Source organism: Micromys minutus (assembly GCF_963924665.1).
Source record: "Micromys minutus genome assembly, chromosome: 5".
Lineage (NCBI taxonomy): Eukaryota > Metazoa > Chordata > Mammalia > Rodentia > Muridae > Micromys > Micromys minutus.
In genome coordinates, this window is record NC_137974.1 from 82,067,619 (window position 1) to 82,139,707 (window position 72,089).

Below are 72,089 nucleotides of genomic sequence, written 5' to 3' on the forward strand. Positions count from 1 at the left end.
ATAGCTTTCAATCAGTCAGCAGGAGGCCGTTTTGGTTTGTCGGAAATTCAAACCCCTTAAGAAGTTCTACTTCCTTGTCACTATTAACCATGAGCATATTAACTTCCAAGGAAGTAGTAGGGTTGCCATATACCCTTGACTTTGCTTTCTGAAGTTTCAGTTGTCTAAGGTCAACTGAAGCTTGTCAAGATTTAAATACGCAGTCGATGAAAGAAACAAACGTTGAGTTTTAAGTTGAGCGTGATTCTGAGATAAGCGATCGTCCTTCTGGGACAGGGGTTGTCTGTTCAGTATCCATGTTGTATAATGAGTAATGGATAATAACCCGGCACTAGCCAATTACCCTATTAGTTAGCAGGGTTACTGCTGGAGTTGCATGGTGCTTGTGCAGGAGTAGCGATGACTTGCATGTTGTTCTAGTCCATTGTTCCATGTTTATTACTAGCTATGGTTGTTAAACTTGTACTGTGACAAGTTTATAAATTAGTCTCAGGTATACATGTATAGGAGGAAGTGTCAAATAGAGGGCACAGTACTGTCTGTGGCTTCGGGTACCCACTGGCGGTCTTTGAACTCCCGCTCTGTGGCTTAAAGAGGAATGGTGTGTGGGAAAATATAACAGTCAACAGCAAAGGGGCTACCCACCCACCCATGATAACAGATACTATAATAGCTTATACACGAACGTGAAGTATTCTGAACAGACTCTGTTCTCTGTCATTCAAGCTAAGATGCTTTAAAAAAAAAAACAAAACAAGCAAACAAACAAAAAGAAACCAACCAACCTTTGTTACAGATCTCTTATCTCCTGCTCACATTTCATATGATTTTAAAATTTTAAAATGATTTAAAACTCTTGACTTTAGAGTACTGGCAGGGATGGGGATTTGGGGGAGTGGCAAAGGACCATCACTAGTAGCCATAAAACTTGGTAAGAACTGTCCTTCAGAAGACAGGCGAGAGGTTTGGGAAGCAGGAAATGAAGCTGTACTTCTTGATTTGCTCCTCAGACAACAAGCTCTACGACGCGTATGTCATTTACCCTCGGGTCTTCCGGGGCAGCGCAGCAGAAAATGGCTCCGTGGAGTACTTTGTTCACCACACTCTGCCCGAGGTTCTTGAAAATAAATGTGGCTACAAGTTGTGCATTTACGGGAGGGACCTGCTGCCTGGGCAAGGTAAACTGACCAAGACAGGTCAGGGGGTTCAAATTCTCTGAAAAAAATCCTGGAGACTATGAGTAGATAATGCTAGGTAGTGAGGAGGGAGGGGTGGGGAAAAGGACTCCTAGATCATGTACAGAAGGAACCTGGTACAGCTAATCAGGGGTGTGAGAGATGGGAAAAGGAGGGCCACAGAAACACACTTTGTTACAAACTGCCATTATGGCATCAAATGCATTATGCATTGATTTATTTATTTTTTTAAACTTGAAGTATATGGAGTAAGTACTGAGAGTTATATCTTGCACTAGTCTTTTAGTTTATCAGGTAAACCATGCACACATGTTCTCTCTGCTGCATTCTTACACTTAAAATTCTGTTTAGAAGATCATTGTAATTTCGTAGCAATAAGTAGAAGAAATTCTGATGTTCATACTCTACATTTAATAGGAGTTATTTATTACATTATGGAATTGGTATAATATATTATTGCGCTGTTATCGCTTATTGCTACATATATAATGCTAATGCATTATACTATATTGTAATATGTTATATCACAATAAGGAATTAAACTTAGAATATCTATCTACTTTGTAATAAACACAAATTCATTAACAAAAAATAATTTATGCAAATGATTTGGCCTCTTTGCTGATTAGTGAAGGACTTACATTGATTGTCATCTCAGATTAGATTCAAGACCAGAGATTTACTATTGATTGATCGTTATCTTGAGACAGAGTCTTTCCTGGTTCCCCTTGTTGGCCTGCAACTCACTTTGTAGTATAGGCTGGCTTGAAACACATGTGGATTATGATACTGCATGAACATCCATGCTTGACTTAGACCAGAAATATTTTAAAGTTACACATGTGTTATATGTGTCACACAGGGGTGTGACAATGAGAGGTCGACCAAGAAAGAGCTGGTTCTCTCTTCCGATCATCTGGGTCTTGGGGATCCAATTCTGGTCCTCGGGCTGGTGGCAAACACCTTTACTTACTGAGCCATCTTGCTGCCCCGAGATCAGAGCTTTGAGACTGTTGCTTGGGAGACGCTCACCGTTCACTCTTCTCATTCCACTCCTGGCCTAAGAACAAAGTGTCCACAGCCGTGGTGTGGGCGGGACATGGTAGATGAGTCCAGCTGTGCATTGCCTGCCATTGCCTCCGGTTCGCTTGCGTTGAGTCACACTAGAATAACCGGAAAACATAGAAAAATAAATATTCTATCATTTCCACCATTTCCTCCCTCCTGCCAGGCCCTCCACCTTGCTGCCTCTAAATAATGTTCTTTTTAAAGTTTTTTTTTGCTGCACACAACACACACACACACCACACATAGACACCCACACATGTGCACACATGCAAACACACACATGCATACATGTGCACACACACATACACACACATGCATGCTCCCACACATAAACATATAATTTAGCCTGCTTATCCAATGTACTGTGACTTGAATATATATATATATATATGGTTTCAGGTTGACCACTTGGCGTTGTGTGATCAATTGAGGGCTCATCCAAGCAACTCTTTGACTTTTGACACGTCTTAATTGTATGTAGTTCTTTGACTATGGCTGGAGCCTTATGAGATATTTTTTTGACCTCTTTGATAGCATATCTATTGGTATTGTACATATTCAGGCCATATTCATGATGAGGTATCATGGGTGAAGCTTCCCTGGCATTCCTAGACAACACAACATTGTAGTAGTTGACGTGGTGTTCTGGCTCTTAGCCTCATTTTATCCTCTCTCCCTAGATGTCCCAGGAGCCTCAGGTAAAGGAGTCATATTGTAGATTGCCATTTGTGACTTGGAATCCACAATTGCTTGCTTTCTGCGTTTTGACCAGCTGTGGTTTTCTGTAATGGTTTCCACTCCATGTTTCTGTGCCCCATAGGCTAGCTAGAAAATCTCTGGAGGGAAGAGTTCAGAGTCTGAAGACTTGTGAAGTGAAGAGAAGGTTATAATCCCTTACAGTTGGGTAGAGCCATCTCTGAAACTGGCTAATCTCTCCAGGAGACCTAACAGAGAACTGAGAAAAAGGTTTTGATCCTGATATCCAGACAGCCTAACGCAAAGTTATTTGAAAGACTTGAGGAATGTCCTGCTGATTTTCTTCATGTTGCTGATGCGGTTTACAAATCTGTCTTGCCAGGGCAGTGGAACAGCAGCTTCTGTCTCTTAGCATTCTTAGCTAATCTCAAGTGCTTTTGACAGTTTTATCTCAACCCCAGCCATGTCAGCAGCTTTGTTTTTGTTTTGTCTGCCCCCCATGCACTTAGGCCATGAGTGTTCTCACCTTCCGGTCAACTCTTCCTTGATTCCTCAGACACCAGTAAGGGTTTAGAATGAGAACAAGGACAGAATATCACAAGCACAAGCCTTACTCTTAGCTTTTTAAATTGACACGTCTACTAAAGGGAGAGAGATTTAAGTTCCAGTAGGTTGACAGCATGTGCCCAGGGCAGTCTGGTTTCTTCTCAAATATCTGATTATTGCTGACCTAAAGATGCACATATAATGAGGGTATGATCTTAATCTTCCTAGTAGGGGCCCCTTCCTGCTTCACCAGCTCTCCTGCTGACTGCCTGATGGGTAGAGAATAGTGGGCCATGCTCACTAGGGTTCTTTCTGTGTCTCAAATCTGCTCAAGAATCTGTAGGCTCTCCACTTGTCTACGGGGTTGTGTGTAGCTGCCAGAGATTTATTTCTCCTTCCTACTTCCATATCAGCCAAACTCAGATGCTTGTGTGTTCTCTGGGGATCAAGCTTGTATTGTCTTTGTCAGGTAGTGGTATTCTCTCGGATAGTTCCTACTTCCCCTCCATCGATGCAGGAACTCTCATCTCTCTTCCAATCAGTTACGTCAAAGCTGCCAACAGAACACAGCTCTTCCCTTAGCGAAGTTGATAGCTGTCCAGTGCACTGGGTATAGGTTCTGGCTACCTGTCTTCTATACTCACTTGAAGTCCACTCTGCATCTCCCGTGAAATGATAGACTAAGAGACCTTCACTTTCCAGGGTATCTAAGAAGACTTTTCATTAGCATTGATTTATCTGAGTAAACACAGGGCCCTTGGAAGGATGTTTTTGTAGCAACATTGGTAACTTCATTCCTACTTTGTGAATATGACTATTTGGCTAGGAGTACCCCCCTCCCATTTTTTATGTTTAGAACATTCACGATTCAGACATTAAACTTACAAAAAGAATGATAGAAAGTCTCCATTCATCTTGTGATTGTAGATGCAGCCACCGTGGTGGAAAGCAGTATCCAGAATAGCAGACGACAAATGTTTGTCCTGGCCCCTCACATGATGCACAGCAAGGAGTTTGCCTATGAGCAAGAGATTGCTCTGCACAGTGCCCTCATCCAGAACAACTCCAAGGTGATTCTTATTGAAATGGAGCCCCTGGGCGAGGAGGCTAGCCGACTGCAGGTTGGGGAGCTGCAAGATTCTCTCCAGCATCTTGTGAAAATGCAGGGGACCATCAAGTGGAGGGAAGACCACGTGGCCGACAAGCAGTCTCTAAGCTCCAAATTCTGGAAGCATGTGAGATACCAGATGCCGGTGCCGAGAAGACCCCCCAAGATGCCTTCTGTTGCTGTTCAGTTGAGTGGCAAGGCATGCTTGGACATGAAGCCCATTGGAGCTGTGGACCGGCCTACCTAGAGCTGGAAAGTCCCAGCAGTAGGCACTAAAGTGAAGATTTGAAGGCTTGAGATTCCAAGGGTGGAGGCCCCAAGCAATTCTGGTTTGTTTTTCTGGTTGTGGGAGGAGCCATCCCTTTCGGTTTCCAGTGCCTACTTCACAAGATTCAAACAAGATCAAACTATGTATTTACATTTCAAATATTATCTCATTTCCCTGGTTTCCCCTTCACAAACCCCCTATTCTCTCCTCCCCCCCCCAACCCACTCTCACCTTACCTCCCTAGCATTCCCCATGCTGGGCATCGGGCTTCCACAGGACCAAGGGCCTCTCCTCCCTTACAACAATTATCTACTTTCTGAATACCAAGCTGACACTTCTAGAATAAAGTTCTGATTCATCTCAAAGAGCAGCCTCATCCCCAGAGGCAGAGAACCAGTAGTGAACCTCATTCCTCACACACCAGAATTTTGTATTTGTCATGTCAATGTTGCTAAATTTGGTAGGACACCTTATCTAGATTGCCCTGACAATCGAGCATTCTTCAGTTCTAAACGTCTTTTATGTATTTTTTTATTCCCCTTAGAAATACCTTCTCACTTTAAAAGTAATAAAGATGTATTAGAAAGTATAGAGTATAAAAGAAAAGAAAAGAATATATAAAACCACAATAGAAAAAAAATATAAAAAAATTGCAACTAAGATTAATTTTGCTAAGTCTGTATTTTAAATGTAACTAAAGTTTATACTTATAAACTTTGTAGCTGAGATTGTACAATACAGGCTTGGCACTTTTTTTTCTATTTACTACCTTAGTGAAAACTTGTGGCAGGTCTCTGGTTTCTTTAACATTTACAGGTGTTCCCAATGTCTGCTCTCAGCTTGTGCTGCGGACTCTGACTTTCATGTCATCTTCCACGGCACACTGGGACATCTACCTTCTTATTAAAATTCATCCGTCACTGTGAGACAGCCTGGAAGTGTGTAGGAAATGTGGGCAGAACAGAGTTAATCTGTAGTCAGAGATCCTCTGGACAATCTTCTCCATAAGAACACACACACACTGTGGGGTCCTTGGCACACACGGAACTGATCTTAATGGTGCCTTGAATTTGGCTGCTAGGCATGAGTCCTGCCTTAGTTGAGTTCCTCAGTTGGTGATGGGACTCCACATTGAGGTGACAATGAAAACAGAATTTGGGAGACTCTTGAAAGAAGGGAAATGCTGAACTCATGGCCAACATATGAGGCTGCACATGCAGAAATATATGTGGAGGATCTAGGGTAGCCTGTTCTTCTGGGCACTGTGTGCTCTTAATCTGTACCCTTAAGTTGGGTTGCCAGGCAAATGTTTGCTAATGCTCAGTTTAAAGGCTAGGGATCCACCTCATATGCAGCCACCAAACCCAAGCACTATTGCTGATGCAAAAAAGTGCTTACTGGCAGGAGCCAGACATGGATGCCTCCTTAGAGGGTCTGCCAGAGTCACACAGATACAAAGTAAGAGGCTTGCAGCCAAACATCAGACTAAACACAGGGCCCCAAATGAAGGAGCTAGAGAAAGGACTGAAGGAGCAGAAGGGGTTTGCAACCTCACGGAAAGAACAAATTATCAACTAAACAAACCCTCCAGAACTCCCAGGGACTAAAACACCAACTAATGAGCACACATGGAGAGACCCATGGCTCCAGTTGCATATGCAGCAGAGGACAGCATTGTCCGGCATCAATGTGAGAAGAGACCTTTGGTCCAGTGAAGGTGTGTTTTCCCAGTGTAGGGAAATGCCAAGGCACTGAGGTGGAGAGGGTGGTTGGGAGAGGGAGCACCTTCATGGAAACAAGTAGAGGAGGAGGGGGAATGGGAGTGGGAGGGGGAGAGGATAACATTTGAAATGTAAATACAGAGAATATCCAATTAAAAAAATAAAAACAATGAAGGCTGAAGTTTTAGCTGAAGGTGATCAGGAGTTCAGACTTAACTTGCTCATCCATCTTGTGGTTGGATGGCTTGCTAAACGCACCTGTCTCACTTTAGTAGTCAGCTGTGTTTTTCTGCAGCTTTATCTACTTTTACTGGGTTGCCAAAAACTGACTGGTGAAAAGCATGCTGTGTATATAACTGTTTCATGTTGAAGGAGGGAATCCTTGCTCCGGATCACAGAATCCTGGCTCTGGGTAACCTGCTCTGTGACTGTGCTTCCTTAGCATACTCAAATAGTGGCATTTTTTTTTAGGTCTGACGAAAGATAAAACCACGCTGGATTCTTTTGCTAAGGGAAGATAGAACTATTTGGATTTCAGAAAGAATCCGAGTATTTGTGGTTATGAGATCTCAGTGTGAGGCATGTGAACTTGGGTATGTTCTGTGATTACTCCGAATGAAGACCTGTAAAAATGAAATTCTCTCCAGTCTCATCCCTGGGAACAGATGCTTTTCTCATTCCTGCTGCTCCTCTCATTGGAAACCTGGGACAATTATTATTTGGTCGTGTTCAAGATTCTTCTGAAAATTCTAAGATATTTTCATGTAATCAAATATCTTGAGAATCAGGGGCAGGTGGATCTCGGTGAGCTTGAGTCTAGCCTGGTCTACAGAGTGAGCTACAGGACAGTAGAGCTTAAAGAAACTGTCTCACAAAACAAGGAGGATGAGGAGGAAGAAGAAGGAGGAAGGGAAGAAACAATTGATTTTTCAGTAATGAACTAGTATCTTATGATTTTGCAAAACTCAAAATACTAGTTTTATTTTATTGTTTTGAAAGGTTCAAAGCGTGATCCATGTAAAAATGTCTTCTGTGGACTTTCTCCCATTTCTATCTCCCCCACCCCACTCCCGAACGTCTTCAAAGAGCTTGTCCGTGTGAGAGCTTACACTATTTAGTTACCAATCACAGGAAAACAAAGCGTTTCTCTGCGTTGCTCTTGTAGACATCCCCATATTAGATTAGGAAGAGAACGGGCCTTTCTACTGTCCAATTTGTGAGTTGTGGTAGGAGTGTTGAAGTTTGTTAAACACCCGTTTCCCATGCATCCCAGCAATATTGTGCTTTTCCTATTCATTGTATGGTGACTTATTTTTCAATGGGCAAAAATAATTGTGCCATTGACTCCCTGAATGTTTTCTTCTTGTGTGTTTGAAGAGTTCTAGCTCATTTAAAAAAAGAAAATCTAGAAATACTGTTTGGGCTCCATTTCTTTTGAACAATTAAAAACCTCACTATTGCTTCCCAGTTGTGAATTTCCACCCATCCAGGAGGCTGAGCATCCTGCGTGGCACCATGCTTTGTTGGCTCTGCGAGCCTGGCAATCTTAAGGACTCCTTTTCCCTCTGTGCAGGAATCCCGGGTTCTCAGCGCCCTCTGCCTGAAGGGTGTGGCGCACACAGAGCATTGGTGTTTCTTTAAGGACTCGGTAGTGGGTAGAAAGTAGACAGACTGCAGGTTCCGCTGAGGCGGTGGCTGTGGCTCCCTAGAGATCTATAGCTCTGAGAAATCATCTGAGACTTTGGCAGCAAAGCGCCAGGGCCTTGGGGGATAGGGGTCCGGGTTAGCTCTGGAAACCGTGGAGCTCATAGGTGAGCGGGGGCGAGCGGAGAAACCAGCACAGGCTTGCTACCAAGAGCGCAGCGCTCCCCAGAACGGAAAGCTTGCTCCTGGGTGGAGCGGCGTAGCGCGCTCCAGACTTCAGCGCCCTCCACCCCAACTTTTAACTTTGAACTGGAGCTCCTCCCATCCCGGGGTGGTGCACACCTGAAGCCTTAGCTTTTCCTTTCTTCTTAGGATTCTGATCTTCCCCACCTAACCCTCACCTCTAGAACTGTTGGCTTTTCTTTTCTTTTTTGTTTCTTTCGTCCCCCCCCCCCCGCCCCCTTCAATAATTCGCTGGGTTGCCTGATCTCTCTAATTAAGCTCCTGGCCCCTTCTCACCACACCCTCCTTCCCTCTCTGGTGTCTCAGTGGGTGACCAGAGGTATTCAATCTCACCTGCTGGGTGAATTCTGGCAGACTTAAGTGAAGAAGAAGCCACTGTCCTACCCTGTCTGAGAGTCACCTCTCTGAAGGTAAGAGAAGGCTCTGATGTCTAGTCCTCACTGTCTTCTGCTGTCCAGAGCAAGGGTAAGGGACCACCCACTCCCAGGGGTGCAAAGATCCTGAAAACAAGATCAATTGTGGGGTGTGTGTGTGTGTGTGTGTGTGTGTGTGTGTGTGTGTGTAACTAGTGAGTACAGAGGCATAGGTTCTTTGTAGAGATGTATGAGCAGCTGAAACACCACAGCAGTTGATTTATTACGTGCTTACTCTTGGTTGACAATACTCACAGGTGTGCTGTATTCTAATCTTTTAGTCCTCCTAGGAGAGCAAGGATTTATCTAAGAACATCTGCCTAGTAACATATTACAGATTCACATTGGATTTTTTCCTCATCCTGGAAATCTTTGTATTTAATCAAGGGGCTTCCAGAAGTGAGAAATCCTAAGCAGGACGAATCAGTTATCGAACCAATAGATGACCAATTTATGCAGATTTGGGAAATAGTTCCATCTCTACTCACATGTTTACATGCACGTGTGTGTGCACTGATGCATGCACAAGCGTGCACACACACTCGAGCGCGCACACACACACACATATGTATACACAGTTACAAGAATATCTGCTTTAAGGCGCATATCATGGAAAAGCAGGGAGCCTTCTTCCAAATGCCTCATCAGGATGCAGAGACTGGTCCAAGAGCTGTGGAGGTGCTGGGAGGTGGGTTGGCTTGGACTGGCCAGCTTCCTGACAAAGCCAAACACTGTGTCACGTTGCAAGGACTATAGGGTCTTGGAGGAGAGGAGGAAAGGGAACATGGTCCATGTGTCGGGATCCACGCATGCGCAGGCACACTGGGGAAAATGTGGCGGTAACAGCAGCAGGTATTTTTATGCTAAGCACCATGAGGTAGCAATAACTTTCCTGTCCTTACAGATGGAAGGTCAGCAGTTGCACAACAGCCTTTGTCTTAGGGCAGCAGTGCAGGGGAGCATTCAAGATGAGTGTCACTGGGCGTACCTGGCTCGTGCACCTTCCTGCAGATGAAGTAAAGCACACACTGGAGACTGTAGCGAAAAGGACTGTGTTTAAAGAGAGTCAAGGAGAGCCCAGCTCAGTGGCAGGAGTGCTTGCCTTGCCTATCTTCAGTTCTCAGCAGGGATGCAGCGAGAAAAACCTCATGGGGTGTCATGACTGTCACCAAGGCAGTGTGTTAGGGGTGTTGGGGATTCCTCAGGGCCTCAGGGCCATGTTTTGTTCAGCAATGGCTGACACATGTTTACTTGTGACTCACTGAAACTCAACTGTCAAGGGCTTGGCTATATCTGACTCTTCCAGCCTTAGAAACTGTGTGTGTGTGTGTGTGTGTGTGTGTGTGTGTGTGAGTGTATGTGTCACTTATGGGAAGCTGTCAAAGGGCTTAGCATCTACGTGCTTGGACAAACTGTTTTTTACTAGAATGTGGTCAGTTTCCTCATGGTGAGGACCAAAAAGGAGGTGGAACAGAATCAGAAAGTCAGGACCCCAGGACATGACCACATTGACACACTTTGAAAGGACACCTGGAAGTGCTCCTTTGTCTTGGGGGACAGAGATACTAGTTACCTTGCATCTGGCCCTCACCCTCTGCCTTCAGATTACATAACTTTTGGAAGATAACTTCTTCGGTCTAGAGATAATTTTATGCCATTGGGTAACTAAGCTTGCAACTGTTCTTTCTATTTATGGGTACACACACATGCTTGCACATATATTAATTTTATATTTATTATATCAAACATGAAGTGAATGTAACATAATATGTACTTTTCTTAGTGCACAGGCAAAACCTGTAGACTGGTGGTTTTTCATGTTTGCATACCGGAATCAGCAGGGAGTTTGGAAGAGTCAAGAACCCAGGCTGTCCCCTGTGTGTGTTCAGTGCGAAACATGTCTGTCAAGACATGTCATGCCTTTGAAGATGCCATGCTTTAAGAAGCTGGAGATGGTGTAGGTGTGCAATTAATTGAATGATCAGTCAGGGCTCCCCTCTGTATGTATTTTGTGAAGTTGGTTCATTCAACAACTCAGCAAAGAAGCCAGCATAAAGTGGCTCGTGCCTGTTTGTGGCCGTTGCCATGGATAGGTTAGCAGGGTGAGAACAGAGAGAAAGTAAATGTGTTCGTGCACTCTTGACACTGGGCGGGCATCTGTGCTAGAGCTCCCAGAGTGCTCCAGGAGAGCCCTTACACTGTCGGTGAGCATCAACCAGCTTCACAGCAGAAGTAGCTCAATTTGATTGGACAGAGAAATGATTCATAATTATTTTGGATGTGGGTGTTTAATTAGGTACGATTTTCATGGCAAGGGAAAAAAATAAAATGTTTGTAAATTTATAAACAAGTCGAATGTAAGAATGAAACCATAAAGTGAGAAATATCAGTGTCTGCGTTACCTTTGAGGGAAACACTGGATGATCTATACTTAAAAATAATAGAAACACACACACACACACACACACACACACACACACACACACACGAGTATTATTGACTTGTGCTCATGACCATAAATATTTTCTATATGCTAATGCACCAAAAGAGAAGTTAAAAGTAAACTAAAGAAATTGGGTAGCATTCCAGACATTAGGGAACCTGGAAAGAATCACTTGCTATGGAAAGTTGGTTAACTCTGACACAGCTAGTACCATGTGATTCTATGCCTCGTTTATAATAAAAAAGAAAATGCAGATTCACATAAACAAGAGGCCCTGTTCCACTTGGATGGCTGAGGTAGATCTGAAAAGTGGGGCAGAGCAGCATCCCGTCCTGGGTGTGGCAGAAAGCACCTTTCGATCCTGAGGGAGGAAGAAACTGCCAAGACGTTTCTGGAATGTGGCTGGGCAGTGTGCATTAATCATGCTGCGTGCATTAATATAGCTGACCCTCCACATCACACCACCAATAAAATGATGAGAAAGAGAGACAGTCGTACGAGGTGACATTAGGATGACATTATTCTCTAGACGTTTTGGGCAGGAACACTTTTAGCCACTATCTCTGCTCAGGGAGATAGAACTGTCATTCTCTCCTGTGGAGGAAGGGCTCCAAATACAGCTAAGGGAGGTGGCTTTTCCGCCATTGTTAAGCTGGTAAAGGAATGACTTGAAGATTTGGATCCAGACTGCCCAGTGCCTGTGGTTGTTTTCCATAAAACTGAGATACACTGCTGCCTTATGAATAAAGACAGTCATGGGTTATTGTATAGCAGAGTTTATTTTGCTATAGGACATGCTTATGAAGGGATCCGAGGCATTAATTAAAACAACAAGAACAAAGAAAAGCCTTCAGTGAACAGTGTCAGGAGGGAAGACAAGATGGGGAATAACTTAGACATCATGAAGACAAAAATCACAAGAAGAATAGGGAAATATGATTCATTGTGAGTCTTTTTTTGCTTTTTCTTATTTTCAGTCTTTGTTTTATAAATGTTCTACATTGGGCAGATATTACTTTACAAGTTAGGAAAAAAATTAAAAAAGAAAAAAAGCAAGTCATTTCAGGATTACAGCAAAGCCACCCCCCCCCCAAAAAAAAACTCAACAAGAAAACACCAAGAATCCTTCAAATTCCTACATGTGAAAACACCGTTCTTTAAACCCAGATATACAACTTAAGAAACACATCAAATTCTACACATCTCCACTCACCATCGGGGTAATTAGCATGGGTTATTTTTATTTTTATATGCTGAGATCTTAATGCATCTCCCACTGAAACTTGTATCTTCTCAGAATGTTGAATGATTGTGTAATTTTATTTCTTGTTAAAAGTTAGAAGAAGAAGGAAGGGAAAAGATATTGCCAGTCTGTGCTGGTCTCAGCTAGAGAAATGGCACGGGGAAAATCACACCTCTGTATTCTACCCAATTTAGAAATATCAGACAGTAATAAAGGTGTTGGAGTGGGTGGCAGAGGTTTCGAGTCGCACATTGTTCTAACTGGGCTCTGCATGGTTGGTACTTTCCATGAACAGATATCCTCCGTGCTTTCACACCGTTCACTAGCATCCCTTGCAAACCGGTGGGTGGTTTTGGTAGGCTTATTACAAACCTCCTGTGGTTGAGGAGGTAGGAAGGGATGCGAGGGGCCTTTGGCCGCTGCTCTGGGTTTTAAGGCTGCCAGGCTCCCAGATGTCTTCATTCATGAACGTTATATACTGCGGTTCCCTCAATGACTCTGGAGGAAGCCAGCCGACCTTCTGTGATTTGGGAATCGGCCAACATTTCTCGAGACACTTCCTTTGTCCAAGGTCCGCAGCTCCGTGAGAGTTATCAGACAGGGAGTCTAGTCCGTTTTTGTGCCTCTGACAGAACCAATCTGTTCACGTCCTGCGGTGTTCCGTGGACCGGAGTTCTGTTGAGGCAGTGGGGAGGAAAAGGTAGTGGTTCCAAGAACGAAAGATGAGGGAGTGTTTGTGAAATATTTAGACTGAATGCCTGACTCCCTGGGGTCATAGTTCTGTAAAGAGGACTCTCACTATAGGAACCTGCTACTTTCTCCTAAAGCAAGCACACAGGGGCAGCCAGTGCTGACTCATGCCGGGTCACACGCTTCTCCTTTAGTGACAGTGCTCCAGGTGCCCAGGTCACTCCAGGCCTTGTGAAAACTTTGCTGCTGAGCAGGGCAACATAAATCTTAGACTTCTGAAACTTTCCGAAATCTCCGAAACTGTGAAACAGTGAATCAAAGTAAGCTTTTCTCTTCCCTCCTCCTGCCCTCTATCACACACCACACACACACACACACACACACACACACACACACCTTCACACACACACACCTTCACACACACACATCTTCACACACACACATACACACACACATACCACATACACCCCTTCACACCTACACCAAACATACACACAAACACCCCCACTCCCTTTCACACATACACACACCCCTCCACCCACACACCAAACACACACAAACACCCTCATACCCCTTCACACACACACACACACAACTTCACACACACCCCTTCATATATACACACACACCACACATACATCCCTCCACCCACACACCAAACACACACAAACACCCCCATACCCCTTCACACACATACACACACACACACACACACATACACACACAACACACATGACATATCCACATACACACACAACACACATGATACATCCACATACAAAACACAACACATACACAAATACAACACTCTCCTAACACATACAAACCCCCACAACACACACTCCTCCACATATACCCCACATATACAACACCCCCTTACACACATGACACTCCCACACCCCTCAATACACACACACACCTACATATAATACACACCCCTACATACACACAACACACCCATACATTGTGCACAGGTAGAACTACCATTCACACCTTAATATGCTATGGATTGCTTAATCTGTAGAATCATGTATTTTTTTTCTAGAGTTTGGCTTAGACACTGAAGGCAAAATTTAGTGCATCAGGTTAAAAGATATCAGGCCCTATTGTATAAAAAAATTGTTAAATAATTGTGTTTTGTGGGAGCTAAAATTCATTGCCTTGAAATTTATTAATTCGATGTGGCTAAAAGTTTGGTGCAGTGGTGACTATTTTAGGGATGATGAGACATTATTGGGGCGCCTTTGTTTATGTGCCTGGAGAGTGTTTAAACATCTGTTGTAATCTGGAGTTGGTTTATTTCAGGATGTAAACTTAACTTTATATTATTCTTTCTCTAGAGATAACATTAGAAGCCGAAGCCTAAACATGCGCCATGAAGAACTGATCTTGATACTTTGTGTTCTTGTTGTTAAAAGTGCCTCAAGTAAGTGGTTTATGAACATTCACATAAACTTCTCTAGAGAGCTAGAGGGAAATTATGGGGGTTTGCTTTTGTTTGTAGCTGATGCACTTACTGAAGTTGCCTCATTGATTTAGCATTTAGTGACTTCCAATTGTTCTTTAGAAGGTTGAGAGAGACTTGCTCTTCCTGGGGGAGGGGAAGGAAGAGACCCGAAACCAGATAAAATAAAGGTGCACAAAGTCCCTATGGAGAAGCAGGGACTTCGCAATGAATTTCATGTAAGAATAAAAGGGCATCTATCACCTGTTTCTGATTGCCATTTGAAATAGAGGAACAAGACAACTGTCTCCTTACTGGTTTTAGGCAATAGTATATAGCTTTTGTTCCCTGAGAGGAAAGCAAGAATTCCTTCATTTTAAAAGGTTTATTCAAAAACAAGTGAGCAGAAAGTACTTTTCACCTCTTGAAAATCACACAAGTGCTAGAAAAAATGAGGAAAGCAAGACTCTAAATCAAGTGTCAGAGCAGATTGGACAACACCTTTAATGTATGAGCTTTGTTAATCTGGGAATCTTCTCCAAAGGGAAGTGGATTGGAAGGTCTTCTTCTTTGTTGAGAAGTCCCCTGACTGGTAACATTTGCACAGGACTTAGAGGAGAAAGCCAGTTAATTTGCTTCAGAATGTCACACCCAGAAGGGAACACTTGAGCCCATATCCTTTACTTTGAGAATTATTGAGGAAGGAAAACAGGGATCAGCTATTATTGCTTTCATATAATAACTGTCCATTCTGGAGGTACTTTTATGAATGGACCCATGCACTGGTGGCATGCTATCTGCCATGCAACACAAATATTGATACCCAAATCCCAAAGACTGCTATTCTTCTTGGTATGAACTGATTTGTTAGGGACTGCCGAGGAAGACAGCAAAGTACAAGATTTGTTCCATGCTTGATAGACAAGCATCTGTCAGCTGTTCCTGATGACCATGGAACACAGTCTTGGAACAAAACTAGCTTTATTTTATGGCCTGCTATGTCTGGGACTCAAGCTCTAGCTCCCTGTTCCTTTGGGGGCTTAAGGGATGCCTTTCAGGAATAGAAATTATAATCATATGTATCAATATTTTATATGTGGAATTCACTTAACTTGTTGGTGCTGGCCCCTCACAGTTGTCTGCATAGAAAAATTTAAACCAGGACTTTGCCCATGCAAGAACTGGACCGATTGCTCACCCAGTCCATACACCTTGACCTCTGTTCATTTCTATAATTTCAAGCATCATATCAATCAACAAAGTGAGGCTGTAGTGCTAAATGCTCTACAAGAAAGGGTATTTTAAGACATGGGGCTCCTTATAATTATACATTCCTAACTTCTTACTGCCCACTATCTTTTTTTTAAAATGAAGGCCTTTTCCAAAAAGAAATGTATGCATTCATCAACCCAAGTACAAGTAATTAGGTTTGTAGCAGGCTTGTTTCTTCAATGAGTCAACACTTGGAAACCTAGGATAACTTTAAATGTCCAATGGATTCTTTTACAATAATCTAAGCCCCCACCACATATACAGTGAGTGGTCTAATCACGGTATGCCTGAGTCCTAAATAATAGTGAGAAAAGAACTCCCTACGGCTGCATACAGGCAAAAGGATGGACATTTCAGACTGGAAGATGTGCAGAGGGATCCAGACACGGAGTAGCGCATATATGGTGTAAGCTGTAGCCCCGAGTCTGTAAGGAGCTGGTGAAAGTCATTAACGCACTAAAGACTCTTGTGTTGAGTGTCAAGGAACAAGGATCTTGGGATATTGGGATGGAGAACAGAGATTATGTTACAAGCACCAGCAAGAGGCTGATGCTTGGTGTCATTCTTGAACTTTGAAGTAGATCTGACATTTGAGCCGCTTCCTCCTTCTGCTGTGGTTAACATTAAGTTAACGCCCTCCCAAATGTTTCTCCGAACAATAGACCCTAACAACAGAGACAACATTTGGTATATGGTCTAAAGGAAATACTGCAGGTACTTAACAGACTATGGTGTTTTTTCCTAAATGAGGATTAAAGACATTCTAGATCCAGAGAAGTTGATAACTGTTCAACAACTTCAAATTTGAGCAGAGGGCCACTCTTTGGAGATGGAAAAAACATGTAGCTACATGACCAAAGCTAAAGGATCTGAGCCAAGAAACAGGGAGACGGGATGAGAAAGAGATTCCGTATAGGGGGTGGTCTGTATTTATCAGTTCTTGGTCAGTTATGTGAAAACATGCTGCTGGTGGAATCTAGCTACCCAAGCACTCCATTATCTCTCTCAGAACTCTGCAGAATTGAGTGGGCAGATTGGTTGGGCACAAGAGACATGAGACCTATTATGACAGAGATGAGATGTGCACACAGGTTCCTTTCTTTCCCATGGAGTTTCCATGGTGCTGGCGTTTTGAGGGAACATGAGAATACACTATGACTTCTACGTCTTTCCTTAACAGTGCCTTATGAAGTCTCATACTCAGAAGATGTGGCTTCAGTGCCTCCGAGGAAGGGTTGGTTAAGCTTTTCAACCTTCTGTGTAGGGGAAGCCGTCAGCATTATCTTCATCTTGGTTCTGAAAGTGTCTTATCTCTGGTATGTCTTCTCTTCAGACAGAAGACAGCACAGGAGTGTGATGCAGAGATTTCTTGTAGCCTCCTCGGTGACTTTGCCTTTTATACTGGTGGAGGGGGGTCACTGAAAATCACCCCTGCCTTGTCTTATCTCCCTTTCCCATTTCAATCTGCTGTAGAAAGTTGTATTTACCGCTCACAAGTTCATGTGGTAGAGGGAGAGCCTTTTTATCTGAAACCCTGCGATGTACCTGCACCCGTGCGCCAGAATGAAACAGCCACCATGAGATGGTTCAAAGGCAATGCTTCCCATGGGCATCAAGAGCTGAACACCAGACACTCACCCAGAATCATTTTTCATGGTCACACTTTGGAATTCTGGCCTGTTGAGCTGGAGGACGAGGGAATGTACTTTTTTCAACTGGGGTGAGTGAGCCAATTTGTTTACCATTTTTCCGGGGATTCTTGACCTTGGTTCAGAAAGGCAAATACACATTTGTAAGCTCTGATAACCTATGCATTTTTTCCCTCTCCTGCTCTTTCTTCAACAGAAGACAAACATTTCATTGTAGAAATATTAAGCTGGTCATTCTGAATTTATATGTGTGTGTGTGTGTGTGTGTGTGTGTGTGTGTATGTGTATGTAGTAATTTTACTGAATGATTAATGAGATTTACTTTGAGGGGACTCTTGTTAATAATAAACAGAGATGAAATTGAAGTGGATTTAGGACTTCAGATGATATGTCACCTGAAGCAGGAGCAGCAGGGGCAGCCTCCCACATGTCCTGTTCAGGCTTCAGAGAAAGGGGAGGGTCTAGGGGGAGACATCCTAGCCTAGTTTTTGGAGGTTCCTGAAAAACTAGAGGCAGAGTTACTGGGGAAGAGATGTAGTTGCTACCCAGCCACAAGACAATAGCCAAACTCAAAGGGAGAAAGAGAAAGGGAGCACGCATGCACATGTGTATTCACACACAGGCACATGCACACATGTGCAGGTAAACATCCTTTATAAAGTCTTGGCATTGACCTACAAAACGTGGCGTAGGGCTGGAAGGGTGCGTCCCTCAACTGTGAGGCGTAGCAGATTCTCTTAGAAATCTGTCTTTTTTTCTACAGTGAGCCCTGATCATTATCAGTCCACCTTAGAGAAAGAGAAGTGAGATTTCACAGCAAAGCCTTTTCTTCTCGCCTGTGGTTTTTCACAAAATGAGGTCATAGTTGTTTATTTGACACAAACGTCTGAGTGTCAGAAATAAGTCATTGAACTTGGTTTTTATTTGTGTCGTTTTTTTTCTATAACAGTACAGTTTATGTGCCATCTTAAGGGAGATAATTGTGATAAGTATGCTGCAACTGGATCTGTCTAGAGCAGGTTAAAAATGAATGGGGAAGAGAAACGACCCCCACCCTCACTGTCAGGGTTGTATGGACATGATGTAAAGACATGGGCACTCTGGACAAGGTGGGAAGACTATGGAGGGGAAAAGGCATCTATGGTAATCCAGGAGAAAAGACGGAGACAGGGGATGTTTGCCATCTATTTTTCTGATATAGAGGACATATAACAGTCTGCATTAGGAAGCGAGGGGCGGGCCATCAGGATAAGGGGGATGAGCAAGGGACATGAAGACTCGAGGAGGCAGGAACATAAGACGGAGAAGAGGGTTTCTGAGACAACTCCTGAAGTGTGTTGGAAGGGGGTGGGTCAAAGGAGCCCAATCCAGTGATGAGGCAGAATCTTTGACAAGGGCTTTGAGCACATTGAGCTTCTGCATGGAAGCAGGCACTTTGGATATCTTTAGACAGAGTTCAAACAAAAGAATCCATTTTAATAAGGAAATTAGCGCTGAGCAGATGGAGGCAAGAGAGGTTACTGGTTAAGAAAATGTGTTTCAATTTACAAATTCATCTGGAATAACAAAAAACCTAGGATAGCGAAATCTATTTTCAACAACAAGAAAACTTCTGCAGAAATCACCATCCCTGACCTCAAGCTCTATTACAAAGTAGTTGTGATAATAAACAACAACAACAACAAAACCAAAAATATGCATGGTATTGGGACAGAGACAGGCAGGTAAATCAATGGAACAGAATTGAAGACCCAGAAATGAACCCTCATACCTATGGTCACTTCATCTTTGACAAAGGAGTTAAAAACATTCAGTGGAAAAAGGACAGCCTCTTCAACAAATGGTGTTAGTTCAACTGGCACTCAGCATGCAGAAGAATGAAAATAGACCCTTTCTTATCTCCTGTACAAAGTTCAAGTCCAAGTGGATCAAAGATCTCTACATAAAACCAGGTACACTGAAACTATTAGATGAGAAAGTAAGGAAAACCTTAGAACACATAGGCACAGGGGAAAATTTCCTGAACAGAACACCAGTGGCCTATTCTTTAAGATCAAGAATCAACAAATAAAACCTCATGAAATTTCAAAGTTTCTGTAAGGCTAAGGACACTGTCAAAAAAACAAAACAGCAGCCAATGAACTAGGAAGAAATCTTTACCAATTCCACACGTGATAGAGGGCTAATATCCAGTATATACAAAGAACACAAAAAATTAGATTCCAGAGAATCAAACAATCTTATTTTTAAAATGGGGTATAGAGCTAAACAAATAATTCTCAACTGAGGAATACAGAATGGCTGAGAAAAACCTAAAGACATGCTCAACATTCCTAGTCATCAGGAAAATGCAAATCAAAACAATCTGAGATTCCACCTCACACCATTCAGAATGACTAAGATCAAAAACTCAGATGACAGCAGATGCTGGCAAGGATGTGGAGAAAGACGAACACCCCTCCACTGTTGGTGGGGTTGTAAACTGGTACAACCACTTTGGAAATCAGTCTAGCAGTTCCTCAGAAAATTGGACATAGTACTATCTGAAGACGCAGATATACCACTCTTGAGCATATACCCCAAAGATGCCCTAACTTATAGCAAGGACACATGTTCCACCACATTCATAGCAGCCATATTAGGCTGAAATAGCCAGAACCTGGAAAGAACCCAGATGTCCTTCAACAGAGGAATGGATACAGAAAGTGTGGTACATTTACACAATGAAGCACTACTCAGCTATTAGAAACAATGACTTTACAAAATTCCTAGGCAAATGGATGAAACTAGAGAATATTATCCTGAGTGAGGTAACCCAATCACAAAAGAACACACATGGTATGTGCTCACTGATAATTGGATACTAGCCCCAGAAAGCTCTGAATACCCAAGAAACAATTCACAGACCTTTTGAAGCCCAAAAAGAAGAAAGGCCAAAATGTGGAAGTCTCAGTCCTTTTTAGAAAAGAGAACAAATACTCAGGGAAGGTGGTACCAGATCAAGTGGAAGAGCAGGGATTGAAGAGGGAATCTATCAGGGGCTGCCTCACTGAGGATCCACCCCATGTGCAGCCACTGGGCCCAAGCACTATAGCTGATGCTGGGAGGTGCTTGCTGGCAGAAATCGGATAGGGGTGCCTCCTCAGGGGCTCTGCCAGAGTCATGAAGTTGAGCATGCTTGTAGCTAACCATCATACTGAGCATGGGGACTCCAGTGAGGGTGCTGAGGGGGGTAATGAAGGAGCTGAAGAGGGTTGTGGCCTCATGGGAAGAACAACATTGTCAAGCAACCAAATCCTCCACAGCTCCCATGGAGTAGATCATGACCCATTGAGCACGCATTGAGACGCCCATGGCTCCAGTTACATATGCAGCAGAGAATTGCAGTGTCTGGCATCAATGTGAGAAGAGGCCTTTGGTCCAGGAAGGGCACATTTTCCCAATGTAGGAGAATGCCAAGGCACAGAGGTGGAGAGGGTGACTGGGAGCGAATGCACCTTTGTGAAGACAAGTAGAGGGGGAGGGGGGATGAGATCAGGGTGGGCAAAGGGGATAACATTTCAAATGTAAATACAGAAAGTATCTGATAAGTTTTGTTTATAAGAAAGAAAGAAAATGCGCTTCTCTTGCAGAAGACCTGAGTTTAGTTTGCAGCTCCCGTGTTGGGTGACTCAATGTAGTTGGAATCCCAGGTCTAACCAGGGCCTCTTCTGGGCTGTGTGGCACTGATCCTTCTATACTATGTTCATACACATGCTTGCAGGCACGTAGAAGTCCAAAAGTTAAAATCTTTTAAAAAGGAAAGTAAATCTGCTAAGAAGGAAGTAGGAGACTGAGGCTGGTCCACCAAAAAACCCAAACAAAACAAAACTTATGTTAGAGCCAGAGAGAAGAAAATAGGTTTTTCCTTTTAATTCTTTTCTTTCCTCTCTCCCTTCTTTCTTCCTCTTTTCTTTCTTAATAATCTCTTTCTCTTTCTCTCTCCTCATCTTTTTCAGTTTGCCTTAGGTTTCTGGTGTTAGAACGGAACATTATGTTCCTGTTAGGCGAATACTCTACAATTGACCGACCAGCCTTTAAGCCTGGCTTCTTAAACCTAAGCAGCACCCAGACAGAGGGGCCATTATAGCCAGAGTGTCGCTGATTCATGGCCACAGGCGACATGGAAGTGGGGGCTCTTATATTTTGACTCTATTGATCTCAGTTTCCTGCTAGCTTTTTGATGGGGAGTGTTGCCTGGTTTCAAATTTCTAAGGGGTTCCCACGCATGGCAGGCACGCTGTCAAGGTTTGCTGACTGTTAAGAATCGAGGATTGCAGAGGTAGAAACCAGTGTGTTCTGACGAGAGGAGTTTTGAGAAGAGGATGCTGCCCATGGAAACCTAAACTCTTTTCAGGGCCAAGTAGTTCCTACTATGCACGGCCGCTTGGTCCCTGTTTTTTAGCACATGACAGTCTGTTCCCCTCTTAAATCCTGGAGTGTGTGAAAATGTAGTATGCCAACCACTCCTGCCCCTTAGGGGCAAAACAATGTGCATTTACTCCTAGTCCCATCTGGCACTCACACACACACACACACACACACACACACACACACACACATACACACACACACACCATTACACACACACACACCATCACACACACACACACCATCACACACACACACACCATCACACACACACATACCATCACACACACACACACACACACACACACACACACACACACGTGTGACCATGGGGATGTTTGGCTTTCTCACATGAACATTAAAGAAATGGTCAGTCTCCCTCGAACACGCACACTGTAACATACCGGGAAGTCTGAGCCATAGGCCACTTTGCTCTCTCCTGTCTGTCTCATTGCAGAAGGAAAAGGGACCCGAGAAAACCCAGGCATACACATATTTCCCAGGTCACAGGACAATTTAACAATATATCTGCTACTTTGGGGATGTGGACCCATATGTCATAGGAACAGTGTGAGCAAATGTAGAATTGGAAAGGCTTCTGCTGTTAAGAACACTGTTGTTTACAATCATGTCATTGAGCGCCGTCTTCAAGACGGCTGATCTCGAAGAGGAAACAGAGCCATAAGAGCTGCTGCAGCTCACCTTTGCTCAGTCGTGCAAGGGCTCGGCTAAACGCCAGCTTATTCAGTGCTAAGGAAAAGTCCACAGAATAACAGGCCTTGAGACACAGAACGCACAGTGCATATGCACACACCTTCAGGAGACAAGGTTGTGTCTCATACATCTCTTGAAACTAAGACTATGCAATACTGGTCTGCGAATCTCTAAATTAGTCCAGCACTGATGGTGAAATTTAAAACATTAGTTGCTCTTCCATCCATGGCAAATGGCTGCCTGTGTGTAGTCCATTTGGTACTTATGTGTGCTGTGTATGTGGTATGTACATGGTGTGTGATGGTGAGTGATGGTGTGTGACAGGGTGTGTGTGTGTGTGTGTGTGTGTGTGTGTGTGTGGTGGAGTGTGTGATGGTGTGTGTGGTGATATGTGTGTGTGTGTGATGGTGTGTGTGTGTGTGATGGTATGTGTGTGATGGTGTGTGTGTATGTGTGTGATGGTGTGTGTGTATGTGTGTGATGGTGTGTGTGATGGTATGTGTGTGTGTGTGTGTATGTGTGTGTGTGTATGTGTGTGTGATGGTGTTTGTTTGTGTGTGTGTGTGAGATGGTGTGTGTGTGTGATGGTGTATGTGTGTGGTGGTGTGTGTGTGTGTGGTGGTGTGTGTATGTGTGTGTGTGATGGTGTGTGTGGTGGTGTGTGTGATGGTGTGTGTGTGGTGTGTGTGATAGTGTGTGTGTGTGTGTGATGGTCTGTGTATGGGTGTATAAAGAGTGCACTGGAGTGTAATTATAAATTTTCTGTTCTGAACCAAGGGGTAGCAGAGAAAAACGTACACATTAATGATGAAATCTCTTCCTCTAGAAATTGGGGTAAATTGGAAGATTGGAAGTAGTTGGAAAATCTCTTTAGCTGTTATAAAATTCCTCTGTTCCTTTGTTTCTTAGAAATAATTATCAAAATTGGACCTTGTATGTCACCAAAAGAAACAAACACAGCTGCTTCTCTGAAAAACTTGTGACCAGCAGAGAGGTTGAGGTTAAGAAATCTCTGAGAATAACATGTGAAAATCCCAACTACAGAGAGCTGATCAACCGCACATCACTTTATAAGGTAACACGCTGAAAATCTCCACTGAGCACTCAATAGGAAAGATAGCCTCCCCTGTGGGGAATGTGAAGACTGTGGACTATTTTAACCTCAACTAAAACAACTGGTGTAAGTCCACATTGGTGACATGGCCTAAGTCAGAAACCCTTCCATATGGCTATTGTAAGGAGCTGATGTCAGCAGTGTGCGTTGCATGGTGACCACCCTACTTTGTAGTAAGTGCTCAGTTAGCAGTAACCACTTCTCTCTGTTCTTCCTTCACTGTCCTTCTGGTTAACTGAACCTGTTTTCAGAAAGTAGGTTTAGATTACTTTTCTCATTGTATTTTTCAACATCCATTTAAAAATGTTGGAACACAATTGTATATGTTTTCTGCATATTTGAGTTTACTTTATAAAGCTGAAAGACAGCAAATGAAAAACAAAGAAAACAAAAAAGATCCCCTGTAATCCCTCAGCTGAGCCTCTTTCGTTTAAGGGATGAACATTTGTGCTTGGCAGTGATTCTGTATTGTTTGCTCTAACGAAGGTGGTGTGATTATTCATTCATACCTCTCTCTGAACAGCCTTCTTTCAAACTTGGCCTACATTTTGTATGGGCGTAATTTCAGCTAACTGACCTCATTGCTTTTAGACATGTGTAGGCTTCCTGTGCCCTTCAGCCACTTACAGATTATAACGGATGATATGCCTATAAATCTTTGGGTGGTTTATGATTAACATTATAATAAAACGGTTAATCATCCAAGAAAATCCCCACATGTAGAATGACTGTACCAGAGAGAGGTTAGTTGATTGCCCAAGTCTCTACCTGTCTTTATTACTCTTCCCTGACATGAGAAATAATACTTTCAGAGGGTTAACATTTCAGAAGCTTGGTATATCTTCCTATTGTTCTCTCAATGACTCTAAGTTAAATGTGTGGCCCGAATTCTAACAGAGCTACCTTTGTGGATAGCCTGCGTAGATTCTGCTTGCTTCCTTGGTGGGCGTTTTCCTTATTGGGTTGTTAGAGCTCTTTCAAAAGATGCTACAGAGGAGCTGTTCACACTTGGGGCTCACATTTAGCATGTATCACATAGCTGTGCACATTCGAGATTGTGAACATATGCAACACGTTCATATTGTTGGAAGAGCAGAGCTGAACTGCTGACCATGTCAAAAACTGAGCTGGAGACCTTGTGGAAGCCGAGTCACTGGTGGTTTCCTTGGGCCCTGTTTGTAGCTCTTTCTGTAATGTCTTCATGTGTGAGGTTGCAGGAGAGCTTCCTATCTGAAGTGTTTTCTAAACAAGACTCAGCCTTGAGTTTACCCGACTTCTTTTCCTGTTAAAGATACACATTTTTGAAGTATATGTAAATCAAAGACTCTTGGTTTATGGTTTTGGAAAAAGCCCCAATACACACATAGCTACATTTAGGAGATGCATGTTTCTAGGTCTGTTTGTGGCTGAACAGCTGACCGGAACGCCAAGCATGCTCAGACTGTGAGCTGTCTGTGACCTTCCTGAGGTACAAGGCAGCTGAATCAGAAAAGGTCTGGTTGGAACTGAAAATGAAGACCTCTAGCACTTTGTATATATTAAAAAGAATCTGCTTGGGTTTCTAAACTGCTATTTACACTCAGAAACACTTTGCAGCTATGTGTCAAACATGGGGTCTTTGCAAGATATTTGGGTAACTGCCTGGGTCTTTCTACTGAAGCCACCAGCAGTGGCCAGCAAGAGGCAAAGCCTACAAGCATTAGGTTCTCCTTGTTAGGAATGTGGAGGAACAAAGCCACATGGTCAAAGTTAGTCATTCAGATTTCCTTTTCTGATAGTTCCTGCACAGCTCAGGACCTGTCATCAGTTTCCTGAGGGCTGGTTTGTAGACGGTGGCTTTGCTGTTGTTACTGGTTGCAATGCCAGGTGGAGAGAAAGAGAAAGATTGAAGTATGCCCATGTGTCTAGCCATCTATGCTTTCTGGTACAGGACATCAAGAATCCAGAGCTGGCAAACTTACTCTAGGCCATTCTGTCCATCTCATCTACCTTCTCCTTCCACACAGAATTGGAGCCAAAGTGTCATGCAATAGGGGTGTGTTTCATAGATAGTCTTCATAGATAGAAGCAGGGACTTTGTTATTTAAAGATTTTGTCTGTTTCTGCTTGTTCATCTCTCTCTCTCTCTCTCTCTCTCTCTCTCTCTCTCTCTCTCTCTCTCTCTGTGTGTGTGTGTGTGTGTGTGTATGTGTATGTATGAACTCTACATAATAGTGGTGTTAAGAGCCCTCTCCTCATTAGTGACAGTGATAACAGGGCACTTTACTGCTTTAGTGGAAGCAAGGGTGAGTTGCTGGGATACGAGTGCTTAGGGATTGCTGGTCATCCGTTGTGTTTCCCTTTATCCCTAAAGATCTTAAGCCTTAGGGATGTGAACAATTAAAACTATGCTGCCTTTAGTGTCCTAAAGCCTTTTAATTTGCCTTGAAAAAAAAACAGAACTGTAAGAAAATATCCAAAACCCCAATGATCCTGAAGGACGCCGAGTTTGGAGATGAGGGTTATTACTCCTGCGTGTCTTCTGTCCACCATAATGGGAAACAGTACAACATCACCAAGACTGTCAATATAACGGTTATCGAAGGTAAGAGAACGTTTGTGGACGCAGCAAACACCTGTGAGAGGAGCAGGGCTTTATTCCACGGTGAAGTTACTTGGGGTGGGGAGGGTTCCTCCTTTGCTTTGATGCTACAACACCCCTTGAAATCTCAGGTTTAAAAATTTTATCTCCCATAAAACCGGCTAAAAATTCATTTTCTCAGCAGCAGACAGAAGCTTACATGGGTGAATCTCTTGTGAGTCAGCTTATTCTTAGTTATAATTTGAGTAAATTGCAGGATCTTGTTAAACTTCCATTTTCGCTTAACAAATATGTTTTTGGGGGAGGGTCACAAATATTTCTCGGTGACTATATTCAATAAGCTGTACTTAGTACTAGAAGGCAAAGGACACAGGAAAATTCACCAAAGCCAAGGGATACACTGTAGTCAAGACATTTTATACCCGTCTAGAGGGGCAGCAGGCACTAAAGCTGTAACTATATGAAAGGTGTTGTCATGGAGATTAAAGGGTGTGATGTGTACTGAAGACTGCCATATCTGGATTGTGGGGGGACAGTACTTGAAGGGACAGAGCACACAAGGAGAACATTCGGCAACTGACAACCAAGGACACCATATGCTAGTCTGAGGGCAGCTTTGCACATAGCCCAGTTTGCCCTGAGCCCAGAGGACAACTAAAGACCTAGGACATTATGGTGACATGACCTGAGAGGTGATTCAGCTGAACTGCACTGCACAGGGATGACCTTCAGATGGCATAGCCAAGAATCTGCCATCCACTATGTTCCTGGGAACTCACAGGGAAATTTGAGTGAGCAACCATCTTGTTACATTTTCTAGAGCCCATCTTGCCGTCTTTAGATTTTCCTGACTGCTCTTCATCTACTTTCAAAAACTTCATGGATTGTCTGTTCCATGACCTTCCACACTATTACCCCCGTGAACTAGAAACCCAGTGTGGAGGTCACATTTAACCCAAATCCACAAGCTCCCAGATTGCTTCTACACATGTTTACACACACACACACACACACACACACACACACACACACACACACACACATTCTCCAGTATGTATATAAGAGTCTATCTTATCTACATTATATTTTAATCTCAAGCCCAAGAGCACATATCTGCCAGTCTTTTTCTTTTTTTATCTTCTCCTCTCCTCCCTCTTCTTGCTCTCCCCTCTCTACTTCCACCATTATGTGCATTTCTCAGAGACTGACAGTTTTGATTTTCTTAAAAAGACATCTTTATAGCCTGCTTGGACAGTACAAGATAACCCTTCTTCAGTTCCTTGAGTACTATCACCTACGAAATTCTTTTGGCCATGTTCTTTTGCTAGAACAGACTGCCATAGACCGGGCCAATAATAATCTATAGAAGTTTATTTGTCTGGCAGTTCTGGAAAATTCCAGGCCAAGGGACTACCTATGAGTGCGTATCTATGATGTGCTCTGTGGTTCAGGGCATCAGATGTATTTCGGTCTGTATCACGTTGTCATGACCTTGATATACATCTCTTGTTAAACCAGGAACTTACTAATATGGCTGGACTAACTCACCAGGGATCTTCCAAGATCTGCCTGTCTCTTTCCCAGTGTTCTAGGGTCACAGGCATATGCAGTCATGCTTAGCTTGTTACATGGGGATTGGGGATTTAAACTCAGGTCCTGTCCTAGCACATCAACCATTCCTCAGCCCTGAGAAGAAGACCTCCACGTGACTGGAGGGTAAATGACTATGTATGAGACAGAAAGCCTGGGATGGGCTCATCCTTTAAATCAGGAACCCACCCCATAACACTTAACCCATTTTGACAGTAATGAGATTAGTAGGAGAAGCTTTATATACTTTAGGTTAGGACCAAAAATCGCTAGGGGCAGTAATGGTGCTGGGTCTACAGGTTTGCACAGCAGGGTTAGATAGTGTCAGATAAGGCACCCGGGATATGGTTAGGGCTGGAGACTCCACATCCTCAAGAGTAAGATTGATGCCTGGAAGGGATTCTTCACATGCCTTATCTAGTCTTGATATCATTCATCAAATCCATCCATGAGAGAAGGACAAATGGAAGGAAGAGATGTAAAGTAGACAAGCTTCCCAATTGCTATCCATCTTCTATGTCCTAAACATCTGGTCCTCTCTGTATCTGACAGAGGTCTCCCTGGATGACACATTTTTTGGCTTCAGGTTCACTGAGCAGAAACCAATGTTTGAGTTTAAAGGATTCTAGATGAATGATGCTTTCATCAATAGGAACATACAGCTAATGGGCAACAAAGGTCTGATACTATGAACTGTGTTAATGAAGAGTTAATAAGATCATGACGCAAGCCAAGACGTAGCAATGGCTGCTGAGACCTGCAGATAAAGCTCAAAGCCTAGTGGGGCTCTTGACACCACAGTTGGAACCAAAACTGACACATGCTATGCTTCTGTATACATACATGCCCATGGTAAAATTTAGTTTATAAATTAGGCAACAGATTAACAACAAATAATTAACAACAAAACGTAGCCATGTGCTGAGGAAAATTGTCAAAGTCCCCACATTTGTGCTCTGTGCTCATGATGACATAGAGCACAGGTTATTTGAATACAAGTGCCATGATAGGATGATGATTAGACTGGTGGTATATAATGCAAGGATACACCAAACAAGGGGATAAGTCCTGTCCTAGTTTGGATGGAATGGGATAGAAAACTGAGAATGGCACACAGTTTAAAAATTGCAAGGTGGTCTACTTAACATTCTCGGGCCGCTTAAACGGCAGAAAATAAAATCATGGATAATGTAGAAACTCAATGTTGGAATCTTTGTTACATAGAATGATCACATTCCAACAGATAGGTGTCCTAGAGAAACTCAGGGCAATTCTAATGGATGTTTCTTTGTTTGTTTGATTGATTGATTTCTCTCTCTCTCTCTCTCTTTTTTTTTTTTTTAGGGAAAAGTAAAATAACTCCAGCAATTTTTGGATCAAAGTATGAGAAGGTTGGTGTGGAACTAGGTATGTTATACAGTCTGAGTTTTCTGAATTTACAAATGCAAATAACGGAGTTTCCAAGAGTAAATCTGGCTCGTGTGATGATGATTCATTATATATTTAATGAGAAATATTACAAAATGAGGAAAAGCATGTCATTGTCTGACTATTGAACCTTTTAGACCTGTTAAATGATACTTCTGTTCAAAATCAGTGGGGCTGTCTATGATTGGTAGACTACTCTCTCAGCCACTTTCCCCCCCTATTTTTCCTCTATTGACCTTTCAAAACATGAACATTTGGTGATAATACTCTGGAGGGATAATCCAATCTTGATCTGCAGTTTAAATATTTGGCCATAGATGGAACTGGCTATACTTTTTAAGATTTTCTAGTGCCTTGGTTCTCCGCCTTCCTAATGCCAAGAGCTTTTAATGCAGTTCCTCCTGTTGTGCTGACCCCAACCATAACATTACTTTGTTGCTACTTTATAACCATAATTTTGCTACAGTTATAACATAAATATCTGACAAGCAGGATGGCTTTAGGCAACCCATGTGAAAAGGTCCTTCAGTTGCTAAGGGGTCATATTGAGAACTGCTGGTCTAGACAGCAATTAAGACTCAGTGTGTACAATTAGGTAATTTCTTTCAAATATAAAAACAAGGAAGGAATGAAATAAATTTGCCTAGTCTAAATCATTGAGCCAAATGACTTAAAATACATTTTCCTACCAAAGTACAGGAATATTGAATCCATAGTATCTACTGACACCCAGGCCAAGCGACTCATAATTATCCCAAACCACTCAGCTGGGGTGGCTGGGAGCAGACGTGCTCTATGCAATTTGTTGTGAACTTACATAGCTGGGGTTGGGGAGCATTCTGTGCTCGTGTTGGTTGCAAACTTTTGCTGCTAGAACACCATTTCTTATGGTGTGAGTTAAGACCACAGCATGGGACTGTGCAGCTGAATGGCAGGACCTTGGAAAGTCTGGCAAAAGCAAAGGCTTTCTGAATGCACAATGACAGGACATTCCAAATCCAAACCACAGAGAAGCCAGGATGTTTCCAGGAGCAGTCACTGGCGCTGACTGCACGCTCACTGCACACTCCATCCTGAGCACACACGTACACAGCACAAACACCTCGTCCAGGGTCAAGCAGGTGTGCATCAGGAGGCTCAGTCTCTTTACTGTGCACATAAAGGCTTGTGGCCTTATAGAAGCATAATGGTGTAATTACAGAAAACAAAGCCTTTCGTGTTTCCCTCCTGTAACTTCTGAGCTTGTATCAAATTAGTAGACACCTGAGTTGTGTTGCATTAAGAGTAGATTTTCTTTTGAAATTGGCTGTTTGAGTTGCAGACTTGAATTTTATGCTTTTAAAAAAATCGTTGGAGGGACTTTAGTTCAGGATCAGGATAGAATTTCTGAAGGGTCCCTAAATACATTTCCACCATTTTGTAGTACGTATTTCTATAAAGTTGTTTCAGCTTTGATGATGGCAAAATCAAAACTTGAATATTACCAATTATTCAGCCAATGTTTTGTCCTTTACGTAAAACACAAACCAGCACATATCTCATTTACATGCCTGCTTGCTTTGTCTTGAATGAAAATTACGTGTATAACGAAGAATTGCTTTTCAATAAATTTCCCCACGTCTTGCTTAATTCATGTACCTCTCTAATTGACCCATATACTCAAATACACACACATGTGTTGGCTGTGAGGAAGTCATGTATCCCTTACTGAGTGACACTTGCTCTCCTATGGTCCCACTGGAAACATCTGCAAGCCTTTGCAGCCTAATGCTACCCAAGCCCTACTGATGCTCTGTGAGGCTACCCCACAGAGCCGGGCTCTCTGCTTAGTCAGACTCCGGCTTATTTCACCTCCAAGGTGCTCCTTATAAATAAAATGGCAGCTCATGTTTACTTACCTGGAAGAGAGCTTTCCCAGCCACACTTTAATCTCACCATTCCTTGTTTTTTCCCATGTGCAGCAGTACCTTCCTTATTTTAAATAATTGGTGTATATGGTATTTCCATCTTGCTTTTCTGGTAGTTTAAGAGAGATATTGGTTTGGCACTGTCTACTCATTTGAAGATGGGGAAATCTTACCCCTTAAATTTTAATAATTGATTTAAAGGTGAATATTTAAATAGAGGTCAGTTAATTATTTGGTGATGGCTAGTTCTTGCTACACAATTCTTCTCCTTCATTGTAATTTTTTAAAGTTTGAAAATGAAGCATTTCTTCATTTTTTTTGAGAGCTGAGCTATTTAGCATTCACTTACCATACACCGGTTGTATTTGAAACTTCTACCTAGTTTCTAAATTCAATACCAAGACTGTCAACTTCTACCTAGGAGAAGATGTGGAGCTGAACTGCAGTGCTTTACTGAATAAAAATGATCTGCTTTATTGGAGCATCAGGAAAGAGGACAGCTCAGATGCTAACGTGCAAGAAGACAGGAACGAGACAACTTGGTATGTATGCATGTCATGTAAGAGATGCTGGGGTTTGTGCTGTAAAACCTACACGTGCACCCAGCAGAAGAGAGGCTGGGCTCCTGGGCGGCTGATGGGATGTTTAAGTTTGACTGTAATTACACTTTTCTTCTCACCATCCTTGCCGTGTTCCAATGTGACCGATCATACAGAGATTTGCTAAGCTTGAAGAGAGAAGTTTCCTGAGAATGTTAGTGAGTGCTTCTTAGCATCATTTCATAAAGGTAGCAGTTAGCCAGAGTCTTGGGGGAAAGTCACCAAGGTTCTCATAAAAGAGCAACTTTGGATTTTGAGAACTATGTCAAATGCTTTATTTTCATTAATTGTGGTGAAAAAGTAAAAATGGCGTACATAATCAAACTCATGTCTTCTGCAAGAGCAGTTCATTCTCTTAACCACTGAGAAGATCCGCGTGATGCAGCTTTGACAGGAGTCTTTATCTTTTATCTTTTGACTGTATACAGAATGGACGAATAAACCTGCTCTTTCCTTAAGGAGAGGAGGCCTTTGAAATGTGGTTTGACTGGATGGGTGGTTGTCTTGGTCAGGGTTCTATTGCTGTGAAGAGACATCATGACCATGCCAACTATATTTTTTAAAGGCATTTAATTAGGGATTACTTACAATTTCAAAGGTTTAGTCTATTCTCCTCTTGGTGGGGAGTATGGGAGATACAGGGAAACATGGTACTGGAGAAAAAATGGAGAGTTCTACATTTGCTGGCATCTGCTGGCAACAGGAAGGGCTAGACCCTGGGCTTAGAAAGGGCTCTTTGAAACATAAAAGCCTGCCCCCATGACACACTCTCTATTACAAGGATAGACCTCTTAAACCTTTCAAGTAGTGCCACTCCCTGATGACCAATTATTTAAATCTATGAGCCTATTGGGGCTATTCTTTTTCAAAACACCATAAGAGAGGAGTCCCTGTGATTGAATTCTGATGGCTTTGTAGAATGGAAGAGAAAGCCCCTATATAAGAACACAGATGTTGCTGCCATGGTTTGATGTAGCTCTGGGGCCCTGCTGGTCGATGTGTCATGCTTTTTGACTGTAAGCTAAACAACATCTCTTCATAGACTCTGGGTGCCCAAGATTCACTTATAACAGTGAAAGATGCAAAGCTGACTGTTGACCACAGTTAGTAGGGGTGATGGTATGGAATGAATTCCAAGTCCTTAGGAGGGAGAAATAGAAAAACAAATGGGGGGAAGTGTATCTTTCCGTAAATTCTGTTGCTCCTTTGAAGAGTTGGAAAACTAATTTTAATTCACACCAGAAACAGGAACATGGCGGATGTTTCCTTTCCATATTTTTTAACATATAAATTTCCATCTTTTGAGTAAACTTACAGCTCATGAACAAAGCCTGTTGCTAAATTATCTTCTTACATTGCAGGATTTCTGAAGGCAAACTGCATGCTTCAAAACTCCTGAGAATTAAGAAAATTTCAGAAAAGCATCTCAATGTTTTATATAACTGCACCGTGGCTAACGAAGAAGCCACAGACACCAAACACTTTGTCTTTGTGAGGAAAGGTACAAGATAATGTCGCTCTCTTGACAGGCTGTGTGCCGTGTCTCTGGGATTCCAGCCACTCTCCACAGCAAGCTTTCATAGGTGAAGAAACCCATCTCAGGTCATAGAGCAAGGTGACAAAAGGCACAGCTCATAGGTCTAGATCCACGTCCTTCCCTCCCACGAGGAACTCCTCCATCATCCTCTCTGTCACATGAGCGTCAGTTTTGTGGTCTGTGCACTTGCAAAGCAGAAGTTATCTTCTGTTATCTGATGCTGTTTGTATTTCCTGGGTACTATTCAGTACCAGTTCAACACTTCTCACATCCTCAGAGCTTCTGATTCTTGTGGCTCCTCTCAATTCACAAATATCACTTGGGTAATAGGATCTTCCCATCTCTAGAACATCAGGAATTCATAGATTTCTCTCAAAGATGTAGGAATCCCAGAGTACGACCTCTAAGAGTTTGCTTATTAACTATACGTAATTGTTTACTTAATGAGGGGGGAATGACTGATTTTATTTGAAAGATTATCTTTTAAAAGTGTGCCACATAGGAGAGTAAAAACTTCAGTGAGACTTATACTGTTCGATGTGGAAATTCCCACACCATTAGGATTTACTCTTGGAGAATAAGCAAAAGAAAAGGAAGAAAGTAGTGCATAGGTAGGTAGTTGCTGTGGTATTGTGTAAGCTTACAAAAGATTAGAATCATTGTAAAGATTAGTATATTGTGGATCAATATCTCCGCTTCCTCTGATGCTGTGAGATTCGAAGCCAAGCCAAGCTAAGCCAGCAGAGGACTAGCTCGGCAGGAAGGGGCGCAGGAGAGCTTCAAGCCTTTGGCAGCAATTTTGGGAAAGCAGATCTCTCCCCATGTGGTGTTACAGCTCTTATGACAGAAGCTCTCAGATGATGGAATAATTCCTGCACATTTAATTTTGGACAGGCCTCATATATACAGTTTTGGGATGGTTCAGAGTCTGACAACAGGTGCTTCCTATTGGCTTGGCCTGAGGATTTGGGAATGCCTCATTTACATATTTGGGAGTGTGGTCCTGCACTTGAGCCTACATGTGGTCACATCCTCACCTGTGGAGGAGGCTTTTGAGGCCTGACGGTCCTGTCCTGAGCCTATATCACATCCTTACCTGTAGAGGAGGGACTTGGAATGAGGTTGATCTGGCTTGATCCTACCTGGAGGAGGGACTTAGGACATGATCTACACCACTCTACCGGAGGCTGTGGGGGGCTCTAGCTGGGAGAGGGGTCTGATCTCCTGGGAGACTAGGAAGCTTCCTACCATCCCTCAGGGTTCCTGAGGCTTCACTTATCTCGGCTGAGAATCAGGGTACCCTTCACCACCAATTGCCCCACATAGAACTGGAGTTACAGATGGCTGTAAGAGTCCAAGTAGATGCAGAGAACCAAATCCTGGGCCTCTGCACTGGCACCAAGTACTCTTAACTGCCAAATCTTCTCTCCTGTTTGCTCATCACCATTTTCTTAGATGGCTGCTAGAATTATTTTATGTCTTATATCCCTCTTTGCTCTTTCATGTTTCTCTATGGTGAATACAAACTGAATTGATATGGGACACATGACTGTTTACAAGAGAAATATTGCTAAAAATTCTGTCAAAACCCTGAGTGCTGTGTGTCAGGCACTGTTAAGTACTCTTAACAGTGGAGTGTCATGAGCAATGGCAAGCTAAGCAGGAGGCTCGTTTATTATTTTTACTTTGCACATGAAGATACTAGGGATTAGAAGCCTCAAGGATATTTTTTTTCCTAAAGTACAAACTGATTGATTTATCCATATTGGAAACCCAGTTTCTCTCTGTCTAGTGTGCCTCCATTGAAGATCATGTATTGTTGGCTCATCCAATAACTGTGATTCTTAGTACAGCTATTTATGCCCTAAAGCATAAATAGCTATTCTGAAGCATGCTACTGCTTCAGAAATCTAAATTTCACTGATTCTCTCATGTTTTTTCTGCAGAAACACCTGACATCCCAGGCCATGTCTTTGCGAGGGGAATAACGGTGGCCGTTCTTATCTCTGTGGCAGCAGTGTGTGTGGTCATCTTGTGCATCATTTATAAAGTTGATTTGGTTTTATTGTATAGACGCATAGCGGGAAGAGACGAGACACTAACAGGTAATCTGCTGCTGAGGCAGGGGACACCCATAAAGGAAACACTGGTTTTCGTTCTCTTTGGATGACACCGCTAACAATCTGGGACACTGGTTCCCAGCCCAGAGATGGGGGTTATGCTGTGAGGGTTACACTGAAACGGGCAATGTGCAACTCTGTACTTGTTTGTGACGTCTCAGGGTATTCCTTCTGATGTTTTATGTCTGTGAACTGTCTCCTCACATGTCCTGTGTTCACACACACACACACACACACACACACACACACACACACACACCACTACACACTCTTGTTTTCATTGACTTTTCTGTCATCTTTTTTATCATTTGAACTGGGAAAAGGAGGACAAATGGTATACCTGGAGGAAAACGGGAGAAACAAAATCATCTCCCTTCAGGCTCCTAGATCTGTCAGCTCTCAGTGGATGTCATGTCTAATGGCCTATCCTTCACCATGTGCTTTAAAGTGACTGAAAAATCTTTAAATTTCAAGATTATTATGCTCTGAAAAAGTTAACCCAACTCTGTGGCTTGTATATGTGTGTGTGTGTGTGTGTGTGTGTGTGTGTGTGCACCTGTTGTTTTTAATAGAAAAAATAAATTCATAGAGGTCAAATTCAAAATTTGTCAATATACAGCAGGAGACCTTTCCTGTCTTGTCCTTGTCTCTGATTCCCACAATGTTCCCACCTGCTGTAACATCCAGTGAGTTATTAACAAGGATTCTTCCCGCTGCCTTTAAAAATCAATTCTTGGTTTAATTACCTTACTTTACTATTTTCAGTTTTTGCTTTAGGATTGCTTATGTATTTGTCCATGTTATTGAAGGAATCCCTCATCTTTCAGAGTTGCTAAGGCCCTGCTTGCATGTTTATCTGTCTGTCTTTCTATGTGTTGGTTGGTTGCTTGGTCTGTCTGTCTACATGTTGTTTGTTTGTTTGGTCTGTGTGTTGGTTGGTTGATCTGTCTGTTTGTTGGTCTGTCTGTCTTCCTGTCCGTTGGACAATTGTTCTTTCTGTCTGTGTGTAGTTTGGTCTGTCTATCTGTTTGTGTGTTGGTCCGTATGTCTGCATGCCTGCTAGCTTGTCTGCCTGTCTTAAAAATAGAGTCTAATGTTGCCCAGGCTGGCCTCCCATGACTATGTATCATCTTGCCTCTATCTCCCAAGTACGGGGGTTACAGGTGTGTGCCCGCACACCCAGTAGTCCTCACTAATTTGCTTCTGTGTAATCACCACTCTTTCTGTCATCTCCTTCAGATGGGTGGGTGTTTGTACTCTTGCCTCTTTGCTATTATAGAGATGTTGTGCTGAATGAAGTCATCCATCCCTTGCTTTCTACTCATTCAGTATTGCCCTGGGAATGATCTCCACAGTGGAATCCATGGAGGCCTTGACAGGAGTTATCCCACTTCCTTATTTTACACACCCAACAAGGATGACATTGACTTTTCCTCACACCCTCACCCCAACACTCTCAGATTCCTGCCTGTGTAATAGATGAGGATTTGAGGCTGAGTAGATTTAATTTGTATTTCATCTTATGAGGTTGAAAACACACATAACGTTTCATATATTTGATACTTTTATGTGTGTCTCCTTTTTCAACATATCCACTCTTGGCCCATTCTGGCACCGGGCTTTCCGTTTTGTTTTGTTTTTGTTTTTTCTTATTTCCAGGCACTATTTATATCTTAGGTGAGGCTCCTTTAGTATTTATATTGGGAAAGGTAAATGTCCCATGTTGTCATTTATCTTTACTTGCTGTGGTGTGGCTATGTGGAAGACCCAAGTACATCTTTACATTTTTGGTATCCAATTTTGGGGACCCCTTAACCACATGATATAAAGTGATTCTCGAATACGCTTCTCTGAGATTTTTTAAGCTTATTTTTATTGTAGTATAATAGAGCTGCTTCATTGTTTTTTTAATATCTACAACTTTATCAAAACTTTCTTACATATTCAATTCTGCTAAATCGTTTGCTTTATATCCACAATTGGTCCTAACCAATTGGCAGATCGTGATAGTGTGAGGAGAACCGGGCAGGCTTGGCGCCGGGTAGAGAAAGCGTTGATTTGTGAACTTTGTGAAGTAATAAGGTTGGGTCCCTGGGTATAGAGAACATAGCATACAGAAGAAGGAACCAGAGTTGCTCCATCCCATCTTATTTTAATAAGAGACCCAACTGTGTTTACCTTTCAATTCGGGCCGGTGCAGCTCTAACTCCTTGGCCATCTACTAAGTTTTTGTGTGATAAATATACACTATTATATTACCAGTACCATGATGCCCCATCTGCACTACTTACATAATGGAAGGCATCACTCAGACTTCTCTTTTTTGGAAAACACGACCATTGAGGTTCCTCCTCTTTCACTGGCCAAACTGTTTTCTTCATCTCTGTCCGTGTCACGGGAGTTTTCATCTGTGAATTTGCTTCTTTTCAGTCCTGTCGAGTTGTACCAACAAACAGCATAAAACCCAAAAAAGAATCATGGAGAGGAGATTTACTCACATGGTGGACGGAATGAATTGTCTTTGTTAGTTAGGTGACATGTTTTTCTCTTCCTTCGTTGTTCTCCCAGATGTCTAAGCACTTCCTTATCAAAACTCAGTGGGAGTCCCCTTGAGGATTACTGCTAAGCTTTCAAAGTATCATAGGTTTTCCTCTTGACATTGATACCCGTCGTGTGTGTGTGTGTGTGTGTGTGTGTGTGTGTGTGTGTGTGTGTGTGTGTTTGCAAGCACCCATGTGTTAGATTGTAATATAATTACAACTTTAGACCCCACCCATATGCTTCTCAATGGTCTCCTTTAAATCCATACCTCCTTTTTCATTGTTGCTAACATCTTCTTCCAAGTTCTCTTATTAGTTCTTCCATGCTCCAGGGCACAGTCTCAGTCTGGTTTGTGTCTCTTATTTTACTTTGCCTTGACATTATGTTCTAAAGGCTTTTAGAGAGTGAAACCGCCAGTCGTAGTGTGGTACAGTCACCTGAAGTGAATGAGTGGAGATGTAACTTACATCCCAGTCCTGGGATCAAGGTCTTCTGGGCTCCCTATACATGCCTTAATGTCATGATTATTAGTCTCTCTCTCTCTCTCTCTCTCTCTCTCTCTCTCTCTCTCTCTCTCTCTGTCTCTCCCTCTCTCTCCCTTCCTCTCTGTTGGAAGTCTTAAGGCATAAGCTTTAAGAAGATATTTAGATCATTGGTTATTAGGTATGCATCTGAGACTTGACTGTCAATAATTCTGCTCTCTTTATATGACTTTCACACGGGTTTTTACTTAATTTTTTTCTTATACTCACAAATTAAAAGAGTCCATCTTGTCTCCTAGATGGTAAAACATATGATGCCTTTGTGTCTTACCTGAAAGAATGCCATCCTGATAATGGAGAAGAGTACACGTTTGCTGTGGAGACGCTACCCAGGGTCCTGGAGAAACAGTTTGGCTATAAGTTATGCATATTTGAGAGAGATGTGGTTCCTGGCAGAGGTAAGAAAGGGAATCCTGGACAGACAGTTAATGAAGACAATTCTTTTAAGGAGATGATCGTTTATCTTTTTACCTTAAATATATACATATGGCCAAAGTCCTTTAAGCCAGAAGAAATCAGGTCAGTTCATGACTAGTTATTGGTTAACCAGGTCAGTCCAGTTAACCAATTTTCATTATCACACAGTAATAAAAACTGGGACAGTAACTCCAGCCTTTCTGCATTGACCCCTCCACTCTGCATCACAGGCCTGACACCTAAGAAGAGAGGAAGAAAGAGGTGAAGGAGGAGGAGAGGAAGAAAAAGAAGGTAGCAGAAGTAGAGAAGTGGGAGCAAAAGGAGGGAGAGAGGGAAGAAGAGAAATAAGGAGAAGATACAGAGAAGGAGGAGAGGAGCAGGAGGAGAGTAGGGGGAGGAGGAAAAGAACCAGGAGAAGAAGATGGCAGAAGAGAAATGGAGGAGGAGAAAGAGCAGTGTCACTTTCACCGTAATTCATTTATTCATCCAGTATTTGTTATGTGCCACACCTGCACTAAATGGAGCCAGAAAGAAAACACAGCAGTGAATAGGAAATAGCCTGTGCTCTCCTCCCAGCACAAATCAGAACGGGAGAATGGCACCAAGTGCAAAGAGTTCATTCAGTTCTGATTGGAGGTAAAGCACTTCTGACAAGGTGCAGCATGCTGGTGTGCACGGAACCTAGAAGGCACATCGTTACTTCTAAAGTATGGACTCATGGTTTTAATACCATTTTACTGTATTTCTTTCAACTCCTTCTAAGTTCCTAGTTTCTTTTTTCCCCCTTTTCTTTCCTGTACGCTGAATTATCACTAGGCTTGGGTGAACTCTCTGGGGTCCAGAGCAAGGCTTGGCACATATACGCAGAGCTTTAGGGAAGGCATAAGTGCCCAGTGAACACTCATCATTATAGTTATTGAGATGATCATTTTGCTAGGTGTGTAAAACAAATTTAAAATGTCTTATTTTTAAAGAAAACCTTGGCAAGTGCAGCCAAAAGTTAAATGCCATAAAACAAGAGCGCGCAATAGTTTTCCCTCTGTGTCCACCATTTAATTCTCCAAACTGATGCAAACCTTGCCCTTCCAGCTGTTGTTGATGAGATCCACTCACTGATAGAGCAAAGCCGCAGGCTAATCATCATCCTCAGCAAGAGTTACATGACTAACGGGACCAGGCTCGAACTCGAGAGTGGACTCCACGAAGCACTGGTGGAGAGGAAGATTAAAATAATCTTAATCCAGTTTACTCCAGCCAGCAGCGTCACCTTTCTCCCCCCGTCACTGAAACTGCTGAAGCCCTACAGAGTTCTGCAATGGAAGGCTGACAGGCCCCTGTCTTTGAACTCGCGCTTCTGGAAACACCTTCTTTACCTGATGCCTGCAAAAGCCATTAAGCCGTGGAGAGGGGAACTGCAGGCCCGGCTTGTTCTCTCAGCACCTTGAGCTCTAGACTAACTCAGTGTCAAAGGGAAGTGAAGCCAGCGGTCGTGTGTGTGTGCCTGTTCCCAGTGGTGGCCCCGTGGTTCAAAAGACTGAATTGTGTGAATATCCCTCCCACTCCTAGTTATGACATTTGTCATTGGGTCATCACCTGTGAAACTGAACCTTGATTATGATCCTGAACTCCCAGATGACCTTGGGATTCTCAAATAATCAATTTGCTATTCTTCCCCTAGAGCAGTGGTTCTCAACCTGAGGGTTGTGGCCCCTTTGGCAAACCTCTAGCTCCCAAGAGATTTACGCTGTGATTCATAATAGTAGCCAAATCACAGTTATGAAGTAGCAGTCACAATAATTTTATTGTTGGGGGAGGGGTGTCACCACAACGTGACGAACTGTATTAAAGGATTGAAGCATTAGGAAAGTTAAGAACAAATGCTCCGGTGCTGTTTGCTCACGGTTCCACTCAGCAAAGGAGGTGGATAGGCAAACTGATTTATATCCCCAAATAGGAGACCTCTTCAAGGTTTTTCAACTAACAGTGGATTCCCACTGGGGGATTTGATGTGCCCAGAGGCATTTTCTATAAACCAGTCTCTACTCAAGGATACATGGCTCTCTACCAGGCTTGGGAGGTGGGGGGGGGGGGGGGAGCTGAACACAGACAAGAGAAATGGAGTGAGAGAAAGCTCCAGGAACTCGGCTTCAGGATGACTTCAGTGTATCAAGGCAGTTCTTAGAAACTCAGTCGGAGGTACAGCAGAACTTGCTTACTTCTTCACCCTTTTCATAAGACCTCCGAAATGTAAGCCTTCATATCATTCACAGTAGACAGAAACGTCAGTTCAGAGAACACAGTGGGCCTTTCAATGTTAGTGGCTTAAAACTTCTGTTGTCTTTGTGTGGATGTACATTTGTAGAATCATATTAGCTGTTAAAGTGTCACAAGCAAACATCTGCTTGTTTTCATCAGCCATTTCAAATGCCCTAGGCATGAGGCGGTTTCAGTACCATGGTTGATGGGGTGGCAGGTGCAGCCAAATTTGATGGATAATCTTTGGTTTTCTGCTCCTGTTTTGAGCGCTGGAATTTTATCCTACTTCTCATACTTCAGTTCCTTCATCACTGAAATCAGAGTTTAAATATGCACACAAGGGGACAAAGGACTGCTCTGTAAATGCAGCTCTTACTGGTGATGACAGTAACTTCCCCATTCATGCTGGGGTTGGTGATTCCACAGTGGAGAAAATGGGAGCCAGAGAGGGGGCGAGGAAATGGGTCTAGGAAGGGAAGCAGCTTTGACTCAAGCAGGAAATGGAGAGGACAGAGGAGAGACATAGCAGCAGAGGAAACACACACACACACTTACATACACCCACACATAGAACATACACACATACATACACACATACACAAATATACACACAGACATATAAACACAAACACATACATATACACACAAATACAACACAAGCGCACACAAATGCATACACACAAACACACACAAAAATAAATACACAAACATACATAAACACACACAAATGCACCCACACCACAAATAATACACACACACACACACACACACACACACACTTAAAGGAACACACACAAAAGCACACAAACACATACAAAATCACATATACAAACATACATACACAAACACATGCAACCATACATATACAAACACACAAACAGAAACACACACACAAAACAGCTCCTGCTGAAATATACATCTCTGAGCACTGGAAGACACTTTTGTTTCTCTAAATAACGTCACCGCACTTGGACCTTCTCCACAGTTCAAACCAGTAGCGGTCTATGGGAATTGCCTGTGTGTGTGTATGTGTGTGTGTGTGTGTGTGTGTGTGTGTGTGTGTGTGTGTGTGTGTGTGTGTTGACCTTACACGAAGAAAAAGATTCAGAGAAGCCCAAAGCTGGCATGCTAACTTGCAAATGCCTGGGTGAAGCAGATATGTTCTAGGAAAGTCTAGAGCAGAGACTGTCCAGAACAGGTATAGTAGATTTTAGGAAACAAAACAAAACAAGAATAGGAGATTCTCAAATAATTTTTGTAGCTCATGACTTCATATGCTATTTGACTGAGGAAAAAAGGCAAATTCAACCACAGTCTTATGTCCTGTGTATGAAAACCTGAAAGACCTCCAAATTGAGGAAGCTCCTCACTCTAGTACCGGGAGAACTCGAACCCAAGAACTCACAGAAATCCAATCTTGCTGCAATCAGGCAAGAGATTTATTTGGGGGAGGGGGGAAGGCCAGAGCTCTGGGGATGACACATATCTTACACAGGAGATAGAGGAGTTGACCCCAAACTCAATTAGGGGGACATATTTATAGGGCACATAACAATTTCATTGGTTCATTCAAATTGGCACACTCTGTCTGCTTTTGGATATGATTCAACTCCAGATCACCCTGTTTTGGGGTACACTGACCTTTATACTAGTTTTTCTCAGGGCTGCAGAGTCAGACCTTATTGAGACCAGGTGGTTTGTGGTTTTGGTTCTCAGCCTTGAGACATACTTGTCCTCAAGGTAGGGTTAGTGGGGCTAGCTTGAAATTTTACCTCTTTCAAACCTAGAACCAGAAGAGAGTTGGGGAATTTGAACTTCGCTTTGTGCTTCTATTACTTACACTTTGACATGTGAAGTTGACTTTGTATGAAATATATTTTGCATTAAATATTTCAAATACATACTTCAGATTTGAAATGTCTCTTGGTGTCCTTTGCATTTATCCTAAGACATCTTGACATCTTTTTCCTTTCAGACTGCACTGCCTGGTTTTCAATGTAGATTCCCACCTGTTTTAAGGAGATGAGGGAAATTCAACATGGCCTCCTCCAGCTACTGTTTTTAAACACCTGTTATGCTCTGTGTATATTTTTGAAAAATTTGTTCCTTGAGAACCACATATTTGTATAAAATTGTTGTAGTGAATATTAAAAAATAATCATTGGCTTAGCTTATCTCTTTATTAGCCCTGCACCTCACGCTGTGTACCCAGTACAGAGCCCCATGCACCACCACCTGGGTCTCACTCAGTTTGCACAACTACCTTCCCTTGGCGGTTTTCCACTGCCTTCCCTATTTCCTTTGTCTCGTGGTGTTTCTCTACCCCTAAATCCCATGCAAACACAATTCTATGGACCAATAGCTTTTCATACAGGTTTATTTATTCAATTCTCAATACACAAACCCTTTACACAAGATTGCATCAAATATACAAAGATACAATTGCCCTTCTATATGAGATAAAAGACCTGTAAAGTCTTTAAATATTTATAGCCATTTAATGCCAATTAAGCCCACCTGGATCTAGCTCATCTTTATGGAGGTTCATCTTGGAGTTTCTCTTCTGTCCGTCTCCCTCCTCTGACCTCTGACATTCCCTCCATATCCCTTACCCCACCCAGTCACTGGCTCTCCTTTATTTTACTAATTAGAATGGGAATGTTCAGATAAAGTCACCTCATGAGTGTATGACTAGGCAGCCCTGCTTGGGGATGTGGAATTAACATTAAAATACGAACAGCTTCAGGAAAATCTACATACAATGAAATATTATATCCACATCTACTCTCTCCACCTCCTTCCCCTGTTCCCCAACACATTTCTCATGTGATCATCTTCCTCTGTTTTGAAATAACCGAAGTCTGGTTAGTGTTTCCTGTCGATGCTGCATGTGGCCATCCACTAGAACATGTGCATACTAACTAGTAACCACATCTACAAAGAAGACCGATTCTATATGTCAGCTATCAGCTGCCAACAGTTAGGGCTACAACGCTCATGACATCTTTTCCATCAGTGCTGCAGTGTTGGCTGGTTTGGTCTCATGCTGCTGTGAATTCAGAATGTCACAGCTGTGTCACGTGCAGAAGACAGGCTTCATCAGTGCTATTTATCCTTCAACTCAGCAGCTCTTACATTCTTCCTGCCTCCTCTTCCAGGATGTCCCCTGAACTTTGGCAGGAGGCAGGGTGGAGCTAAGAAAGGTGTCTTATTAAGGCTGAGCATTCAGATTCACTTGCTCTCAGGACTTTGATCCTCTGTCACGAGTCTTTCTTTGCATTTACTGCCACTTGCTGAAAAGCAGAACACTTTCTTTAACCAAGGTTGAGAGCAGCCCAGTGTGTAGACATAAATATACCTATTTAGAAGGAGTTTTTGCAATATGGGCATTTAGCAGGGTAACAGTAGTTGGTTTTACACTTTACTATGCTTTCTCCAGTCATGGACTTTTGAACATGTTGGTAATACCAGGTACGAATTCTGTCCTATGCAATGATTGTCCAAGCTGGATGTGGTTGGTTACTCTGTACACTCGAGCCACTTATGACATTAGGCATGGCTCAGAATAGGGAAAGAGCAAGGGGTGTTCAGAGTGCCTTATAGGCCATTCATCTTGGAGCAAAAAGACAAAGTCAGTTGAAAGCATATCCTAGGTGAGGCATGATGACATATGGTGTCCCCAATATACACAAAGGGACTACTAGAGAGGTGCTTTACTGATGTCAGTATCAAACCAAGTGGGCTGCCAAGGGACTCAGAAAAATATGAGAAGGGACAGGTACTGACATGGTGCCAGGATTGGAACATTAACAAAGGAGTCCAGAGCCAAGTTGTATTTTGTATTTTGAATTGTATTTTGAAATGTTCTAATGTGGTTGGGGGCTTCAGAGAAAGAATATAAGGAGTCTCCAGGTCCTGAAGTATGGCTGTGAAGAAGAGAAGAAAACTAGGGAAAGTCATATTCTTAAGAAGAAACTTTTCTGCACATGAGATCTTTAGCACAGTGGGGTAGGGCTCAGGGAAGGAGGCTCTTCAGAGTGACCAAGCCACAGAGCTAACAGGAAGTGGTATGTGTGTGGGAAGGGACAGGGGCCCATCATACTGCATCTACATGCCACAGTGATGGCAATCAGAGCCCAGGCTGGGAGCTTCCAGCCAACTACTAGGTTTCGTTGAGACCTGTCTCTGGTGGGTGACATATACACTCAGAGAACAGCACCCCTAGCTTACAGAATTGCTACAACTTGGTGTGTGTGCTTAATAACAGATTGTGAACATGTCAATGGGCTTTGGCACTGTTACATGAGAGTCTTGTGGACTTCAGAGTTGCCATGGGGATTATCTGGGAATAGCAGAAACAGATCTGGGGAACATACCTTGGGCTCCAGATATCTCCACTTTACTCCACCTTTTCTCCTTCATAAAACTCTGATGCTACAGCTGTGTATTGTATGTTGAAGTCTCCGCTAACATTCTACTTAGAAAGATAATCTAGCCAGGCCTGTTCATTTATGGCCTGGGAAGGTAATGTAGGATTACTGTTACAGGCCAGGCTTGGCTACATAGTGAGCTATAGGCCAGCTTCTTATACAGAGTGAGATCCAGAGAAAATACTCCTGAAGAGATCATAGTTCAGGTACAAAAAAAATTAGAGGAAAGCCAGTCCTATGAAAACTTTTTAATCTATATGTCCTGAAGCATTCAAAATACTAGGGCTGATGACAGAACCGGTGATCTTGCCAAGAAATGCATGCAGCTGGGAATATCTGGGCACAGATGTTAGTCCCCATCCCTGAGCAGCTTACATTAACCCAGAAACAAAGTTGTTTAGTCCTGTAGGAAATTAATTATCTGTGAACTCTGATCTGAGCAGCAATTTTGAATGGCAGTCTGTACAGGAGGCTGAACAGGTTATTGCCATCCTCACTCAGAAACATGCCACTGAAGGACTGCCTTCCTACCACTCAGTGTGTTCTCTAGTTGGTCATTATTGATGTGATTGAGAATGACCCTGGAATTGGATGGACACTGATCATTAATGCCTTTAGACTTAACTTTTTGTTTTCTGGTGATTTACCATGAACTGACTAGAAGCCATCTTGGTCATAGGGTGGCCCTAGGGGCAAATAATTTACGGCTTGTAGACATCTCCATTGTGAACCAACGGGATCTCCAAAAGCTGCCTAAAAAAATAACTGACTTCTATAGTAAATACAGAGGGACATTCTTACGAGGCCTCTGAAAATTTGTGAATATGTCAGGTGGGCATGGCAGCCTACCTGGAATCTCAGCATAAGGGAGGCAGAGACAAAGTTCCCCTGGAACAATCTGGCTAGCTACACAGCAATCAGTGAGCTCTGGGTTCTGGTGAGAGACTGTGATTTGTGTAAAACACAAAGTGACTCAAGAAGACACTAATGATAACTACATACAAATACACAGGTATCTGTGAGCACACACATACAAACACACACTTATACACACATGTGTATACTCTCACATGCACCCACACTGAATACTACTCAAATGGTTGTTCCATGATGAAAGATGACCAGCTTACACCGTAAGCCACCTAAACACATCATTTAGCAAGATCTCAAATGCTCCTGATGACATTACCTTGATTCTCAATCATGTTACTTCAGAAGAAAAACATCATATAGAGCAACAGACCTTATCTTCTTGGTCCTGATGCTGGATGCTAGGGTCATGTACGCTAAAGGGAAAAAGGTCCTTGATAACAATGATTAGGTCTATTAACCCTAGTTCACATATTGTCAGGAAACATGCAGTGTGTCTACACACTGGATGATTTTGTCCTTCAGGACGAATATCTAAATAATGCTGACTGATCACCCAGATCGACACTTCAAATGCCTGCCTATACCCTCAGGATATAGTCTGACAGCTGAGCAGAAGCCTGCAACATTCCACGCTGTTAATCTCCTGCTGGATGTGACACCAGGCTTTCAGAGTCCTCACTAAGGATCAGCCTCAGGACCGACACCAAAAAATCAGCAGAGGTTTCATGTTAATTGAGGCAGCTGATCCAGCCACCTTCATGTGGACATTGTAAGCGGTGTTTTTGATGTTGTTTTGTTGTTGTTGTTGTTGTTGTTGTTTTGCCATATGTAGATAAAATGTATTTTTAGGTAAGGGTCATCTCATTAAAATGACCTGCACAAGCAGGTCATCTACTTTCTAAAATAATTTCTAGTCTGTCTTTGTAGTCACTTTGACTGTAGGCCATTCAAATCATGAAATCAGCAAAGGAAAATATGACCAAGAGGCAATGTATACTTAAGTCATAAAACAGCAACAGGTGACACTCAGCTGTCTGACTTTATTTATGTGATGTTGATTACCAACAGTTCAAACCTCCACAGCAGGAGGAATATGCAACAGATACTCACACATCTACAGTCAGATTAAATTTAAATATGTTCCCCATGCTTAGCCTGTCTCCCACAGAAGCCTGGGCTATTTTTGCTCTGTATTTTTATGTTGTGGCATCATTCTTCATGTTATACCAAATCCTGAGAAATGGGTGTTTTCTACACACAGCACTTTATAAGTTAGCAGTCATCTGCTGACACTCGCAAGTCGTCCATCTTTGGATTTTCTCAGGTTGATGTCTAAGTCCTTTGGTTTTGCTGCTGACTTTCGATCATTTCCTTCTTCTGTTATTGTGGTTTTCTGACACGAGAAGGCACCACAGACTTAAGCTGCTCTGGACTTTTTCTTAAACACCACTCTTTGAGGCTGTATGTGTTGCCAGGGTGAGACTGTATTCAGGGTTGAGGAACCAGCCTTAGGTTTACTGGGTCTTAGATCATAACATTTTCCTAAACCAGACAGAGCAAGGACAGACACACAGGGAGTGGGGGAGGAGAGGGAAGGAAGGAGGTAGGAGAGGGAATCTTAAATCAACTCTGAGGACAACTTCATTTAAGGCTACAAGTTTTACTTAGTCATCATTTTCACCCTGGTAACCTTCGACTCAAGAACTCCAGTTTTTGATGATGATAATAATAAAATTATTAGTCATCCTCAATGTACGGTATATGTAATATCCTCAGAATAACTCTAATACTTATATTAAGCAACAGTTTTTTTTTAATAAAAGCAATTTGATGTTTTAAAGTTTTTCCCATGATTAAGAATATTTCATTAAAAGATAAAGTCAAGTGTGTTCTAAAGTCACATGAAATAATCTTTTGATAGTGTTTTGTTGACTCCATATAATTAGGCTCCTTCATATTTCTATTTTTAGTGGTTGTTTCTTAAAATTTTTACTTTGTGTAAAAAAAATATAGGCATGATTTTAAGCACAAACCTACAAAAATAAAGTCCATACAGAATCCATTTCTCGTTCCTCTCCACCTCTTGTTTACTTTGTACCTGAAAGGAAACATTTTAAAAATTGGCATTGAATTTTTCCCCCCATACTCTAAATGAATTTGCATGGATATTCACATCTCTGGTCACTCATAGGTTACAGCAAACTTTTTCAGTGTAACATTTTTGGTAACTATTTTCGGAAACTGTTTTAGTAGCTACTTCATAATGAGACATGAAAGTGGTTCTCGTTATTCTGTAGAGATACTTGGGACATTCTTGTGCCACTGTCTATTCAACCAGCCCTGAGGGTCTAAAGTACTTTGCTCTTCTTGGTTAAGTTATGAAAGGCGATGTTATTCAAAGACATCTTCACATGTTTTGCTTGAATGTTTTTTGAGCTCATGTCCAAGATGCAGGCTTGCTATGTCAGCAAATACCCATATGTGATGTAGTTTGATGTTGCCGTATTTCTCCCCACAGGGATTGTGCTGTCTGTCACCTCAAGAGCGATGGGTAGGAATCCATCCTTTGCCTTATGTCAACATTTTTGTGGAGATGTTTAATTTTATTTCCATTGCTGAAAGCAATTTCCACGTTGGGGATGACAAGATTTGTTTATGTACGTTTCAAATATTGCCCAGACTTTATAGTTCTCCTTTTACTTTTGTTGTGTAGACTTATTTCCTGGATCATAAAGAATTACACTACACTTTAGATTAAATTTTTCCAACTTTACTCGGGCACTAAAATAAACAGTTAATAAATGGGATCTCATGAAACTGAAAAGCTTTTGCAAGGCAAAACCACCATCTATCAGACAGAGCAGCAGCTTACAGGATGGGAAAAGATTCTTACCAATCCTTTATCTGACAGAGGATTAATATCCAAAATATATAAAGAACTCAAGAAATTAGACACTCCACAAGCCAAATAACCCAATTTTAAAAATAGGGTACAGACCTGAACAGAGAACTCTCAGCAGAGAAATCTCTGGTGGCCAAGAAGCATTTAAAGAAATGTTCAACAACCTTACTTAGTCTTCAGGGAAATGGGAATCAAAACTCGGAGATTCCATCTCACACCTGTCAGAATGACTAAGATCAAAAACTCACTGACAGCACAGGCTGGTGAGGATGTGGGAAGGAAAACACTCCTCCATTGCTGGTGGGTCTCTGTATCTGTCTGTGCAATCATATCTGTACAACTACTTTGGAAATCAGTTCAGCAATTTCTCTGAAAGTTGGGAGCAGTTCTACCTGAAGACCCAGCTACACCACTCCTGGGCATATACCCAAAAGATGCCCCACTACACTACAAGGACACTTGCTCAATTATGTCCATAGCAGCTTTATTCATAGTAGCCATAAATTGGAAAGAACCTAGATGTCCCTCAACTTAAGAATGGATACAGAAAATGTGGTTCATCTACACATTGGAATGCAATACAGCTATAAAAAATATCGCGAATATTGCAGGCAAATGGATGCAACTAGAGAATATTATCCTAAATGAGGTAACCCAGACCCAAAAAGGTGTGGACTCACTTATAAGTAGATATTAGATGTAAAATGCAGGATATTTTTTCCTTTTTTTATTGGATTTTTTTTGCATTTACATTTCAGATGTTATCTCTTTCCCACAATCCCCTCCTCCCTCTTCCTCCCACTGCAACCATGAAGGTGCTCCATCTCCCAACCACTCTCTCTCACCTCAGCACATTGGCATTCCTCTACACTAGGAAAACAAGCCTTCACTGGACCAAAGGCCTCTTCTCCCATTGATGTCAGAAAATGTCTTCCTCTGCTGCATATGTACCTGGGGCAATGGGTCTTTCCATGTGAACTCATTGGTTTGTGTTTTAGTCCCTGGGAGCTGTGGTGGGTTTGGATACTTGATAATTTTGTTCTTCCCATGGGGTTTCAGACCCTTTCAGCTCCTTCAGTCCTTTCTCTAGCTCCTTCATTTCTTGTCTACACAATGCACTAGGATTAAGGTGGAGGGAAAGGCCAACCAATGACTGCCCCAAACTGAGACCTATCCAATAGGAGAGAGGCAACCCTGGCACCATTAATGATACTCTGTTATGCTTGCTGAGCAGAAACTAGCATAGTTGTCTTCTGAGAGGCTTCATCCAGCAGCTGATGGAAACAGATGCAGAGACCCACCTCCAAGCATCAAGAAGTCATATGGAAGAGTGGGGGATAGGACTGAGTGAGCTGGAGGACCATGAGCATCACAAAAAACCTACAGAATCAACTAACCTGGACCTATGGTGGCTCACAGAGACTGAACCACCAACCAAAGAGCATGCAAAGGCTGAACCGAGGCCCCCTACCCATTTATAGCTGATGTGCAGCTTGGTCTTCATGTGGTCCCCTAACAATTAAAGCAGAGGCTGTCTCTGACTCTGTTGCCGTTGGATCCCCTTCCCCTGGCTGGACTATCTGGATGGGCCTCAGTGGGAGAGGACGTGCTTAGTCCTATTGGGACTAGACGTCTCTTGGCAGGATGGTACCCAAGGGAGCTTCCCCTTCTTAGGGGAGAAGGTGAAGGCGTAAAGGGTGGAGAGATTTATAAGAGTGGAGTGGAGGGGTGTGAATTGAATAACTAAATCAATTAAGAAGGTTATCCTGCTGTCCCACAGGGGCTTCTGAATAGACTTAGAGTTGTTGGTACATAAAGATTATGACATCATGTTCTATACAGCTGTCACATTGTTCAGCTATAATAGATTATGAAGTGTCATTTTGCCTAACTGGTTATCCAACAGCAAGTGGTCTGGCCCAAATCTGTATATGTACAGGCAGCACTGAACAGACTGAGTTGTATTCATGTACCTAAGAGAGGACAGAGCAAGGATGAGTCACATGATCAGATAAGAGGGATGCCAAGGGAAGAGGAAACATCTTGGGATTATACTTTCATTTGTTTGTAAAAATTAAAAAAAATAATTTAAAAATTACAAATAAAGTTAAGGGAAAAAATTATCCAAGTTCGTTTGGAACACAGCCTGCTGTGTGGTGTGAGCGGAGGATACAGATACATAGCGTAGTTTCCGTAGGGCTGTCCAGTTACCAAGCTACGCATACCAAAGCTCGTCTGATTTGTGATGACCTTTCCTATTTTTACTAAATTTCCACACACAATTAGATTTGTTTCTACACCGTCTATTCTGTTCCACAGGTTGGCTGTCTCTCTACTCATGAGGGTGCACCACAAGGAGTTTGGTTGTACCAAAGTGTAAAAGCCCAAGTTTCCTGTGGTGACTAAGTTCTTCATCTAGTCCCAAATCCCCTGTGGCTCATAATGTCCTGCTTTTCTCTTCCAAATACAGTTTATATATGATCTGTTACACTTTGGAGGAAGAGCTGTTGATGAGTTCGCTTTAGGAGACCAATCTGGCAGTAACTTTGGACTCAACTTTAAGGTCTATGTCAGGTTCTCTGAGGTTTGATGAGGACACTCCCAACCACCAGGTACCTCAACATTTATTAAACACCCATTGTGTCCTCTGTATTTCTCCTGTAATCTCTTCTAGATTTTGATTGCTGGGGCTGTCCCTCATGTACTTTCCTCTGAACCTGTTCCACATTGCAGTAGGCTGTAGGAACTCAAGCTAGGTTCATGACTAGCATGGATACATGTATTATATGGCTTAGACCTGTCTTCAGCTGCTAATTCCTCTCTTAGGCTTCAACCTTCACCTCAGGTAAACACCCACCTTGCCCTGACATGAACTTGAGCTCTCTTTGCATTTTATGTTCGTCTTGAATTGTGTGCTGAGACAATCCCCGTGCTTTGCTGTGCTCTGCAGTTCCAAATTTATCTTTACGGGGGACAGAAGACATAATAGCATGGTTTAATTAAGAGGCTTGGTGACTAGTGTGGTCTCATGTGCTCTAGATCGTTGTGATTAACGTGCAGTTCATAATTGTGCACCCAGGTTTCTTTGTGGGGCACAAGCACATAAATGGCCTTAGTGTCTTTCAATGTTACAATTATTTTGCTCTCTTCATTGATGAATTTTTGCTATATCATTAAATGATGCTGTGGGGGGGGGGAGATCATCAGAAGAAAGCTTTCAGGTTTGAAAGGCAATGTTGGCAGTCCTAGTTTTAGAAGGAGGGGGAAATATAAAAGAACTCCCCTGTTGAGAAACCATGTCGAATGTTAACATTCTGTACAGGAAATTCCTGTAAAGGAAGCAGGCTTACTCACCATTTCAACTAAACCTAACCACAACCCCTTTCTTGTCAAGGAGGCTGGCCAGAGGACATCTGTGAGTGCTTGATTTCAGGGTTTCTCTTCCGTGGATAAAGGTAGTTTACTTCATTTTTCCTTTGTTCTGACCGGGCATTTTCCAACGCCCAGTGGTCCTTTACAAAATACCCAAGTTGTCCTTTTCTGTTCTAGTGGAACTCATTATTTCCAAACTCTATGAGCTGGACAGTCCTCAAATCTTCTCCAAGTAACTCTTTTGCTAAGAAAAAAATGTAGTAGAACCCTTTGAACATGGGTGTTTTTCACACCCTTTTTAGATGCGCAAGCTGGCGTTCACTGACATAAAGACTAGAAGTTCTCTATTGTCTGTGTGTAAGAGCAGGAAACAAAGGTAAGAGAACAAAATATTCTTTCACTAGATTACTTAACCTCCAAGTTATTTTTTTAACTAAAAAGTAAATTGCTAAACAGTTGTTTTTCATGGAATATTTTAAATCACAGATGTGCTATTAGTTAGCAGTATTTGTATCTCACGGTAGTTTTTAACCTTAACCTGAAAAAGTGACTGGTTACAAAGTAAACCTTGTTTTTTTTTTTTACAGTGCTTCTTACATTTTATTGGAAAGTTTATAAACAGAAGGATTCAAATGCTTGTCAAATTTTGAATGGCCACATTACTTGTCAATCTTTGGAGGCAAGCACTGAACAAGCGACTATGGACCACGTGAGCACCATCGTAATATTCTTTTAATGCTGCCAGTATTAGATTAGTCCACAGAATCTCTCTTTTGTTTGTGCTTTAAGGGTGTGTACAGGAATGAGAGTCTTCCTGGTGATTCAGAGTTTTTCAGAGTTTTCATATTTCTCCACTCAGGAAAAGCTTTGTTCTTTAAAAAACTTAGCTCATTATTACTCTTGCCTATGGCCCAACGTGCATCTTTTGAATGACTTCAGGGTAGCCTTTTGTGCCTCTGAGAAAGAGTTAGAGGCTTTTCAAATGAAAGCCTCCTGAAAATGTTTAAGAAAGAGACCTTGCAGATCTTCAGATCATCCCAGTGTCCTCCTTCCTCCTTCTGTGGCAGTGGGGGGAGGGGGGCATATAGTGATGGCAAGATGCAATACTCTGAAACCCTCTTCCTCCAGATCCAATTCTCCCTTCTCCTACTGAACACTTCGTTTAATAACGAGCAACACTGCTATGAGTGACGAGACATTTTGTTATCTTCTGGGAAAAATGAGAATGACAGCACGCGTTTTACAGAATGACAAATGTGAGTTTGGTTTAGTGGTACCTGTCAATCATTTTCACTCCCACAAGCAGACTCTGTATCCATGTTGGTTTAAGTTGGCAATGCTCAGCAAATAAGATGCTCTACCCTTGGATGATCTCTGTGGACTCCCTGATGTGTTTGGGTGATGGTAGAATGAGATTAGGTGACCTTTTAAAAACTGACATTGGGAGAAAAGGTGGACTTTTTAGGATGGGTTTGTTCTTGGCTGGTCTGTGGACAACAATAATGGTGGTGGCTCCCATGGCTGCTGAGAATGCTGTATCTTCTGAATGTTTCATAGATGTCTGGTAAGCCCTTCTGAGCTGTGGTGCAGGCTAATGTCCAAGTTCGTTCATTGATGTATTGTCTGGATGACCATGTATTGATAAAAAGTTCAAATCATTTTTTGTTATTGTAGCTGAGTGAATCTGTTTGTGTCCAGACTGTTTTGTAAGTGAAATCTGGTACCCCAGTGTTCAGCACATTACAGTAATTCTGTTTACTTGATGAACCACTTTGTTTATTAAGGTGTGTTAACTTTCTTTATATTTTCTCAGTATGGCTTAGGGTCTAATTTGTTCGATATACATATAACTATTTCCATTTATTTTGCTTCAATTTGCCTGGTATGTTGACTTTTATTGTTTCAGCTTTTCCAGAAACATGGCTTGACCAATGTCTCTGTAGACTCAGATGTTTGGTCCTCAGATGACAGTGTTGCTTGGGTAGATTTAGGACATTAGGACTTGTTGGAGGAAGAGTGTCATTGAGAGTGTGATGATTTCTGCAATTCTTGATTTACACTCTATTCTTTGTGCCTATTGTTTGTGATGGGAGCCCTCAGCTTCCTGCTCCTGACTTCAAGGTCAAGATTGATTTTTCTACCATGGACTCTAGCCCTCTGGGACCATGAGCTCAAATAAACTCTTTTATATATTGCATTGGTCATAGTGTTTTATCTGTGCTAAAACAAAACAAACCGAACAAGCAAACAAAAAACCCCAGTAATTAAAAGGCGAGTGTTTCTTGTAAACAACAAATAATAAGTCCCCATTCTTTAATCCATTCAGCCAGCTTGAGGAATTTAGCCAGCAAATTAGAATCTTTTACACCTATGGTTATTGTTGAAAGAAGATTGTTTGCTCCTATGCTTTTGCTGATCTAATTGTCTTCTTCCTGTTTTACGTTAAAGTTTGGTTGGTTTACTAAGTTGGAAAGGACGCTGTTATTCCTAATCCTCTTTTGTCTATTTGTTCTTATCATGAGATGTGTTCTTTCCTGTGTTTTCATTATCACTGCTTTCTCTGTTCCCCCTACTTGTGTAAGTGCAGGTCTTATCCTACAGTGTCATCTACAAAAGAGTTCTTAGTCGTCATATCATTATTCTAGCTGTCCTTGTCTTTGGCTTACTTTCTTCCTTCACCTATTTTAAGACAAATGTACTGAAAACAGTTATTTCTGTTGCCACTTACCTGTTCTCTTACCTATCTCATAACCTGTGATACATTGTTAGATCATTTCCTTTAGGGATTATACTGAGGGATAATGGTTGATATTTTTTTCTGATAGATTTGCCTTATTAATGAGTTACCATTTCTTCTTTTGCAGTTTCTAATATTGTTTCTTAATTTTGTAGACATCATTCCTCATTCTGCCTAGGTTCTTAATATTTTTGGGGCTTATATGCCCATTTTCTCTTAGTTAGTAATTGGCAACTGTTTCTCTCAAGCATTAATAAATAGTTTTCTTTATATTTTGTATATTTATATTTCTGTTTATTTCTACCTCACCAATGTCTGCAAGTCATTTTTCCTTGTCCTTGTCCCCTGCCTCTGATAGTTTGTTTAATCAGCCCCACAGGCTATGACATCCATTCTCAAACTTCTAGTGAGTTTTTCATTTCTGAGGGTTATTTTCCCAAAATCTTTACTTTCTTCCTGAATGACTTACCGATCTGCACTTTCTCTCGTGCAATGTTCACTTTCTTATCCATATTCTGAATTTATTCCTTTACTTCATTTTGGTGCTTGCTTGCTTCCTCTTTAAAGTAACTAATAACTTTTACACACTGAAGACTAAACAAGCCACTAAAAGAATGACAATACAAAACAAAGCAAACTTCACTCGTACTCAAAATCTGTGGAAACAAATCACTGCAACAGCAATAACCACAGGACACAAGGAGGCGCAATGTTAATGTAGGGTATGATATTTGCCAGTCATTTCTTTAGATAAAGGTAAAGCAATAAAGTAAAGAAATAAGACAAGAGGGTGAGGAAAGAGGGTAAAAGGACTGGGAGGAAGGTTATATGAAACAAGGCAAAAATATACGAAAATGTACCAAAAATAGAGAAAAGTGTAAATGAACAAAATGAATTTAATTCCACAGTAAAAGAATAATAACTGAATAGATTTAGATAATTATGAGGGGGATAGAGATGATAGCATTGAAATTATATTCTGAAAATACTGTTGAAAGTTTAATTTAAAAAAAATAAATAAAAGGAACACCGGTAGGACAAACAGGGTATGTTGGGGCAACTTTTAACACCAGAGTCTGTTGAAAGGAAAAGGAGCCTCTGATGGATTTGGAGGCTCTTGTTTTTCCTACCATGTAGGATACTGCTGAAGTTTGAATTACTCCCATGCCCAGAATCTACCAGAGTTGTCTTTGTGTTGGAAACTTTCCTGTTTGGGAAAGCAGGAGTCTGAGATGTCACATCTGACAATCTGTGTGCTGGGCAGTTTTTTCCACATTGTCCCCAGTACACTAAAGGTCAAACAATCATAAAAATCTGCTCTTGTCACCAAGCTCTGGGTTTCCCAAGACTATTGGGCGTAATGTTACCTGCTGAAGATATGGGACTGCGGAATAGATCCCTCCCTGGGGTTTCAGTGTCCTCCCAACAGTGAACCTTGTATCAGACAATTGGCTCCAATTACTGACATCATGCTCAAGGGTATCAGGCTAAACAATTATCTCGAGGTGATGAGGTTAGCCCTTAGGAACAGAAAGTGAGACCCCCCCCCCACCAGGGCCCATTCCTTTTGCTGCCAGGGCCAGCCTCCTGTCCCTACACTTTTGGCTTTTGGGCAATCCTATGCCATTATCATTCTCAAAACTTCCTTGTGTAGATGTCTCCCATCCAGACAAGGCGGCAAATTGATTCCAGGCTTCGAGGCCTGTGATTGTTCTTTGTTATCATCTTCCTTTGGTAGCTGAACCTTAAACAGCAGGTCTCCTTTTAAGGTATATGCAGCTACGGTGCTCTGGGACTTAGTGGGGTAACACCATTGATGTCTTTTCCACTGCTGACCTTTTCCTCAGGAGGATATATTGTCTCACCCAAGTTTGGCAAGAACTGGGAGCTGTACTGAGTCTTCAGCCAGGGCTTTGTGGCTTAGCTTTTAAAGGAGGGTGATGTTGCCTTTCCTCCCTTCAGAAGATCTGCAGTTACTGCTGTTGGTGTGCACTGAGGTGCACTGCTGCCATGGGCTGGTGCTGATGTGCACTGATGTTGATGTCTACTGATGTGCAGTGGTGCTGATGCTGATGTGCACTGTGGCTCATATGTGCACTGATGCTCATGGGAGCTGATGTTCACTGATGTTGATGTCTACTGATGGGCAGTGGTGCTGATGCTGATGTGCACTGTGGCTCATATGTGCACTGATGCTCATGGGAGCTGATGTGCACTGATGCTGATGTGCACCGGGGCTATGTGCACTGATGCTCATGTTCACTGATGCTCTTGTGCACTGCTTCAGCATGTTCTGCTATTCAATTTCTCTGTATTCTTCAGCTTCATCCTCTCCATGACCACCCAGCTTGTCCATATGTTTGAATAGTGTTTAATATTTGCTGTCATTTATTCATGTCTTCCCACTCAGCATGTTGCTAATAGTAGATGATCGTTGCCTACAGTTTTACCCCACTCTCTCTTCATCCTCTTTATCCTGAGATCTTAGCCCCCCCTCCTTACTCTAGTCATCCATCTTTTAGCAGCCACAGCAAATGGAGGATCACAATTCCTTGGTGGTTTCTGACATTTACAGAAAAAAAATCTATCCTCCAAAATTTGTCTTTTTAAATGTCAGATTAGACAATAGTGCCCTATAAGTAAACATTTTACCTTCTCCTCAAAATTACATGCTCATCAAATTTATACTTTGCAAGTTCCTAGTGGTCATTGCTTATAAATTATTTAAAGTTTTCTATGGTCACTTTTAGGAGACAAACGCTGAATCCAGCTCAGGTCTGGCTTTCAATTTTAAAGACACATGATCTTTCCTTTTATACCTGAAAATACCATAGTGGTGCCTTCAAGTCACAAGCTTTTACCCCTATTTATCCAATAAATAATTTTAAACTACTGCTTAATAACTTATAAACACTCTGAGGTTTTATGTGTAGGAGTTTAGTCACCAGCTTCCTTAAATGTGGAGATCTGCCCACATTTTTTTTTTCATATAAACCAGTTCATCTTTGCAGGGGAAAACATTATTTTTCTAAATTAATAATAGACAGTAGACGTGAGCATTACAAGAAAGAAGGAGAATTCCATGAAGAAGAATGTTATTAAGCAGATACCCCAGAGCCCATGTAATGTGCTCAGGAGACCCTGTGTGATTCTTTTGCATGTATTAGAGATGACACAGATGCTGCTGCTTCACACTTCTGAAAATGCCCACACAGACTCTGAGCTTCTGAAGGCTGCTCGGGTGGGATGTACTCTTTCAGAGTTTCCTGTGTGACTTGAAGCTTGGTCACAGGTTTTGATTTCTCCATTTCCTATTTTATAAGTGAAGAGGATGCCAGAGAAAGAGGTTTACCTCTCTACACACTCCACACTGGTGGTGAGACGTCACTGAAGCCATGACAGGAGCAAAGGAGCACCATGCTCTGTTTGGGCTGGGTGTTTCTTTGCTTTGTTGCGGGAGAGAAGACCGCAGGATTTAATCATTCAGGTATGGGTTTTTATATATATATATATTAATGCTGTGAGTCTTGTGGTCAAAGTCTGAACTGACAGATAATGGGCTAATTAGTATACAGCATCTTCTCACTGTTAAAAGAGGGAGGAGGAGGATTTCTGATCAGGCCTGCTTTCAGCAGATAACATACCCCTGGGGGAGCCAGATAACCACAGCTGGTTTCTCATTGAGGACATTGAATAAGGAGTATGTGACTCTATTACTCAGAGCACATTAAGACACAGGCCCATTGAGAGGGAATCGGAATGTGAACTCTTTTTCATCTATAAAATGGACATATAGAATAGAGAGCTTAGTTATATTGAGTCTATTCATACTATAAATGGGAATTCCACCTTCTAACATGTTTCCCTGTGTTATTTCATTTGCTGTGATCTTCAGTTTGTGCCACCAAAAAACTTCTATGGACATATTCTGCGAGGGGTGTGGAAAACTTTGTCCTGTTTTGTGATTTACAAGAGCTTCAGAAGCAAAATTTCTCCCATATAAGTCAACTGTCACCAACTCAAGGTCCTGCTCACAAACCTTGCAGTGGCAGTCAGAAGGACCTATCTGATGTCCAGTGGTACATGCAACCTCAGCGTGGAAGTCCACTGGAGGAGATCAGTAGAAACTCTCCTTATATGCAGAACAAAGGCATGCTGCATGTATCAGCTCCAGAGATGAACAGCATTTGGTCATATATTTGTAGACCCAGAATTAGGTATGTCCCCAGATCAACTCAATCTGAGAATACTCTCAAATTTTCTTTTATCTAGACAAGTGTTGACAGGACCTTCTCTATCTCTTAGAAGGCCCCAGGATATGGCTTGCTGTGTCAAGACAGTCATAGAGGTTAAGCCTCAGAGAAACATATCCTGTGTGAACTCAGCACAAGATGAGCAAATCCTACTACTTGGTAGCACTGGCTCCATTCATTGTCCCAGTCTCAGCTGCCAAAGTGATGTACAAAGTCCAGAGATGACCTGGTACAAGGTAAGGATGCATTTTCTAAAACTGGTCTAAGAACATTGTTTTATGGTACTGTCTCTACGGGTGCTTTACAGAAACGTGAGTTAGAGAGCCCAAGGCCCAGAGCTGTATGAAAACTGGCCCATGCCTGAACAAAAGGCCTAAAATAGTTTTGTCCTTATGTAGAATACAGCTTGCTATTCAGATTGATAGAGTCACCCTTGGGGTCAGTGTCAAAGGAAAGGTCAATATGTGAGAATATTAGTATGATAGGATACAAACGGGTGTCTGTAAATTCAGGACAGGTTAAAGTCTTAAAGGACATAGAGGATCACAAGAGTTTCTACAAGGGAGGATGTTAAAGAAAGGGCACCAAGTCACCAGGTGATCAGTGACTTGTACAAAGCTTGTAGGTGTGGCAGGAAGCTGAGAGAAAGGGCACAAGAGAAAGTTTGTGATGAGGTTGACTAAAGTGGTAAGCAAAGAGTCAGAACAGTAACATTCCATGTTTTCACTGTGCTATGGTTTTCTCAAGTGCTTGCTCACACATGACTGCTCATCCAACAGAGCCCTATCAGTGACACACCTCCTTGATCAGGACCACACCTCCTAATCCTTCCCAAATAGTTCCACCAACTGGGGACCAAGCATTTAAATACATTATCCCATGGGGCTATTCTCATTGCACACAGTGACTTCAGAATATATCATATCTTCACATCTGGACCTGTAGAGTTTCTGCTGAGAATTCTGCTGATAGCTGTGTTTATGTTCTGTGGTAGTTTGAGTATTCTTGACTCAGGGAGAGACACTATTAGGAGGTGTGGTCTTGTTGGAGTGGGTGTGGCCTTCTTGGAGGAAGTGTGTCACTCTGGGGTTGAGACTTTGAGACCTTCCTCCTAGCTTTCTGTGAGACAGTCTTCGCCTGATTGCCTTCAGAACAAGATTTAGAACTCTTAGCTCCTATCCCTAGGCCAAGCATAGTCAAACCACCACCACACCATCCTTTTTCGTAAGAAGTAAGACTGGACAATTTGAGGAACATTTTCAACTGTGTGTTTAGAGTTAGAGTTAGTAATCCATGTTCTGAACTTTATGCTTACTCCTGTTAGATTCTAATGCATTGGTTTTAGCTAATCATTCTGTGTTAAGAAACTCGGGGGTTTTGATTTTAGAATCCTGTAATCCAGTGTACTGGGTATTATACTCAGAGTTTTGAAGCTGATAGATTAAACATGACCATGTGATTCTTTTTAAAATGATTTTAATTTTTATTGAAAATAGATATTTTATATACCATATATTCTGATAATGGGTTTCTTTTTCCCAACTCCTTTCCAGGTTGCCCCCACCTACCTGATCACTATCTACCAAAATCTGCACCCTATCTTTCATTGTCATTATAAAGCAAATATGCAACCAAACAATCAAACCAGAGTAAGACAAACAAGCAAATGACAGAAAAGAAGAACCAAAGGAAAAAAAAAACACAAGAAAGACAAACAGATGCAGATACAGACACACGTGCACACACACAAACACACACACACATATGCACACACACACTGGGACACACAGAAATCCTTCAAAAACACAAAATCCTAAATTATAATATAACAAAGCAAAACCTGTAAGATCAAAAAGAAAAAAAAAGATGTGGGGAGGAGGGGAGGCTCCTGAGTGAGCTTGAATGACAGCTGCACAGCATCCCTCTTGGGGGATGTTACTGTTCAGTTATTTGAAAAGGCACCCACATTTTCTACTGTTCAGCTCATAAGTATCTTGTTGTTTAAGAGGGAGATCATGAAAGTATTGTCCAAATTACACCATAGAATAAAGATCAACTGTACCTACTATAGGGCCCTGGACCTCTAATCTAAGTTCTCAGTTATGCAGGGAAGTTAGATGACTTTTATATGCTGGTAGTTAGTGAACACAAACTGACTGATATTAATCATTACTTCCTTCCCAGCTGTTCATACACCATCTGTTCAATAATATACTCAGTAAGTTGGCTAGGAACTGACATTGGACCCTTAATTTAAAACATCTGGTTTATTAACTTCCATGGATTATATTAAAATGAATATTACTACAGGGCTGAAGCATAAGTTTAGCATTGTCAGGTGACCAGAGCTAGAGATTGCATGGAGGTTCTTACTAAGAAAGAATAATGTTGCAACAAAGAAAGAACGAACCAACTCAGTGAAAATATTGGCCAACTGCTTGGTGAGATAGACGCAGAGTTCTTACCTAGTGTACACTCGACTGGACTGGAAATAAAAACTGGATTGTTCATGCTCATGCCAGCAGGGATGGAACTGTGCTGGCATGTTTGAGCTTTGCCTGTGTGCATTCAAATCTGCAGAACTAGCAATGGGTAGCGAATGAAGGGAAGAGACACTTCTACGGAAGAGGGGGAATAACCAAATGCTTTGACGGGGGATGAGTTAAGCGGGCAATCATAGTATTTTCAATTTTTTTGGCTCACAGTAATTCATGGTGTTTGCCAAGTTGTAGACAATAAAAACTGGATCGATCATAGATGGCAAAGATTTGAGATGCTTAAATCCAGATGCGATGATGGTGGTGAGTAGCCATTTCATGACCATCAAGGAGAATGGGATAAAAATTTAAGAAGTCCCTTGTAGAACAGGCAGGGGAAGCCCAGATAAAGAACACTATTACAAGAGAACCCTACAGTTTTGGGGTGCTCCCTAGTATGCCTGATAGTAAAGCTTCTAAATAGTACACTACAAAACCACAGCAATTGCTCTCTTACTAGCAATGATAGAATGATTTCATTCTTCTCCTTGCCTGTACCCCTGACCATCTGGTTCCCACTGGTTCTTCCTAGGATCCCTGACTCTTCACACAGGCCACACTGTGGATGCCCCCTTTTTGTACTTTTACTTTCTACTGCTCCGAGGAGGAGCACAGCATAGTACTTTGGGCAGGCGTCTCCGCCTTTCCTTCCTGCCAGTCTTGCATGTGACTGAATAGACTGATGAGTTCCACATCTCTCCACATGTTTCTTTGACATTTCTTTTGAGTTTCATTTCACAAAACCTTTGAATGGCATACACTAAGCCGTGGCCACTCTCTATATAATGAGGAACAGGTCTGTTTAGTTCCCATCTACACCCCTCAATGGACCGACTGGGGTTTTCTTAGTGATGGTGTATTGCTTCATCATTCCATCAGACTCTCAGAGATTTACTGCCCACAGTCTCCGCTCTGCCCTTTTGATGCTTTTAGTGGATTTTCTAAAGCATTATCTCTGGAACTTTTTTCTTATTCACTTCACGAGTGTTCTTGGTCTTTACAATCACCTGATAAGTATTAAAGCTCCCTACCTCTGCCTTTCACCCTGACTTTTTCACCTGTCTTGTAACTATTCTCTATGACCAACGTGTGGCTCTCCAGGAGAAGTTTTCTGTTGGGCCACAGGAACTGCCCCAGACACTTGGAGGAGGGGGAATTCCTGCTTCTACCTGTGACAAGACCAGTGGAAGGGGAATCCCTCAAGCAGCAAATGAGACTCTTAGTCAGAAAAAAATGACATTCGATATTCAGTTCTTCATTTACTGGGCATGCTCCTGTTACGTTTTTACTTAAACGATGAAATACTTGTCTTCTTGTTTGTAAAATGAAAGAGATAGAAATCCATGGGAATCCCAAGTCAGACACTCCCCTGGACAAGTCATAGGAGAGAAAACAGAGAAGTGGTTCGAGAAAGTGGCACTCTGAGAGGAATTATCCTTTAGGTGAGAAACTAAGGGAGGTAGTGAAACTACTGACTACAGTGCATCTGGAGAGAGCGGCTGTCCCCTAGGCCATGGAAAGTGCCTTTAGTAAAGGTTTCTGAGGGAGGTCTGTGCCCTATACCAGGACGAAGTGGGGTATCTGGCCAGCTGGGAGAGCTGAGAGAAGAAGGCTGATGATCAGTCACAGCAGCTGACATGATGAGAAAAGGCATCTGGGAGGTTTGTGACCTAATGACAACCACATGGAGTCATACGTAGGAGAGAGTTTCCCAGTCTGTGTAGAGATCAGATTCTCCGCAGTTGGTCTCTGCTTTCTCCATTTTTATGATCCTTAAATCATAATCACTAAAGAACTACTCTTGATGCTCATGGGAAAGTGAAAGTTCACGTGTCATAGGCGGCATCACAGAGGGAGTTAGGCTGCAGGACTTCAGACGGTGGTGTCAAATCTTTCCACAGATATTGACTGAGCCCCTGCAGTGCCCTAAAAACCCTGCTGATAAGAAGGTGGTTATAATAGTCTTTACTTCAGACTCCAAGAACACCACAGCCAGCTTCAGACACTTCTCTCAAAATGTCCTATCACATGACTCTCCTGCTTTAACACTTTCTTGCTTTGTGCTCTTTTAAACTCACATGTCCTTAAGGAAGCTGTTTACAAGAGAAAGATCAAAACCATTCAGAATTCACCTTGGCCTTCTTTCGCATACCAGAGCTTTGCTCTACATTATCCTAAAGTGAAATTGATTTTTAATTGGCTCCTCTGCGTTCCTCACAACTTTGCTCAGACTCAAGGAGGTAGCCCTGTTTTATGTGAGCCAAGATCTACTGCTGCTATGTGCTCCGGTGAGCTCTCTGCTGGGCGAAGAGACTCATGGTTACTCCTTACCATATACCCATAATTCACTTGTTTCCTAGGGACAATGAATACTTTCGATAACTATGAACAGGGATGTACCCCATGTCATCCTTACTAGAAAAAGGCAGTGCCTTTAACAGCAGATTGCCTCCAAGTCTGTGAGGGCCTTGGAAATGCACGGATCCCACAGAGCACAGCCCCTCAGGGAAAGACAGGCGTGTAAAGCAGCTGTGGGCCAGAATGAGACCAGATTAGTCTGTGAGGAACTACAGCAGTCTCGTGAAAGTCACAGAAGGATTCTAAGAGAAAGCTTCTTGTTTGACCCTAAGTCCAGAGTTTCTGAAGCTTTTGTACAGGTGAAATGAATGTCAGTAAGAACTCTGGGGTCACAGAAAGGTGTTTAATTTCTTGTCCTTTGGATTAGGATGGAAGACTCCTGCCCGAGTATAAGAAGAACCCAATTGAGGTGGAAGATGTTTATGATTTCCACCAAGGCTTGTACGTATGTGATTACATTCAGTCAGATAATGTGAGTTCCTGGACAGTCCGAGCTGTGGTTCACGTGAGAACCATTGGTAAGTGGCTTTTCTTGAACCCTTGGTGACCAGTGGGAATCATCTTTATTTGGTTAAGTCATTATTTACCTTTACATTATAAAGAGATAGTCATACACTGGCAACCGTTAAAGGGTTGCATGTTGGGAAACCCAGTGTCTCCATCAAACAAGGTATATCACACAGTGAGGGGAGGCTCTGGGTTGTGTTCCCCTTGTCTTAAGGTGGGCTATCTATTCCTTTCCCCTGGTTTATTTTAGCATTAAATATGTATTATATATCTTCTACAGGAAGCATTGAGTGACATTCACATACCTGTTTGAAATGTACTAATGTGTTTTTTTTCACGTTTAAAATCTTGTGTTGTTTTATTAAGAAAAGGGATATCATTGCTACAGCTTGAGATCTGTGCCCTATCCCCTTCCCATGAGGCACTGGAACATTATAGGTTAGATCAGTGGTTCTCAACCTTCTTAATGCTGTGACTCTTTGATACAGCTTCCTGTGTGGTGGTGAGCCCTAACCATAAAACTATTCTGTTGCTATTTGATGACTATCATTTTGCTACCATTAGGAATTTTGATGTAAATACCTGTGTTTTCTGATAGTCTTAGCCAACCCCTGAGAACCCTAAAAAGGTCTTGACCCACAGGTTGAGAACCCCTGGTCTAGATTAAATTTATGCTTTTTCTATACATGCATGCATCTATTGATGAAATACAATATTGCCTTTTACACCTTTAAACACACACTTTTATACTAAGGTGATGCTTTCCAGTTGCCCCCCCCCCCCATTCATGATGAACAAAATTTATATATTCCTAAATAATATTGGGGGCCATGAGACTTTTTGATTGGAATTGAGTAGTGCTTTTTACTCCCTTCCTAATTTATTCTTCCCTGACTAACAAAAATTTTCAAACATCTCACCCTATATTTTTTACATTTTGGATTGCATCTTCTCATCTTTCATAATTTTTTTACCAGATGTACATATAATGGCATGACCAAATGGTAATTTTAAATTATTCAGTCTTGTATTCTGGGGTCAAAACACAGTAACAGAACTAGTCACCGACGAGTTTTTCCAAAGAACAATAGCATAGTTGACTTAGTTCTTAGTGAAATCATTGATGGAGTTTACTCCTGGTTTTCTTACTGCAAGGTACAGTCCAGTTGGGGTTTGTTGAGATACAGTCCAGTTGGGATACATTAAGATTGAGACATCTCTGTTTATTTTGAGCCCCTCCCCCACTTTCCACAGCTCTATCATGTTTGAGAGTCCTCCTTCGAAGATAAATTCTATGCATAGTCAATACTGCTCCCTTTTCTCCTGCAAGTGATGTGTGAATACTCTTTTATGCTGACACCCACCAGCCCCTAGCTTCTCAGTGGTAGGACTTTCTCCTCTCATTGGAAGGTCTAGTGCATCTGTGCCAGTCTTTCCTGTCTTGTCTGCCATGCTGGAGCCGCACCTGAACAGACACCAAATGTCTGTGTTAACTTTGAATTAAGGACCAGTCCTCTGACCTCTCAGAAATGACTGTGTTGTCAGTCAGAGATATAGAAAACAGGAGATCACCACCCAGTGCAGAAGAAGAGACAAGGGCGGAGGGCATGGATAAGGTCCTTGTCTTAGGAAGAAATCTTCCCGTAGGAGACACAGATGGAGGTTCAAGTCTGCAGCTAGTCCAGGGCTGACTAGAGAGACCATTTACCATGGGAAAGATGGATACATGAAGATCTAGTTTGTACCTAGCATCTGTACCCTGATGTACTCGCCATTTCATGTTGTGTGTATGTGTGTGTATGTATGTGTATGTGTGTGTATGTGTGTGTGTCTGCATGTGTGCGTGTACACATGTGTGCTTGTATCCAGTGTACAAACTTGGGTTTTACTTCCCAGGTAGAAGCCATAACTTTCTGTTGAGATAGAATTTCACACTGCCCTGCAAATTGTCATGTAAGCCAGGCTGTCCATCCAGTGAGCCCCAGATGTCTGTGTGACTCTGTTTCTCCACACATACCAACATGGGTGCCATACACCTGGGAGGGTAATATTTAATGGTTCCATGGATCAGACTTAGGTCATTGTAAGCACTGTGCCATCTGAGCTAAAACCCCAGCCCTGAGCAAGCAAACTTCTGAGTGGACATCTCAATTCCAAGATTTATGCATTCTGGGTAAAATAAAAAAAAAAATGAAAGTTAAAAAGAGCACCAACATCTTATATAGGTGCTGACGTAATATCACCAAATCTTCAGTGAGCAGGCCTTCAGACTTCTCAACGCAAAGGGTGATTTTTGTTTTCAACTTTCAGATAAGGACGTCAACGTGAAGCCAGACATTCTGGATCCCATTGCGGACACACTGGACGCAGAGCTTGGTAAGCCGCCCGGTTATTACCATCCCTGGATAACCCTGGGCTTCAGGGAGTAGATCAGAGTGTGACATGAAGTACGACTAGACTTTCGAGCTAGAGCATTAGCTCATTAGCTGCGTCCCTTCACTTGGCCCCTCACGGGTTCTAAATCCTGAGCCTCACTCATCACACTGGCCTCCTGATCTTCCATTGAGGTAGTGTAAGGAAACATGTTCTAAGTGCCGGGTGAGCTTCAGAGGATAAACTGGTTTTGTATTTTAGATGCATAGGTTTTCATTTAGGTTACGTGTATGAATTTAACAAGTAAACATTAACTCCTCTGATTATGACTCTTGGGCTCTTCCTTAAGAAAATTATAGAAGAATGCTTTAGCTCCTGTTTGAGTATATTTCAAAGTGGCACCTACTTCTGCAGAGAGGAGACATTGACCGTCTTCTGGCTACCTTTTATTTTACCCTTTATTTGTTGTTTTACACACAACTGAGAAGAAATTGTTATGCTTGAAAGAAAGTGCTGGTGTTTCAGTGCGATAATTAGCACTTGAATTATGAACACTTAGTTTTGGCCAAAGAAATGTAAATATACGATTATGACAGTCTAGGGTCACATCCTGGAGCTAGAAATATCAGGAGTGAAGAGGAAGAACAGGGTCACAGAAAGCAGAAAAACACACAGCCTGGTTGAGGACGGCATCAGTGAATCTTAAAGCATTGCCAGTGGAAAAGATCAAGATCCAAAGATAAGCTTTCAAGGGGAGTCCCCACCCATTCATACACAAGTCACTTCTAAGCGGAGGAGAGATGATCCATGCTAGGGGATGGGGGATGGGGAAGGTAGGAAGAGGGAGGGTGGTCTAATAACATGCATGGCTCATCCATCCATCCATTGTGTGGTATGTTGAATGTCTGAGAATCTAAAGGATTTCTTCCCTAACATGCACACACATTATACTGAACCTTCTACAAGGCCAATTGATAGCTAGGACCTCAGTGATCGTGGAAGGGTTGGATGTTCCAGGTCCACAGCCTCATTAACAATGTGTCTTGGGCCTTTTATGGTCATAGTAATGTCTGTGGGAAATCACAGTTCTCCTCTCAAAGGTGACAGCAGGTTGTTTACTCTGGAGTCCGGTATGAGTGAGTGTTACCTAGGAACACACATCTGGGTTACCCAAAAATCCATATTCCAAAAAGATAAGTTTCATAAAACTTCATGGTAACAGGAAAAAAGAAAACAATTTAAGACACTGGGGTAAGATCAGATACACAGGCTGCAGCCCACTGGGGAGACCTCAGATGTTTGATGACAGTTTTAACATTTTGGTTGGTAGTATCCAGTGGTCTGTTATGCCAATATATTCTTTAAAAAAATAACTAATACATCCTAATCATCCTATGGATGAAAAGTCAGTTATGGAGGTGGGAGAGGAATGACTGTTAAGGGTAAAAAGGCCCAAGATCAATTATAAGAAGACTGTGGACCTGGAGCATTCCAACCCTTTGATGATCATGGAAGTTCTAACCATTATTAATTGGCCTTGCAGACAGTTCAGTGTAGCGTGTGTGTGTGTGTGTGTGTGTGTGTGTGTGTGTACATTTTTTTGTTTGTATTTTTCTTTTGTTTTTCTAAAGGAATTTCCATTCACAGTAAACTCATGATGTTGATCCAATATGTAAATATCAGCTAGTCAAATGATCATTTTGATGTATCTTACACATCATCACTAATGTTAAAGACTAAATTGAAGAGCAAGCCTGTTCATAGAGCTCCAACTTGATTGTGAATTTCCTCATGTTAAGGGCATAGCTACACACTTGAGGTATACAACGTAACCAATAGGAACAATTGTAGGCAGAATTGTGTTGCTAAGTAGGATGTGTTAGTGCTTGGCTCTTCCTGGTACCCACTTGACTGATACTTGCCTACATCCTGATGCAGCCTTCTGGTCTTTTCCATTACATCAGTGTTCTGATATGCTCCCTTCCTGTTTTCTTGACCTCTGCATTTTCAGGAAAGTCTCTAACTCTACCCTGCAGAGTACAGTTTGGCTTCCAAAGAAACTCAAAGCCTGTGATAAAGTGGTATGTCAAAGAGTCTACACAGGAGTGGGAAATTCCAGGATTTAAGAAAAGGTAAAAAGATTGTGACTCAAACTAGTGCTTTCATACCCTTAGAAATTGCTAAAACAGAGTTTATGGTGATGGGGTAACCACTAGTGACTACTAGTGGTGAAAAAATAAATGAGCACTATCTATGTATCTATGTATCTACATATCTATGTACCTACATATCTATGTACCGGCATATCTATCTATCTGTCTGTCTGTCTGTCTGTCTGTCTATCTATCTATCTATCTATCTATCTATCTTTCATTTATCTATTTATCTATCATCTATCAGCTGCCTATTTTTTGTCTGTCTGTCTGTTTGTTTGTCTGTCTGTATGTCTGTATGTATATATCTATCATCTATCTCTTATCTCTCATCTATCATTTATTTAAAACCCAGAGGCACTCCATTTCTCATGGGGCTGTAAAATAAACTACGTATACAGAACATTCAGTCCATGATGGAGCCATATAAAAGAGTGGTCCTAATACTCTATCACTTAGTCATGTTAGAGACATGTTGCCTGTGTTAAGTACCCTGTGGTGTTGGCTCAATGGTTTAAAACACCTTAAACTGTTAAAGGTGTTTTTAATTTAAATGTTCGAGACAGGATCTCTTATATTTCTAATCCTCTATGTAAAAGAAATGTGAACTTCTCAAATGCTAGGATTGTAGGCATGAACTACCACCTGTCTTCTATATGTTTGGGATTGAACTCATAACTTCATGCATACTAGGCCAGCAATCTACCCACTGAACAACATCCAAGGCTTTCGTATTTTGTCTTGGTACCAGGGGCCATCTACTATACTGAGCATGAACTCTATTACTAGGCCAAATCCTCAGCCCATACAGGGGTTTAAAAACAAGTGGGAGAGGATTGTTCTTGCCCCAGCAGATCTTCAACTCTGGCTCTGCCTTCATTCAGTGTGTTAAGGAAATGGCACCATAGCATGGATTCTGACAAAAGAGAGTTGGTGATATGCTTACTCAGGGGCGGAGCCTGAAGGGGAGATACCTGTCTTGGAATAGCGTCAGGCTGCAACATGTTATAGTAACTAGACTTCATTTATTGTTCTCTGTGACGAACATACACCCCAGAGTTTATGGGAGAGAGAACTTGATCAGCTGAAAGGAAAGCTGTAGAACTTCAGAGGCAAGCCGTCCAATATCTAGAGAAGTAAGTCTCTATCCTAGAGCAAGAAATCTGGGCCCATCATGGACAGTCAGGCACACCAGGAGAAGATGTATCCTCCCAATTTTCTATATTAGACTCCCCCCCCCAAAAAAATACAGAGAACATTCCCTTTAGCTTTTAAAGAATTTCACTGAACAAATGTCATACTTTAAAAGACAGAGGTTAAACAATAGAGGAGAGATTTTACTAAGGGAAACATCATTTAGGAAGAAGTTCTAAGATTAAGGAAGACATTGGATTTCTAACCGATGCTGCATGAGAGTCTATGTAGGAGAAGCGAGGCAGAGCCCAGGTTCTCAAACCACCTCACCTGTGGACTTCAGTCTGCTTTCCAGGAAGTGCCGAGGCAACCCCGGCCTTCTGTGAGGCCCCATTACCTAGGAAAACCTCCACTTGGCAAGGTCACCACAGGGACAGATGTGGTAGAAGCCATGGGCACTTCAGGATGTGCAGTGAGCAGGAAGCGCCTGTGGACTAATTGTAGGCTCACGGCAGCGTAATCCATTTGAACACAGTCCCTTAATGTGACCAATGAATAGTGCAGTCATAGAAAATGGGAACTAAGTAAATGCAGAGAGTCATGGTTTTTCTGGGTGGGGCAGATATCTGGGTGGCCAGCTGGAGGTGGGGCATAAGGCAGGGTGATGTGACTACTGTGGCCAAACTCTACTCATCCTCCTCTGAGACTGACCTCTGACACTACCAAGTCAGGATGTGCACACCATGATTCCTTAGAGCTTTTGTGGGGAGGAAGGAAGAGATTAAAGAGCCAATAGCCAGTGCTCAGCCACACATCTGTTAGTAAACCTCATGAGAAATTAGGTGTGGTGTGTGTGTACGTGTGTATGTGTATGTGTGTTTGTGTGTGTGTATGTGTGTGTGTGTGTGTGTGTGTGTGCAGGTCTGTGTTCACATGTGTGTGGTTGCATTTGGAAGCTAGAGGTAAATATAATTCTTTATTCCTCAAAGGTCTCTAACCTTTTTCGGGAGACAGAGAGTAGAATCTCTTGCTGACTAAACTAGGCTGGCTGGCCAGTGAA

At 42.1% G+C, this 72,089-nt stretch overlaps 3 protein-coding genes across 3 annotated transcripts in view; all 3 read left to right on the forward strand.

Annotated features, from left to right (window-relative positions):
- IL1RL1 (interleukin 1 receptor like 1) overlaps positions 1 to 4,861 on the forward strand; it is a gene marked incomplete at both ends in the record, with an annotated part of 14,958 nt that extends 10,097 nt beyond the window's left edge. Inside the window, 2 exons of the mRNA XM_080917485.1 lie at positions 1,011 to 1,178; positions 4,434 to 4,861. Coding sequence (XP_080773611.1) covers positions 1,011 to 1,178; positions 4,434 to 4,861 — 596 coding nt within the window. The remainder of the gene's footprint in view (positions 1 to 1,010; positions 1,179 to 4,433) is intronic.
- Positions 4,862 to 14,647: 9,786 nt separating this feature from the next.
- Positions 14,648 to 40,589, forward strand: IL18R1 (interleukin 18 receptor 1; the record flags this gene model as incomplete). The annotated part of the gene is made up of 10 exons (XM_080917541.1): positions 14,648 to 14,705; positions 17,469 to 17,715; positions 23,678 to 23,843; positions 26,322 to 26,466; positions 29,398 to 29,460; positions 31,810 to 31,930; positions 33,349 to 33,488; positions 35,471 to 35,629; positions 38,967 to 39,125; positions 40,234 to 40,589. The coding sequence occupies 10 exons, from the start codon at positions 14,648 to 14,650 to the stop codon at positions 40,587 to 40,589; spliced, it is 1,614 nt and encodes a 537-aa protein (XP_080773667.1).
- Positions 40,590 to 59,131: 18,542 nt separating this feature from the next.
- The window catches only part of IL18RAP (interleukin 18 receptor accessory protein), a gene marked incomplete at both ends in the record, with an annotated part of 19,351 nt that continues 6,393 nt past the window's right edge, over positions 59,132 to 72,089 (forward strand). Inside the window, 6 exons of the mRNA XM_080917486.1 lie at positions 59,132 to 59,201; positions 59,610 to 59,931; positions 60,020 to 60,203; positions 65,230 to 65,380; positions 67,680 to 67,745; positions 69,754 to 69,874. Coding sequence (XP_080773612.1) covers positions 59,132 to 59,201; positions 59,610 to 59,931; positions 60,020 to 60,203; positions 65,230 to 65,380; positions 67,680 to 67,745; positions 69,754 to 69,874 — 914 coding nt within the window. The remainder of the gene's footprint in view (positions 59,202 to 59,609; positions 59,932 to 60,019; positions 60,204 to 65,229; positions 65,381 to 67,679; positions 67,746 to 69,753; positions 69,875 to 72,089) is intronic.